General features: G+C 40.6%; 3 protein-coding genes across 5 annotated transcripts; 2 read left to right on the forward strand and 1 right to left on the reverse strand.

Annotated features, from left to right (window-relative positions):
• Window positions 1-7,946: 7,946 nt before the first annotated feature.
• LOC137273158 (uncharacterized) lies at window positions 7,947-13,313 on the reverse strand. Of its 2 annotated transcripts, XM_067805643.1 has the most exons (4): window positions 12,264-13,313; window positions 10,156-10,206; window positions 9,689-9,761; window positions 7,947-8,507 (listed from the first exon to the last, which is right to left on the reverse strand). In XM_067805643.1, the coding sequence occupies exons 1-4, from the start codon at window positions 12,271-12,273 to the stop codon at window positions 8,039-8,041; spliced, it is 603 nt and encodes a 200-aa protein (XP_067661744.1). In that variant the 5' UTR covers window positions 12,274-13,313; the 3' UTR covers window positions 7,947-8,038. The 2 variants fall into 2 exon arrangements, with proteins under 2 accessions (XP_067661744.1, XP_067661746.1); XM_067805645.1 differs by lacking the exon at window positions 10,156-10,206 and having other exon boundaries at window positions 12,264-12,481.
• A 630-nt stretch (window positions 13,314-13,943) lies between these two features.
• Window positions 13,944-27,506, forward strand: LOC137273159 (uncharacterized). The gene is made up of 13 exons (XM_067805646.1): window positions 13,944-14,308; window positions 14,760-14,807; window positions 17,761-17,846; window positions 19,001-19,081; window positions 20,002-20,113; window positions 20,474-20,653; window positions 20,830-20,906; window positions 21,580-21,654; window positions 22,616-22,733; window positions 23,932-24,029; window positions 26,142-26,210; window positions 26,746-26,860; window positions 27,394-27,506. Exons 1-13 carry the CDS (start codon window positions 14,281-14,283, stop codon window positions 27,411-27,413), a joined length of 1,107 nt encoding a protein of 368 aa, XP_067661747.1. The 5' UTR covers window positions 13,944-14,280; the 3' UTR covers window positions 27,414-27,506.
• Window positions 27,507-30,001: 2,495 nt separating this feature from the next.
• Window positions 30,002-44,888, forward strand: LOC137272211 (uncharacterized). 2 transcript variants are annotated; one of them, XM_067804570.1, is made up of 2 exons: window positions 30,002-30,084; window positions 43,073-44,888. In XM_067804570.1, the coding sequence occupies exon 2, from the start codon at window positions 43,184-43,186 to the stop codon at window positions 44,324-44,326; it is 1,143 nt and encodes a 380-aa protein (XP_067660671.1). In that variant the 5' UTR covers window positions 30,002-30,084; window positions 43,073-43,183; the 3' UTR covers window positions 44,327-44,888. The 2 variants fall into 2 exon arrangements, with proteins under 2 accessions (XP_067660671.1, XP_067660672.1); XM_067804571.1 differs by lacking the exon at window positions 30,002-30,084 and adding an exon at window positions 35,663-35,728.
• Window positions 44,889-54,412: the final 9,524 nt, after the last annotated feature.

Here is a 54,412-nt window from a genome sequence, read left to right on the forward strand (position 1 = left end):
TCTTCTCTCTACATTAGACATTCTGTCGATGTTGACGGGTGCATGAAAAAGTCGACAGACCAGGATGCTGACAACACGCTGTAGGCATATCACTTTGCCCCTGTTGATGAACCAACACCCATGATGCAGATATCGGTACAACTTTAACTGGTATACCACTAAAATCTCCATCGACCTTATACTTTTGGCGAACACACATGAACGCGCAATTCAACAACATAATGCTTTTCCAACATGTTGACAAAATTTGTGAACCTTAAGTCACAATCAATGTTGTTTTTGTTGGTGTCGGAAAACACCAGATGTGCACTTTCCTTTATACATCAGTTTTGAATTCATTTTCTTTTATGCGCCTCGCCATAGCCATATACTGTTTCTTGCTTCGCTGTTAATCTCGCCAAAGTAATAACACTGAAGACGTTGTCATGTCAAAGGTAATCGCAGATGTGGGAATTGTGTGTAATTGCAATATTAAACAAAGAATCTGCATCTAGCATTTTGTCAGCAGCATGATAATAATGGTGCATATCTATAAACATATCCACATTATTACCCACGATAACATATGCTGCCCGTCAGGCGCCAGAAATAATAGTCACATGACTTCTCCCACCGGGTAGCCTCTTCTGATGGTTGAACGGAAGCAGTTTTGAACAAACTCACCTACCTAAGTTGAGACCACATATAACATGTGCTTCGTTGCAGGGCAGGACTAAGTCCCAGAATCATTCAGAATTCAAGCTTCCGTACACGGTCGCCGATGCAGGGACTCTACGACCAAAGTTACGTAACTGGTTAGTGACCTAAACTCTAAGCACAGGAACATACACCATCACCACCTTTCAACCACCACGTTCTAGTATGCTGTTTAGTTGAAATCTCTGTGGCCGTGTCCGAACGTTCCGTTTTGGGACCTCAACTGTTCATTATCTATATTAATGTTACTGGTGAAACTGTTAAAGAAGTTGAAAACCATAAACACTTAGGAATTATACTTTAGAGCAGTTGGTCTTGGGAAGTACATATTAGTGACCTGATAAAGAAACTGACTCCCGTGATCAGTTGTCTCAGAAGTTTGCAATGCCAAAAACTCGAAAAGCATTAATTACGTTATATAACCCTTTTGTCTCACCACTTCTTTATTACTCTGTTGTCATTTACTTTGAAGCTGTTAAAGCTAGTGCACTGAATCGATTTTAAACTATATCATTCCCAACAGAAACCCCAAAGTTACTTTGATTTAGATCCATTGTCGTCTCAAACTCGGCTGTGGTGATTTTAATGCACAAGATATAATTGTTATATATCGGTAGGATCCAGGTGTTCATGTGTTCAGGATAGGACGCTGTTCTCGACCTTTTCTTATGTCGAAGTTACTAAAACTTGTAACAGAACAACTATGCATTTTATATTCAAGGATACGATACTAAAACTATATTTTACGGTAACGATTCACTGAGTAAATCAATTATCGGTAGTGTCTTAAACTCATTACACCAGTGTATTTCTATAAGTAAGCGCCTCCTGTGAATATCACCACAAATAATAATAATAAAGTCGTCATTTATAGCGCACAGTGTCCAAACACCAAGTGATTGCTCGCGGCGCTTTTGATAAGACAGATAGTCTAGACATCAGGGTAATGTTTTCGGACGAGGAAAGTTTTCAGCTTTGACTGGACGGTAGACAGTGTTTCAGTGTTTTTAATAAGGACGGGCAGATTATTCCAGAGAAATGCGGATGTGAACGAGAAGCGTCTGTGTCTGAAGGTTTACAGTTTGGCTGTGGGAATTTTGAGCAGTGAGTGGTTGGCTGATCATACTCTTTCACTAGGTTGGACAGGTAGGATGGAGCCGAAAATATTATGCAGCGGTATGTGATGCACAAGATCTTATATTAGATCCTTGTTTTGATCTTCTGCCAGTGTAGTTTGACAAGGACTGGTGTGATTTGTGACCGCTTCCCGCTTCTGGTGATGGTACATGCAGCTGCATTCTGAACGCGCTTTACTTTGGTGACAAGATCCTGACGTACATTACCCAGTAGACTGTTACAGTAATCCAACCATGAGAGGATAGTGGATCTGGCCATATGGCATAACGCATCACATGTCAACATACCTCATTTGTTTTGTATTCTATATATTGCAGCTGCAAGCAATAGTTGGCATAACCAACTCCTTGCGTTTAAGTATTTATTATGCATTCGGTTCATGGGTGTCTAATTTCTGAAACTGCACGTGCAAGTGCGAGTACTCAATCCAGATATAACCTTTCTATATGTAGAAGCCATTGTGGGTAACGAGTAACCTACCCCAACGTTACAGTCAGTTGATATTCCACAGGTATAAATCCATTGCCAATAGTCATCGTATACACGGTCTCGTTCTGCAAATATTTTGCCAGTTACAGTCAGGAGGACATTTTGCCAGGACATTTGTATTACGTTACAGATACTCATGAATCATGCTCCGAGATTTAAGGCAGGTCACCATACAGGTTCAATCAAAAGATGGTGTTTCTGATGTATTTTCCCACAGGTTTCATTTCCTGTTACAGATGAAAGTTTCCATCTGTAACCTGATTCTGTTTTTCGTTCATCTATATTTTCTCACCTTTGTCAGATTATCTTCTTGGATTTCTGTCAGAGAGATACTTTGTCCAAGTTGTCTGCCGATTAGCATACAGTTATGTTTGTATTTTTCTATAACAAATCAATAGATCTAAATACATAATATCCATACTGCATTTCACTTGTATGTCTGAAAATAGATAAGTTGTACTTTCCCACAAGGGAATCCACCCCAATTATTATGATTAAACTATTCGATAATGATCGATATTGTACCATACAGACAAGCAGTGGGTTTATTTGTTTGTCATATTCAAAACAAATCTGTCAACAAACTTAAAACAAATTCTTATTCTTTACTACTTATTTGCTTATACAATGCCAAAGTCTCTTTGGTACCGTTTCTTATTCTCTTGATCTGCGGTGATATTTATCCTAACCCAGATCCAATTAATACTAATGAACTAAACATAATACATAAAGATACACCTGACGTACTTGAGGCAGTGTTCGACTATGTTCGACTATTGTGGTCACATTTGGGACAATTGTACCGAATACCAAGCACTAATACTTGAAAAGCTTAATCTTGACGCACTATTTGCGGTGCTGTTCGCGTAACGAGTCATAATAAGATTTATGATGAGACAAATTTTGTGTCCTTGTACACGTATACAAAAACATATCCAACATTCTTTTTGTAAAGTGGTTAATGATTTAACTCCATAATATTTGAGTAAAATCATGTTCCTCCTAACGTATCTGACACTACTAGCAACAATTTCCGAGATTGGGGGATCTATCGATCCTAAAGAATTCGGCTACCGTAGGTAGCTTTAAGAATTATATAAATGTGGCAAATAATAATAGTCACACCTACTTAAATTTAAACTCTGGATCACGATTCTGTCAGTTTATCCATTCACGCCTCATGCTCGGTTTCATTGCATTGTCAGGCAGATTTGTGTTCTAAGTAGTACAAGCTTTAACTACAATCCAACAGTGTTCTTGATTGTTACATTTCCAGATAGTTTTCGTTTGTTTGCTAGTAGCATGCTTTTATGTTTACGATTGTTATATTGATAATTCATAAATCTAATGTTTGTATTCCAGAGCGGTATTAAGATAAGCAACGGACTGTTTGTTTACCAATTCGGTTCCACTGCTGTAAATAAATGTGTTTAGACCATGATTGTAAGAATGATGGTACTGAGTGAAACCTTCTCAACTGTGACAATATTGGAGTCTTCTTAATCATAGAGGTTTAGCACATTATACATCATCATTAATCCTGTCGTTTTCTCCATTCGGTGTCTACATCAAATTACGAATTGTTGTCCATTACCCATATTTACATAATCAACTCCACATACGTAGCTAATTGCCACCATTGGCGAAAGACATCGTAGGATGTGATGATGTTTAAATTTATTGAGAACAAACTTTCCAATATTTGTGTAAGCTCAGACGATTGATAAAATATGCACGTGTTACTTTGTACTAAATGAATTGTTCGATCGGCATTCTAGACGTTGGAGAGTCACAAATGGAGAACATACACCATTATGAATGACAGCTGTTGTTTAGTGCGTAACACCGTAAACATGATCAAGCTTCCACTTTTTGAACACTGAACAAGAAGCTGTCATTCATTAAGCTGTATGCTTCAGTTTTTTATGGATTACTTGAAACTTTGAACGTAGACAGAGATCCTTTATATTTTTCAACAAATAACAGTTACCAGTGATAACAACATGTGCGTCGTTAACGCAGCACGTTGTCAAATGCTAATGTACCTGAAGTTAGCTATTAGAGAATGTAGGGTTCCTACTCTCCACCCAGAATATAGTTGAGGTAGTTATGGCCCGAAACTGGAGCCTTGAATAGTTTAAGAATAGTATGTTATAGATGGCGTGAATGTTTCCATCGTTTCCATATTGTAAAACTAATGCTGGCGATATTACATCTGAAACTATAAATATTTATTCCATTTATATACACTAAACGCCACAAGAAACCTTACCGTCCTACAGTTATGAATTGCTGAAAAACTATCCAAGATATGTCAGAAGGGATTGGTTACAAGGGAGCTGAACAGAACAGCCTTGCCTTATGCAAATCAGGGAAAAGGTTGGGGTGGGGAAGGGAAGTAACGTTTTCTTTAGATTCCTATTGTAATTTAAAAGAAGAACGATTAGCATGTATAACATGTATAACAGTTTCCGACATTGTAGTCTAATTTACATTTGCAGTGGAAACGGGCGATGAATAATGAGGCATCAGCAAATTTAACAGCATGTCTACTCATTTACACTTATACAAATACCAAGCCGGTACACAATCTTTTCCCGCGGTTTATTCATGCCTCGGACTAGTTTGGTTGCAATTAGACTTGAGACTTGTTAGTGTCAGTACACAAGGTTGCCTCACATTTGTTACACATGCCAGTTGTTATGCACTCTGATATTGCCTGTTATTACACTGTCAGACTGAGGGTTAATTACAGCTATACCTACAACAATAATGGACTAGCCCAAACTGCACAACAGAAGGATATGCAGTAAATCGGGTTAACTGGCAATTGGATCGAAGGGATTCAGAGCAAGCAGTTTTGATGTTTTTTCACTCAAGAAATGTTTGTTTGAATAAAGGTGGTTTTATAGTTAGCATCAACATTTTACTTTCAGTTGTTTTTGTCTTGAGATGACATTCTCTTCTCAACACAGTTGAGTTAACTCAATTACACTGAGAAAATACATCATTTACGATAAATGTGAGGGGATGACCTTTGCACGTGGACCATGGCTGGTGTACGAGAGGTAGAGTATGTCACATTGCTGCGAGGTAGATCACAAGGTTTTTTTTTGAAGGATTGGTATCATGACTCACACTGACGCGGAGAAAACAACAACCACTGAAAGAATGCTGTTCTATTCCGGATATACATCACACCTGGGTAAATACATATCTGACCTGTCAACACTGACGACGCATTGTTAAGATCGACAAGGGCAGATAACTTTTACATGGACGCAACTTCCACATCTTGCCCTTCGCTTTGGGATTACAGACTGAGCCAAGCTGTCTCAGGTCGACTTCTGCGCACTGCGCAGCTCTTCCTACCACAAAGCGAGTGTACGGGAAGTTGGAAAACACAATCCAGAGACTGAAAGACCAGCTTCGTCAGGGTACCACTTGAATTCCTTTATGCCACATTTAATTAAGCTCTGGTATGTAAAATCTATGTGCTGGGTTTAATCAGTTTGCAAAAAAATGCATATAAAATGCCATAAAATGGCACGTAGTGCAACTCAATTGTTACGTTCTCTTTCTGTGACTGTTACGAGTATGGACTGTCCCATTCTTCACTAATAGGTGATAGGTGGGTACAGTCGTCTGTGACATTATGTATATTATGGGGTGTAGCAACTGGCATGTGTAACAAATGGGAGATACCATGCGCAGTTTACATCTGAGGCTCATTGTGGTGACAAACGTGATGATGTCATTTACTTTATTGACGCTTCACGTCGCCGTACATTGTACATTCTGACTCCTGATGTGTTGTTTAATTCGTCAGATAAAGATAGCTCGTGTGCTTTTTACCTTCTTCTCATACTCGTCTACTTTCATTTAAGAACGTTACATCCTGCCCCAAAAGGGGAACGATTTTATGTATCTCATGTTCCAAATTCTTACTAGTATCTTATATTGTTACATATGTGTAGATCACCACTGGGGAGATTCAGGATTTATATGCTATGTTGTAAATTGAGACAATAATCGACGAATCTAGCTATTCAGTACAGGCATAGTCAGTCTGACCGAACGTCCACAGTGGGAACTGAAGATAAATAAGTTTAAACATAACTAAGGCCTATAATGAATCGAAATCACTGACTACAAGCAGAAGACTCTACTGGGCCCATATAGATCACACAGTTACAGAAAGTAGATGAATGATATCACAGTGTTTTCACAATGGATCACAGTAGGTTCACAGTAATTTTCCTCATGTTAAATCTTAAACCTTTGATGATAGAGATATACTGGCTAAAGTTTTATCGTCATGGTGATAGCGTTTGTTGACAAATGTTCCACTGGTTAGGGAATGAACAGTTATCTTAGTATCAGATGGCGATACAACAAATGGAACATGGCATAATTGTATCCAAGTAATGTATGGCTTATATCACTTTTTTTAGCTGTGTGGATTTTTGAAGCAAAAACTCATTTCCAATGTTTAACGGTTACCTGTTTTTCGTGAACGGTTACGTGCCGCATACAAGTATCACAAAGAATGCCGTCAGCTGTGTTAGGGAACGTAGGTGAATTAACACAACATGTAATTCAAAATTAAAGGCATAGTCACATACCAATGGTACCAAACTATCAAACTCTGCTGTCTGCAGCTCTAGATTCCAGATTCCTGATGCCACCTCTGCAATTAGTAACGCGATATGGCAGTTGAATTTGATTCAAGTGTGTCAGAGGTGTATTTTATTTTGGGGACGTCCTTAAAAACATACAACACCTGACTTACCCACCTCAGTGCTTCCCAACTCTAACAGAATAATATAAGATTTTCATATTTTTCGACACATGCCACGAGGAGGTATGGAATAAGTGGAACTTAGCAATATGTGAACATTTTGAAGAAATGAAATTGATCCTGGTTTCTCATACACGGATTCATTATCCGTGGTGTGCAAAGAGTCCTTTCGGAGATTAGCTCTACTAGTATATAAATGCTAATAGTATCCATTATTATAATAATTATTATTAAATACTCGAGTCTGGAACAGAAATCTTCTGTTGGTATGCTGTGGTCTGTGGTCCTCAACCAAGTCAGCGAGTCTGACCATCCGATCCCGATAAGCGCCTCTTAGGATAAGCATGGGTTAGTGATAATCAGTTCTAACCTGGATCTCCACGGTCCGATTCATGGTAATTTCACTGCACAACGAAATAACAGCACCATATCTCACACCCATACCAAAGCACTTTGAAAGCACATATTTAAGCTATGTGATGTGCTGCGAAAAAGGCAAACAATCAAGTTATAATTATTCTTTGTATTTAGGCATGAAGTATGATTATTTTCTGTATTTAGGCATGAGGTATACTTATTCTCTGTATTTAGGCATGAGTTATAATTATTCTCCGTATTTAGGCATGAGGTATAATTATTCTTTGTATTTGGGCATGAGGTATAATTATTCTTTGTATTTAGGCATGAGGTATAATTATTCCCTATATTTAGGCATGAGGTATAATTATTCTTTGTATTTAGGCATGAGGGAATCAAACACAAAACGTTCGGGTACGAATCTCACTCGGCGTGTTTTGCTGCCGGGAAGACAAACACATTATGTCTGATATTTCAAAACATGAAAGCGCGTTTTTATTTTTTGTGAGTATATATCCACATATACAATTCCTCGAACCTTCCATCCCTGTGTTGGTGTCAAAGCATGAAGTCTGGCGGTAGTGTCTTCAATGTTTTTTCCCCCTTCTTTATCTTTGTGGACATGTCACTTGTCTTGGTGATACTTAGTCTTGTATAAGAGTCAGATATATCACTGCTCAGACTCAGGGTCTCATACACATGACTGTCGCTGCTGCCGGACAGTTCTCTGCTGCTGTACAATCCGGTGGGGTCGGGATCGTCCCCCTGCCACCGCAGTTCCATTGTCCTGTAACTGTGGACGTATCTGTTCCTCTGCTTTAGCTCTCGCACCTTTTTAGCACTCCGCCCAGTCTCTGTCCTGGGAGTTGGAAGTTCCTGCGAATCAGTCAGCTTGATGAAAACTTCATCACATACATCGTTTCGTATTAAGCTTGCATCTGAGTTTTCAGTTGTACATCTTACTAAATCTGATTTGAGATCATCCTTGACTTCATGTTGTGACATTCCGCTCTGTTTAATGTAATGGCTGAAACAGAACATCGATGCTCATTACTTCAATCAGATATTGCCGGGATAATGTTACATGCGACGTAAAACCACATTCTCTCACATCGTTTTCATCCTCTACTTTAGTACTATATGTGCCCACAGATAATAAAGCACTTTCAGTCAGTACGTGATTTGTTTGTTGTTGTTTTGTTTTGCTGTTTTTATTTTGTTCTTTTAAGGGGGTGGGGTTTCAGGAGGAGGGGTGGGGCATTTTTCTACAAGTTAAGAAAATTAACTGGGTGCTGCGTAAAGAGGGGTATGGTTTCACCTTTTCAACCGGTAATTTAAAATGATGTTTCGGTTTCAGACCGAATGCGTCCAACTTTTCTGCGTTGAACCTGATCGTGATACAATATAGTTTCTAAAATGGAACTGCACAGTTACGTCCATTAATCGAATGAGTAAGTGAGTGAGTGAGTGAGCAGGATTTGTGTCACATTAAAAATTGTCTTGTGGACGTTGCATAAAAAAGAGTGAACTATACGTAAGTCAAGACATGATGACCGTGACAGCATCTTCAAGAGAGCTCAGTCACATCAGCTCATGTCGTAATGGTATCTCCCTGCCAAAATATATTTACACCATAACCTTTTGATGATTCTTTATATTGTTAGTTTCCACTTTGCTTAAAACATAAGCATGCACGAACCATAGACTGGAGAATGGTAGCTGTGGAGTTTGGTGCTGTCCTATCGGTTGGATTTTGTTGTCTTTTACACAGCTATATCTATCTGTTGGTACTTACAAAAATATTTTGAGCATAAATAAGTGACTGTCCGTATTTACAGAATATCTACGTGTAGAGGTACTTGTAAAAGTGTACGGTTAACTTATCTGGCTCCACTAAAATGTGGTTAGAGAACTACGTGTTTGAACTGACAAAGCTATAGGAATTTTCTTAAAAACACTATATGGTTGAGCTTACAGAACTATATGGATGTACTTAAAGAGCGTGGTTACAGCTTCATCTGGTTGTACTGACAAAACAACATGGATTTGCTTACATACCTCATTGGTTGTATTTAAAGAACAATCAGGTTATTCTTACAGAACCATATACATGTACTTACAGAACTATGTGGATGTACTTATACATCAGTCTGGCTGTACGTACAGAACTATCTGGTTGTACTTATACAACACTCTGGTTGTACTTACAGAACTAGCTTCAGCAGCAATATGACAAGGATCAGTTCGGCTATCACCACACACAGGAGGACTCTGCGCACATCTGAACAGAAATGGTGGAATAGCTAAATTACTCACGCATTAAACATTAACGTTCTTTGTTTTACTAGTACAAACTAGTGACGTTTTTATGTTTCAATTTCAACTCACCACTGTGTGCATGCATAATTTTACATAATCTTACATAATTTTAATCGACTGCTTCCGCTATATTGAGCTTTATAGATTTAAGGGAAGCCAGCGATCAATACCGAACGGTTGCGGGACATGACGTAACACGTGAACTAGAAACACCACAATGGCCTACTTGTCTACCCATGACAACAGCACCAAGATGGCACGATAATTTAGGTTGGGATTATGTAGAGCCTGCACCTTTAATGACATCTAGCGTTTATAATATGTAAATAATGAAGAGAGACGTAGGCCTGGGGTACCTCTGATGGAAGTGTCCGTCGATGAACGACTGTGGGGATCTATTCCGCCTGCTGAAAGGACAAAAGATTGAGTCTGTTCAAATATTGCATCACCAGACAAGAGCTTGAGTTACTTACATCTGGTAACGTAGTGTCAATGATAATTCGGAAAGTGGTGGCAGTTGTTTTACTACAAGCTAGTTCGTATGTACGGGATGCTCTGTGGCCAAGTGGTTGAATTGATCTTTACAAGGTCCAGGTTCCTTTATGTCAATGGCACGATATTACGAACTCTTTTAATGCAAGATTTCTCCTGCACACAGCCATTGCTAAAATGGCGACATAAGACAACACCTTCCCATTCAGTAACAGGCTCACTTGTCTAAGGGAACGTTCATAATTTATGGTTTTGGTGGAGGGGGTTAAGAGGTGTGGTGTTGGTGATGATCTTGAGTGGGGGCGCCCACTTTGTTCGGTACACATTTTCGAGAGTGTGTGTGTTGTGTGTGTGTGTGTGTGGGGGGGGGGGGGGGGTCATGGACTTTTGTACATGGCAAGCATGGGGGTCACTTTCATTGTACATTGAATTTAGTGGGGAGGGGTATTCCCATTGTATATACATGCAACTCCATAAAAATCATCATCAGCCCCACCCCTCGGCCATAAATTGTGAACAGTCCATAACGTTGGATTTGTGTGCAAGTACAGGTCCCCTGTATGACTGGCTTGTCGCATAAGACCTGTCATGCTATCACGAACCGAGGCAGGGTGGCCCGGTACAGAGCATGTCACAAAGAAAATATGTTCAATTTGCTCTCGATGACTCAGAACTTGATCTACAAATATTAAGCAATGTACATCTTCAGAACGATTGCATTTCTATCAACATCGCATCCATACATCCCAAATATAAACTAGCCAATACCGGAACTGATATACTGCATTTATTGAGTGCATCATATGAAGTCAGTTGAGAGGCGTGACAAGTAAAACGTTGGCAAAGCATAATGTTTTGTTTTGTTTTTAAGAAAATAAAAACATAACCTGTTTTTTCCTAAAACTTGGTATGGTATAATATCCTCCTCTATCTTCAGATTCTATCCCTACACAGCAACCACTGTCGTTGACATTTCATCCACGAGGTTAAAACTAACTGAGATAGAGAACCTTCCAGGCTCACAGAGTGAGTGACAGAAAGGGGTCATGCAAGGCCTTGTGTTATGTCATGGCCCCTTAAGGCATGGTGACGCATACATGTATACGAACATGCGAGATGTTATTTAGCCCGTGGTTCAGTCTGAAAGGCCTTTCATCACTAATGCAATATATTTTAAACGTAAAAAGTCATGAATAGTACATCTGTTACGGACATCACGATGTTCACCCTGAAAACAAACATTTACAGACATGACATACCCCTCTCTCAGGCTCAACCATAAGTGTTGCATAATGCAAACATGACTATATTAGCTATGCTGAATGTAATTACATGTCGACCTGTATATTTGATGCATGTGTAAGGTATCCCTTATAAAACTTCTGTGTATCAGTGATGTTGGAGATTACACTACTACCTCAGAGCACACTGATAAGAGTGCCATACCACGGAGAGGTGCTGAGGACGGACGAGGTGTGGGCGGTTACGGAAGTGTCTCAGAAAGTTGTAAGGTACAGAAACATATCAAACACACAAAATCAATAGCAAACTAACCGAAACAAAGACATCTCTCAGGAAGAATATCAATTGACCGACCTAACAATAATGTGATCAGGATTAAAAGGAAAGTTTTTATCATCGATGGCTGGCATAAATTGTCAAGCAAGTTCCCACGCTCTTCGTCTCAAACGTACAGGTCATGAATATACCATATATTCCATACATATTATAATTTATACACATACATGTATTCTAAGCATATATGTATATATGTATATGCCATGATGAAACAATCCTCGGTCCAGCAGACCTTACATCTGTCATGGTTATTACTCTGATCAAAGTATATTTAAGTACATTTCATTCAATCTACAACAGGTATCACAGGATACTTCAAAAGCTACTTGTGTCGATCAATGGTGAGTGCACACAAACCGGACAAAACAAGCGACATTAACAAGACACAACTCACCCGTGTCCATCGCTGTATGTGTCCGCTTTTTGTCTTGTTTGGGCTTGACTGTAACGATTGATTAATATAATTCATCCATTGTCATTATTTAGAGGCGTGCTCGTAAAGACAAGGCAGTAAACGGTACAAGGTTACTGTCGTATGTCACATCCTCGACGTGAGGTGGGTTGACTGATACTGTTGGAGGCAGAGCGCTTGCAAACAAACTCCCGTACTATTCACAGCTCTATTCAGTACACGCTTACAGAATTATCAGAGCGTACTTGACAGTGTGGGGCGGTGGTATACTCAAACTGCTGTTAAAAATGCCAATTTCCCCTCATGTCACCGTAAACTCAGTCGGTATGTTCATGCTGAGAAGTATTATCAAAACATTCTTACCTGAATGTCTAACAATTACATAACAACTGCGGCATATTTGAAACTATGAACATTGCACGAACTCGTTGATATATCATTTTTGAAAATCAGCTCGTCACACTGCAAGCCCAATAAGCCAAACATATCTTGCATTACTGCATATTTGTCTGTTCGTGTGTACTAGCCAACAGTGAAGAGTGAATACTGCTCCCACTCAAATATACTCCGACATTTCTTGAGCGGTGAGGCTGCCGCCAATGTTACCAACACAGTGAGTTGACTTTGTTGCTTCCTCTCGGGTGCAGGAAGCTGATCTCGCTCGTGATGGTTAAGGTGTCTTCCTTTCCGTTCAGTAAGCTGATCCCGTGTACGTCATTGATTCCTCTAGTGTGTAAGTTGTGTATACACAACGCCATGTAGAAAGTGGTCAAATGACACATCTTATATTTGGCATGATACTTTCTCAGTAAAGTACAGAATCTCAGAATCAGTCACCTCATCGCCAACACTGGCTCTGAGGGTGTGGGATACACACCTCTTCGTCGTAACGGAAGTGGGGTATTCACCTGTTTGTCGTAACGGAAGTGGGGTATTCACCTGTTTGTCGTAACGGAAGTGGGGTATTCACCTGTTTGTCGTAACGGAAGTGAGGTATTCACCTGTTTGTCGTAACGGAAGTGGGGTATTCACCTGTTTGTCGTAACGGAAGTGGGGTATTCACCTGTTTGTCGTAATGGAAGTGGGGTATTCACCTCTTTGTCGTAACGGAAGTGGGGTATTCACCTCTTCGTCGTAACGGAAGTGGGGTATTCACCTCTTCGTCGTAACGGAAGTGGGGTATTCACCTCTTCGTCGTAACGGAAGTGGGGTATTCACCTCTTCGTCGTAACGGAAGTGGGGTATTCACCTGTTTGTCGTAACGGAAGTGGGGTCTTCACCTCTTTGTCAGAGCGTATCCTGGAAGAGTGGCCGCTGTTGCACTCAGACTGATATCACAGTCACTGTCTTTCTCATAATAAAGGATGTCGCTATTTGACTGAAATGATGCCAATGAGACTTAAAATAAATTCAAAATAACTCACATGATATCATGACTACTTTCGTTGTTATTGCTAGTGCATTTGTGATGCCCCTCTATTGTGTACTGCTGTTGTATTTCTTGGGTATTCATGTGCACATTAAGTTTAACTTACTTTTTAAATACATTTGGCAATAATGTCATGTTCTTTGACGGACTGATTTCTAGTTGCGTATAATTCCGACTTGGGAACCAGTACGCAACAACACACGTGGAACTGTCTCAACAAACCCAGTACACACGACATGAATCATTGACATCATTAACGGAACAGCGTGAGCATTCTCTACTCCCTGAGGTGAAGCCGCCATAGCAACGACCAACACCAAAACAGGCTCCCTTGTCAATGTCGATTACGTAATTGGAGACAAATCTATCAGAAAACTGGCGGCATTTACCGTCCCAAAAGAACATGTTTCCAAAATGTCTGACATGAGACATACGCGTTTTGGCCTGTAAAAACTGATAGCGAACGGGGCCAATCCTGTCTGTTTCAACACAAGGCGCGTCCTTATCGGAAGGCTAATTATATCTATTTCATGATTGTTAGTGACACATTTGGTGTTCTGCTTAAAGACAATGGAAGTACTAAGTTGGACCTCAGTAGGCAAGTATGACTGCAGTATTTGCTCTGAATAAAAACACGTCGTTAACGATGTAAATATAAATATTTACTTAGACGCAGCACCAGCTGCTCCCATTAACGCTGACAGGACCTGTCTATCATAAGTTCGAATCCAAAAAAGTGTTGTTTAACAAACAATATTCCAGTTCTATGGCGGGTTGACGGGGTTGACAGATGTCATCGTATCTCAGTTGCGGAGATCGGTGTTCATGCTGTTGATCACTGGGTTGTCCTGTCCAGAATCGATTATATACAGACCGCCACCTGTTTACCTCGATTAGTTCAAGCCCGAAAAACTGCGAGTCAAGGGCTTTTTTGACGTCACAAGGGCAATGACAAGGTGGGTCAGCTTAAAATTCGGACTCAGTAAGTGTTTTAATAACTGTAACGAATACCTGTTGACTTTGTTGATAATCATAATTATTTATTCCAGCGGTGTACGTGTGTCTTCTTGTAAGTGTCACAGTGCAAGATCACCACGGTAAATATATCATATACACTTATAATCATATACCACTTTTTGTTAATTGTATTTTATTTCATATAATAATGGACATAGTAGATGGCGTGATGTAACAGATATAGCAGATAGCTTGATGTAGGTGATGTGTTGTTGACTCCCGTGAAGTAATTGAGATAGTAGATGGCGTGATGTAACTGATATAGCAGATAGCTTGATGTAGGTGATGTGTTGTTGACTCCCGTGAAGTAATTGAGATAGTAGATGGCGTGATGTAACTGGGATAGTAGATTGTATGTTTTATAACACAAATTGTTGGCTGTGGCCTGATTCAAAACACTGGGAAACATACAGATATTGACAGCAGGATTGTAGCGACTTCCGACCCACACAGATAAAGCTAAACATCACTGGTATAGAAACAGGTTATACGTCTCAGGCTATCTGTTGGGTCCTATTCCTCGAATCAAGGTCAAGGCTGTGTTGATTCATCATTAATAACCGAACAGATAAAGATTACATTGTTGTGCCAGTCTTATACTGATGGCTACTAGCCAAAAAGTCGAAGTCAAAAGATGTTAACTGTACTAAAGACCTCCGGCTTATACACATTGGAGTTATACATATACATTATATAATGGTGCAATAGTTGGAAATGTGTCATCCAAACAGCACATCATGACAGAGGTCAGTGAATTATGTACAAGTAGTCACGTGCAATGGATCTATAAAACTTTATACTACATTGTTATGTTTTATAACATCATAGCTGATATAGAACGACAGATGTATTATTACATGCTGGTCAGTTGATGAAACAAGTAGTTTAAAAGCTAATGGAGGTGGCTTACATAGATAGTATTCAGCTATGTATCTCGTACGCAAATCTGTATAAAAAGGACATACAAGTAAAAACTGGATATCATTTTCCACATCTAAATTACACAGAGGGTATATTCTCTTACATCGTTCAATATATAAACGTCTTCTTTCTTTTACCATTGTGTTGATCAAACCAAACCTACAACGTGTAAATGGATATCTTAATTTCTTTCATGTGAAAATCTATGATTACACGATGCCATTTAGAAAGTGGTGCAACATATGTCATATTTGGAATTTCACTTTCTTAGTAAAGTACAAATTCTAGTACTTTTTTCGGTTGCGGTGGCGGAGCGGGCTAGGCGGCTGACTTTGTGTGCTGGCGATTAGGTGCCTGACTCTGAGGGTGAGGGTTCGAATCCCGGATGGGACTCAACCGAAAAAAGTACTAGAATTTGTACTTTACTAAGAAAGTGAAATTCCAAATATGACATATGTTGCATTTGAAAATCGATAGATATTTCTTCGGCTGGAGTAGTGATTTGTATATTCAATAAGAATAATACGCCAACTAGTATCTGTAGTTGAATGCCATTCCTGATTAAACATCTTAAGACGTCTTTCTCGACACTGAAATAAAAACAAACTTGCACGACCAAGTGACAAAACCATCATGTATAAACAATTCTTACATAAGATGCCAATGTCACTTTACCAGTGGTGTCCAAATTAACAATAAAGCATGTAAGCATGTTATAAGCCTTTTCTATAAGTCTGTGTTCTTGCATGTACAATATCTTAAACCATAATTTTATACATCGAATAAGAGCATAGACAAACAGGGAATAGCTCCCATATTCACCATACATCATACAATCGGTGTGGACGGTCCAACATTATCGAGACTACATTTTGTAAGAGGCTTATAGTCGGATGAACCCACTTGTGGTACATATGTACATATCAAGTAAATATCTTCATTAGTTGCAAATATGGACTTACTGAATTTTATACATATAAAATTGTCAAAATTAGATTTCAACAATTTACACGATTCGCTGCTAGATCGATAAATACCTACGCAGACACCGCCAGAGAGTCGAGATTGCCGGGCTATAAAAGATATCATAGTCATGCAACTAATCAACATTGGAAATATCGTCGGCAAATGTTTCTGCAAGACATATAATTCTGAAATGGCGTAAATAGTTCAAAAAGTCATTTTCACAGATTTAGGAATTTAAACCATTAAGATTCCAAAAAAGACAGTTAACAGTTCCTTCGGAACACCAGTATTTGGAATCGTCAGAGGATTCACAATGTTTATTTACACCGGTGTACAGTGTTACGGTTAATAATTTGCCGTGACAAAAACAGAACCAGCAACATATAAACAGACAAGTCTAAATTATTCAATATTATGTATTGAACAGACAAGAGCAGGATACAACGATTCACAATAGAGGTTTCTAGTACAATGCAGCAGAATCAAATCTAAAGTAATGACTCATAAATATAACATCAACTCACCAAAGTCTTGGTTTTCAGCGAGAAACAATTCTACTAAATCTTTCACAGCGAGTGATCTTGAATGTAGGTCAGGCTTGACGAAGAGGCTGACGGATATAGATTGGCGGAATGATGACACCACTCCAGTATTACGCCTGAGTATAAGTCACTGATTCTTGAGCATTCCAGGGAAGTATTGAAGCTTCGCGATCGGTCTCGTGTTTACCAGCAGTCAAAACACACCAAAGGGAGGGAATCCTAAAGCACTACCTTAAAACGCTAATACCGATGATACGAAATGTGACCCATAATAACGATCACTCAAAACTTTAAACACTGTGACCCAATAATAACTATAACGTAATCAACAATAACACAAATTACAGAAAATACACTCTCGTAATTATAGTCACTTGCCGTGTGCTCTTCGGGTACTTGAACAGTCCGATCCTTGCTCTGTATACACCGATCAATATCATCGCAGGGCGAATGTCTGTTCATTCACTTATAGCCACAGTATGACCAAAATCAGGTGAATTTCGTATCGATATGATTGTATTTTGAATAATAATACATCTCCCCTCAGCAAACGCTGCTCACGCCATCCAAGGGCGGGTAACTAATATATATGTTTTTAATTCAGACGGCGTCGACCATTGTTTGACCTGCTCCTATCACAACGGAAGATTCCAGTGCGTCAACCATGAAAGCTGTGACGACGATGGGAAGGTAAAGGAATCTCGTGAGACGTACCGTGTGTGTTTGATCGTAATATTTTCCTCTGTTTTTCCAACAGAAACGGCTAGGTCTCTGTCTCATTTAATAATTGCACATGGAAGTGGTGCAATTGGTACTGTATTGGTACTGGGTTGACCATACATTGGAGTGATTTATTCTCATTACCTTTCAACAAATTTGGCACTTTCAAATGAAATACATGTAGTTCCCTTCGATTCTTCAATCACACAGTGTATATTATAAGTTGTTCAATACTCAGGAGTTTCTTTATACGCCCTGAGCTTGAAAACATCGAACAAGTGAACAACGTTTTTGTCTTACCGAACACTTCAGTGTTATTTTTGAATTGTTTGAGGCACGGAAACACAACTTTTTGTAGCCACGGATAGATTTTGCAGACAAGAAAACAGATTTAGAGTTATCTTCCTTCCATCGATTTGCATTCGCAAAACATGGGTAATTTCCGTACATCATACACCATTCAATATCATGCAAGTTAAAGAATTACTAACACGAAGACCCAAATTAGTTTGGCATTCCCAGCGGTGTACATAGAAAATGTTACTCGCTTGGAAGCAGAGTACATTCAAAATAATAGATGAGCGCTCTGCCAATCAGCAAACGACATTAATCTGCTAGTAAGATAATAACTGGTGTGCTAGGGGGCTGTTCCACATGGTTCATGTAACGGTGAGAAGGGTGAGGTCAGTCCAGTTAATTCAACTGGGATCGGGATAGGTTGCTATGTGGTCTGATATGGCTGATATGTGGTTCAATTTGATGGTTGATGTCTGATGTTCCTTGATTCTGGTGTTGACATCAAGACCTGTGATATCATGCTAGGTGGATGTGGGTTCGAACCCTGAATATGACTCAACCCAACGAAAGTATAGGAACCTGTACTTTACGGAGAAAGTGTAACGCCAACAATAACAAATGTTACATTCTAAATGGCATTGCGTATTCATAGAAAGGTAACACGTAAATCTCCATTTGAGAATGGGAATTGACCTGTAACATAAGTAAGGAATCGGAACAAAACTGGACAAATATATCTAGTGTTTGTCAATAGTATTTCGATCAGCATGTCCATGAGAAACACAATTCGTTGTGTGGTCGTGACAGGTTCTTTGCTTTTCACATAGGCTTGCTACATACAAGTGACCCGGGACTCGTATCATGGTCGTTGGTATAACGGCTACCATGGCGGCTGCACCGACAGGAAGGTAGGACTCTGGTTCGTCACCTTATACCGGCAGGAAGTAAGGACTCTGATCCGACACTTGTATACCGACAGGACGGTAGGACACTGATCCGACACTTGTATACTGACAGGAAGGTAGGACACTGATCCGACAGGAAGGTAGGACACTGATCCGGCATTTGTATACCGACAGGAAAGTAGGACACTGGTCCGTCATTTGTATACCTACAGGAAGGTAGGACACTGGTCCGTTACTTGTATACCTACAGGAAGGTAGGACACTGGTCCGTCATTTGAATACTGACAGGAAGGTAGGACACTGGTGTGCCACTTGCAAGAGACATTGATTTATGCTGTAGGTTTGATTCATCCTGCAAGCAGCTGAAGCTGGCGATATCACATCGAAAACGTGTCTTTAATAGATTAACCGTGGAATTAAATCCCTGACTGAATATGTAGTACTAAGCCTCAATTATCTGACAAAACAAATTCTATTAGGCGGTTAAGAAAACATAGTGTTGAAATGAAGTGATCAATGATAATTGATGGTGTTGCGTGTTATGGCTATAAGGGTATGTATGTCATGCTCTGGTAAGTATGAACAATTCAATAAACAATAACACTATATATTTACCATTACTGTCAAAGCTCGGCAGCTCGAGTCCTGAGTGTTTTTAAACCTTTACAAGGCCCTCTTACACAAGAGGCACCGTGAAATTGGTCCCCAGAAACCCATGGAGACCGATGCTTATGGTTTTGATCACTGGATTCTCAAGTCCAGACTCGATTATTTACAGATAACCGCCATATAGATTGAACATTGGTGAGTGTGGGACAAACAAACAAAACCCGACATACAAAGTATGCCCATTTTCACTCGCGCCTCTGATTTCAAAGGTGTATATAACACAGACTATTGAAGCATGTATTTCTCTGTTGCAGAATTGTGGGAAAATTGCCAGTGTGGGCATTTACCACAACCACAGAGTGGTAAAGGGGGAATGTTGCTACACCGATTACTGCAACACTATGCATTTCCTGAGTGAAGGCGGAAGTAATACTCAGTATACGTCCTCCTTACTGACGGGTTGTGGGTGTGCTGTCTATAACATTGTCCTTTCTACTGCATCTATCTTCAGATTTCTATTGCCTCTATTGTCCATAAAATTGTTCTTTCTATTGGTTGTACCTTTGAATTTCTACCGCCTGTCATTGTCTTGGCACTGTGTCTGCCACTGAGAAGAACATCATTTCTGATATTGCCATGGACATTATTTATCTTCACTGACATTACTCATCTGGTATTCGTTCCTGAAGATATGGCTAGAGATAAATAATGTGTTACTTCCTTTTGGAATTGCTGTCATTGTTGTTCTGTAACGTGAATATTGACTTGGGACACTTACATTACAAGATCAGGTCAGATCTACCACACAGCCTACTACTACTACACCAACACAACACACCACGGCAAAGCAAACAACCACAGCAACAACGGAAGCAACAACGGTCATCGAAACAACTGAGCAAACTATACAGCCACCATCAACGTCAGTCCCGTCTACGTCAACCACGTTACCATCAACCACAGAGGGTACGTTGAATCTTGCGTCTATAACCCACTCACTTTGAAAAGGAAACAGTTCATATTTGTATACATACAGAAGTTATTTCTCAGAAATAGACACACAACCTACACATGAATTACGATTGGCACTACGTTTTACCTACACGCTTTTCTACATAATGTGTGACCTTGTCTCTCCGAAGGATACCGTCTTTGTGCAACCTACACCGACCAAACGTCACCAAATCCCAGCAACAAGCAGAAATGTGCGACTGCAAAGGTAGGAGTGTGTTCCATAACGGGTTACCACACACTGAACAGTCGCAGACATTTAAGAAAGCTAGAGTAGATTAAATGCTAGAAGATGTTATCTTCTCCCAAGAAATTAGTGTCTGTTTTGAGATTCAGGGAGAGTGCATAACTTCCGTCCTCACCGTTGTTCTTTTTCAAGGACAATATAGGTATCATACTCTCTTGTTGTTGTGTTTCCATAGCACATTAGATCTGGGTATCACTGGTCCCAGTAGCTTTCGACGGTTTCCAGTTTAATCCCACCCTGTCGTCGTGTACCTGGGATATTGGGAAATACCCCAATCGAGTTCCCAATGATTTATCTAGATCACAAAACCCTTGCGTTCACCTCCCAATTGGGAGTACAGGATCCGAGAATGCCGGCTTCAGTCGACAGTCGAGGTACGATCTTATGTATAGGCGTTGACTTCCATGGGAATCGGGTGGACACTATGACTGATGAAATTTTTAAGTTGTTTGTTGTATAGGATGGTAGACCACCCTGTAGAATTTACAGGTGGTTCACCAGTAACCAAAAGGCGTGATCACCAGCACCTATCTCCCACTGTTGACAAATGTCTCCACCGACACTCACGTTAATGATTGTATGGGCGCTTCACTGACTTCATGACACAATACATGGGATTTACTTATTTCACTAGGAGATGTGCTTCCTGCAACAGTACACAGCCCCCAACAACTACAAGCTCTACCGGAGTGGGTGCTCCACCAAGCAGGTATGCATGATAATCCCATGTATTAGATGTGTTAGAGGTCAGGTAGTATGATGTAACACTGTTCGGAAAAATCTGCAGAATCAACACAAAATCTCTGTAAAATAAGATGTTTCATCTTCCACAGTCAATCAGTTTAGGCTTTTAAGGACATCTTCATAAAAAATCGACATAGGGTAACCGTGAATGAACGATACGTGTTTGTATGAACGGTATGTTCGCCCGTAGCGAGAAGTTAGGAAACGCTGATAAGAAAGTTCCCAGGGATAAATTCTGGAATTCTGATTTTGAGAGTTCTGCACAGTTTTGCAGACATTTTCCTGAAACACATCATGCGGAATAATTTGCAAAACACAGTGACATGCGAAATTAAGGGAAATAATCACCCACTATACGTACAGGTACAGGGACAGCATCACATCCCGGGTGTGGGTGCGACATATAGCTACATACGCCCGGGTCGTATACTCATGGCTATAATTAACTCATACCTTCAATATATTCATGGTTTATAGGTGACAACATGAATGAGCAATGGTACAAATGTGTGTTTAAGGTGTTAGTAACTTCTCACCTGCATTCAGATTGGTAAATGTAGTGTCGTAAGTGGCAATGAGGCTGGAGGATGAAGAGGACCATGGACAGACAACCGCTTTATTGCACATCGGAATCAATACACTGAAACGTCGCATCCACTGCAAATACAGAGGTTGTCCACAAAATGTGTTTCTCTTTGCATGAGATACTGTTAATTTACTACATCCTCTGTACATATTTCCACCACATAAAGCAAACTTCAACAACTGCAGTATTTCATTCGGCACAATGTAAAGAACTGTGCCTCGAAGTCCAAGATGCCGATTCGATGTACCTGACCATGTACCTGACCATCCTCTGGGCCATGTTTCTTACCAGTGTGTTACATCTAACCTACTGCCATTTCTAACAAATATTTACTTTTCAGAACTGTGACGTCATCAGCGACACATCACGTGATCCGACCTTGCTGTACGGAAAATGTAGCAACTCTATCGAAGAAAGCTTGAATGAATTCCTCCACTATCAACATGAACACGAAATGGGTTAGTGAATGTATGTTTGGGGTTGGTTTGAATGAGTTGGTTGCAGGGCGGGTTTGTGTGTCCGTTGAACAAGTAACATGAACGTGATAAGATGCATGAATCTGCTCCCAATAACAGACAGACAGGTTTACTTCAGTTAAGGGCCTCCTATCCAGGCAAGATATACTAAGAGAAACAAATATCGCTTTGATGGTTAACAACTTACTGTGTCTGTACTTACTCTATCTGTGTGGTTATTGGAAATACACCGGGCAGCATTTATCGGTTACTAACCCCATTTCAACCTGTCGATAGTTTCAGTGCAAGGTCAGTCTGATCTGTCTCTCATGGCGGGTGTTTTCTATATTTTCCTTCTGGGACATTCTGTCATCATTTCTGTCTTTTGATTGTAATTCGTGACATTCTGTCACCACTGATCTCCCAACCTTAAATCACTCGTGCGAATAATTGAAAATCTAAAATATGAATCTGGTATACTTTTCGAATGGTTTAGGGATATATATTACATTATTGTAATATATAAAATTGCTACTGTGTTTCTTGTATAACGCTGCACACAGCAGCAGTGCTGTTATATGGCGGCAGTCGAGTAATCGAGCCTCGATAAGTGAGTTTAGTTTTACGCCGCACCCAGCAATATTCCAGATATATGGCGGCAGTCTGTAAATAATCGAGTCTGGACCAGACAATCCAGTGATCAACAGCATGAGCATCGATATGCGCAGTTGGGAACCGATGACATGTATCAACCAAGTCAGCGAGCCTGACCACCCGATCCCGTTGGTCACCTCTTACAACAAGCATTGTCGCCTATTCTATCACGTGACCTTCACGGGTCAGTCTCGACAAGACAACACAGTGATCAATATCATGAACTTCTATCTGAGCAGTTTTGTCAACCATGTCGACGAGCCTCACCAACCGGTTCCGTTAGTCGTCTTTTACGGCAAGCATGTGTTGCTGAAGACCTATTCTAAGCCGGATCTTCACAAGTCGACTTGATATTACATACAGTATATGTACTGCCAGAAGATATACAGTGGGAACGGAACTAGTATTGTAACCACTCGTCTGCTTGTTGTGTCATAAGGACTTGTTAGGTATTCTGCTGGTCCACTGGCGGTTGATGCAAATAGCCATATCTTGTTCCCCTGGTCCACTGACAGTTGATTTGATGATATTGCTTTTCTTGCTTCAGACAATCTGCGCCACGCTACCCACTGTAGGAAGTGTACAGCCGTCCCACTTCTTGGGTGGAATGACTGTGGTCACTACCAGACATGTCTCCCAGAGCAGGTATTGGAATGTGGTCACTACCAGACATGTCTCCCAGAGCAGGTATTGGAATGTGGTCATTAAGAGACATGTCTCCCAGAGCAGGTATAGGAATGTGGTCACTACCAGACATGTCTCCCAGAGCAGAACATCAATGTGGTCAGTACCAGACATGTCTCCCAGAGCAGGTATAGGAATGTGATCATTAAGAGACATATCTCCCAGAACAGGTATTGGAATGTGGTCATTAAGAGACATGTCTCCCAGAGCAGGTATAGGAATGTGGTCAGTACCAGACATGTCTCCCAGAGCAGAACATCAATGTGGTCAGTACCAGACATGTCTCCCAGAGCAGGTATAGGAATGTGGTCACTACCAGACATGTCTCCCAGAGCAGAACATCAATGTGGTCAGTACCAGACATGTCTCCCAGAGCAGGTATAGGAATGTGATCATTAAGAGACATGTCTCCCAGAGCAGGTATAGGAATGTGGTCACTACCAGACATGTTTCCCAGAGCAGGTATTGGAATGTGGTCATTAAGAGACATGTCTCCCAGAGCAGGTATAGGAACGTGGTCACTACCAGACATGTCTCCCAGAGCAGAACATCAATGTGGTCACTACCAGACATGTCTCCCAGAGCAGGTATAGGAATGTGGTCACTACTAGACATATCTCCCAGAGCAGAACATCAATGTGGTCAGTACCAATAATGTCTCCCAGAACAGGTATAGGAATGTGGTCATTAAGAGACATGTCTCCCAGAGCAGGTATAGGAATGTGGTCAGTACCAGACATGTCTCCCAGAGCAGAACATCAATGTGGTCACTACCAGACATGTCTCCCAGAGCAGGTATAGGAATGTGGTCAGTACCAGACATGTCTCCCAGAGCAGAACATCAATGTGGTCACTACCAGACATGTCTCTCAGAGCAGAACATCAATGTGGTCACTACCAGACATGTCTCCCAGAGCAGGTATAGGAATGTGGTCAGTACCAGACATATCTCCCAGAGCAGAACATCAATGTGGTCACTACCAGACATGTTTCCCAGAGCAGGTATTGGAATGTGGTCATTAAGAGACATGTCTCCCAGAGCAGGTATAGGAATGTGGTCACTACTAGACATATCTCCCAGAGCAGAACATCAATGTGGTCAGTACCAATAATGTCTCCCAGAACAGGTATAGGAATGTGGTCATTAAGAGACATGTCTCCCAGAGCAGGTATAGGAATGTGGTCAGTACCAGACATGTCTCCCAGAGCAGAACATCAATGTGGTCACTACCAGACATGTCTCCCAGAGCAGGTATAGGAATGTGGTCAGTACCAGACATGTCTCCCAGAGCAGAACATCAATGTGGTCACTACCAGACATGTCTCTCAGAGCAGAACATCAATGTGGTCACTACCAGACATGTCTCCCAGAGCAGGTATAGGAATGTGGTCAGTACCAGACATATCTCCCAGAGCAGAACATCAATGTGGTCACTACCAGACATGTTTCCCAGAGCAGGTATTGGAATGTGGTCATTAAGAGACATATCTCCCAGAGCAGAACATCAATGTAGTCAGTACCAGACATGTCTCCCAGAGCAGAACATCAATGTGGTCAGTACCAATAATGTCTCCCAGGGCAGAATATCAATGTGGTCAGTACCAGACATATCTCCCAGAGCAGCTATAGGAATGTGGTCAGTACCAGACATATCTCCCAGAGCAGGTATAGGAATGTGGTCAGTACCAGATATGTCTCCCAGAGCAGGTATAGGAATGTAGGCACTACCAGACATGTTTCCAAGAGCAGCTATAGGAATGTGGTCAGTACCAGATATGTCTCCCAGAGTAGGTACAGGAATGTGGTCAGTACCAGACATATCTTCAGAGCAGGTATATGAATATGGTCAGGACCACACGTCTCCCAGAGCAGGTATAACAATGTTTTCATTAACAGACATGTAGTACTCGGACAATTAAAACTATTACGTATAGTTTTTCTTTATCACATCGATACAGGACTGGAACACTAAGTCTCGCTGAACACATGTCGAAGACATACGTTACATGGACCAATGGCTGACTGTAAATACATTTGCATACGGAAATCTTCACACCCTGTTCTTCTTTCAGACATGCGCAGTACAGGTGACTAATGATGGTGACACAATGAACCTGTTCAGCGAGTGCGTTCAACAAACGGTATGTCGACAAACGGCATATATCTACATTTAAAACAGATAAGCATGTGTGTAAGGGTTGCACGGGCTATTGGTTGGGTGTTCAAGATCTGTTGTCATGGATGATAGGGTCACGTGCAGACATGTTAGAAAAGTATGACTGTGGGTTCGAACCCACGTTCCTATCGGATAATCTTATTGAACCTTGAAGTGAAGACGCTAGGACTGTTCAGATGAGTAAACGAGTGCATTTGGAATCCAGTGCTGCCGAGCATATCCAATGTATTATTGCTAATGCTAGATATATCTGATGATTATGTGTAGTGTAGTATAGCTAGTACTATAGCTATCATTTGTAGTCATGGTTGTAGATTCAGAGGAACAGAGTGGTTGTAGAAGTTGCCGTAGTGGTCGCAGCAGAAGCAGCCGTAGCGAGCAAGAAGTTGTAGACGCAGCAACAGCGGCAACAACAGCAGCAGTTGTAACGTAGTAGTAGTCGTTACGGAATATTATCCTTCAGGGCCCCCAGGTCACGTAGTCTATTTCTCATGTTTCAGGAATGCAACGTCTTGCAGACCAACTACATGCACCCATCCAGCTCCCATCATTCCCTCCTCTGTGGTAGTTGCTGTGGAAACATGACATGCGCCGTAGACACGTGTAAACGTCAACGTAAGAAGACGAGGAGGATGATCAATATGACACACTGTTTGGATTTATGAATGTTGGGCTGTTGTAATGAACATTTTCCCACTGTAAATAGGGAAAGACTAGTACTAGGTCGCGAGATCAGTGTAGTGTGTATAGCTAGCTACTCTATATTCATTGAATTGACGTGAATCACGTATCTCTAAATGTTCTCTCTGAATATAAGACGCAGCGATAAAGCAGCTGGACGTAAAGCCGAAGACATTTTTCATGCGGGCTCTTTTAAAAATTCAATTTAGTCCTTATGAATGTACAAGTATCCTTGTTCTCCCTTGTGTCAGGCTGACAAAATTGGATGTGTTTCTTTGTGTAAGCCTGTGTTAATTCCTCCTTATAAATCATATCAGCAGACACTAGAAATGGGCTTCACACGGTGTGCTCGTGTAGGGAATCGAACCCGGGCCTTCGGAGCGACAAGCGAACGCTAATAGGTAGAATATTTATTAAGGAACAGGACGGCTTTTTACTATCATCTGTAAGTGTTTCGTTTGTTACAGTGCTGGCCACGAGACGATAGGTTGACCTCCACACTCCGACACAGATATGCCAGGGCTGGACAACGACATCAGTTGATGTTTAAACTTAATGTTAATAAAACAATAAACAACAATATGTCTCATGACTAAAACCTAGTTTGATCAAAATGTGACATTTCTACTCAATGACTGCCAGGAATGAGGGAATGTTGTTACATGCCGCAGTAATTGTGGGTCCAGATGTATTTTCATTTAATACTTCATATGAATTCGGAGGAAGTGCAATCAACCAGTACACACAGACAGCTCCTCACAACCGCAACACTAGCCACTTGAAGTTAAGCACAATGTGGGAGCAAATGTTCGTGCTCGTGGAAGTCGAGGTGGCTGAGCGGGTTAGACGACTGACGTTGTGTGCTGGCAACTAGGTGCCTGACTCTGAGGGTGTGGGTTCGAATCCAGGATGGGACTCAGATAAAATTAGTACTAGAATCTTTCCACTTTCAAAAGAACAATATACAACAAACACACACGTATATAGCAAACATATGCTACACTTAGTTACTTTCTAAATGGTATTATGTAATCATAACTCCAGATTGCCTATATAACCGATAAATCTTGGTAAGAATAGCAAATGTAGACGTAAGAAAATCTGAAACTAAACGCTCGTTATGAACTCGTTATTAAGTCAATAAAGTCATTTCTTGTTGTTTTGGACAAATATTTAAATCTCACCATCCTGCCTCTTCCTCCGTCGTTTGGCACTGATAATATGAGATCATCGTTAAAGTCATGTGTCGACTCTTCGTGACATAATATTGTCGACACGTCTTTTGTCTAGCGTTTAAGGTCTCAATGAAACCAAGGCATTCCTGCTTTTAACTTTAAGGTCCATTCATGGTGCTATCGACTAAGAAAAATTGTTACAACATTTGTGATCTAAGAGATATATTTCTGGGTCCAAAAGATTATTAATAAACATAATTTTGTATATTGTTAAGGATTTTTCTACATTTATAGAAAGTATTTGAGACAACAGGAATTAATACTGTTGATAATAAGCAAGTGGAATTAATACTTGCAGACAACAAAACACATTTCAAATACTTGAAGTTTACAAATGAAGAAGACCTACGTATTGTTTTCAGACTGACAACATGGAAGAAATGAATTCAAGTGTCATTTGAAGTTTACTGTGAAGATAATATGTGGAATGCAGGACCTCATGACTGGAAACATCTATGTATAAAACCTTTACACACGAAGAAATCATCCTCACAGGCACAGTGGTGCTGCTCTCCTTGTGGATTTCTCTGTCGGGCAATGTCCAAGCTGCCCAAGCCTTTGGTGTGTACATTCCACAACGTATGAGACACAATCGAGCATACTCTCTTAAACAAAATTTCAAAGAGCGACATTCTGTTTATAGTGATTCACAAACACATTCTCTGTCATCATCAATAATAATGCCAGTCACTGCATTGTCTGGTCCAGACTCGACTTTTTAGTCATACGTCATACAGCTGCAAAATGGTCACATGACCTTAAACACATAAACAAACAAACACATACATCGGTAACAAAGGTGATGTCCGATTCCATTACCGGTTTTCACTCCATATGTGCCAGTATTTGTTCAGGTAACAACTGCCTTGCCTTGCATGTGTTTGGTACGGGGGTCACCCTTGGGGTTGGATAGGCTCACCTTCTAAGCGTCCCCCCCCCCAATTGCACAGTCAATACATCGTCATGGTGTAAACCAAAAATGACAATGAAGCAAATGGCACATACCACACAAGATGATACACTAAGCGCAAGCATATGTTACAGTTCACCAGACGAAAAGGCAAGGAGTAGGCAAGAAACGTTGTGACATAGAATAAAGAAGAAGTTGTCATCCATAAACTTTGCCTTTTACTTGAATACTGACTTCTGAATGCCTCTCGAGAACCTGTGACAAAGAAGTGTGTTCCTGTTATTATGGAAAGAGGTTTGTTATTTTGTTTTTAGATTCGGCAGTATACTGCTGTTTATCGACATTCATTCGCATATGTAATGAACACAGGCGCATGTATGGTGTGTTGTCTACAGATCTGCACAAGACATGTACAGCGATAACTATGCTGTTTACAAGTATGCACTGAAGCGTGTATTCTAATGTTGTTTACACAGATACACATTTGGAGGAGAGCAATATCTGTTTGACCTTGCGACTGACAGTTTAATCCTTCCATGACTTTTCCGAGCCGCACCAATCTCCGTTGTATACCAAGATACCGGCAGGACACTTTAATAGGATAACAGTCCTGCTCCGATTCCGGGGGGTCAGTTGTTTATACCTCGTGTACACAAGCCACCCACTTCAGAATGCAGTTGGGTGACAGTGGTGTCGATTCACCTGAACAATTGTATACGCACGACATGTCGTAAAACGCCCATTTAATGGTAGATGTCGTTATGCGATCGCGATCAAGCAAACACTGAATATTCCATAACACTGCTATGAGGGTTATAAGCGTAACTTAACAGAGCAGTTCACCTTGAGTATTTAAATGTGACTTTCCGGTGCGTAAAGTGCAGTGAACCGTGCGTTACGTTATATTAACACGTGAACATGCTAGATATCACACACCTCTTGTTAGCTGACGGTGAACAGAGGGAGGTCTACACATACGCGTGTGGTATGTGCTGGTATTGATCAGAAGCAGGGTGAGTAAACCACGGTTGCAGTTGTCGAGTAACGATTAATATTCATACAAATATTCAATATGTTTTAATGCCATAAAGATTTAGGCTAGAAAGTCAATGTTGTGAACGATTGTGTCACCTACCTAACGCCTACATATCTGACTCTCAAAACAGTCGAAAGATTCCGAATGGTTTTGTGTACCCTCTCTTATGTCTTATCGAATAATACAACTAAAATAAATTGTCAAACATTCATGCATATTGTTCATACTCAGTGTTTTTGTCGTAGCAAGGTACATTGTTTCCACGTAGGCCGACGCCATATGAAACATTCCGCGTTTGTTTTGTTATGACACTGTTATCTTGTTAGAACAAAACAAAATATAACCGTTCAATCATAAACAAACGCATTATATAATATCCTAGATATAGGTGTTCTTAATATTTGTTAAGTGTTATAATACAGATACAGAAGAGACCTCATGTCCACATTGTCCCTGTGCTGTAATACAGACAGACAAATGAAGTTTGCGTTATTTTTAAACACAATAAATGGAAGTCATATCCATGTTTGTCCTGTGTTTTAATACAGAAACACGTGACCTCAAACGAAGGTAGCGACCTGCACGGTTACGTTGAAAACTAAAGACACTCTAGAAACCGTTGTCAGCAGAAATAACGTAAAACAGACGGAGAGCTTAATACAGTCCTTGAACGACACAAACCTGTTTTGGAAAAAAATACGATTTTGACTCGTATTTTGACTCGTGACCACGTAGTACAAGAATAACCAAAATTGATTAAGAGACATGATAAGGTCACTTTTATAAGCTGTTTAATGAAAATTACGACTGTGAAAGACACCATTCTGAGACACTTTAAAGCGGAGAAATAGATGATGTTCCCCACCTGATTTTAAAGAACGAAATAAGTGAAAGCGACTTCGGGAACTAAGGCTATTAATTCGATGAATGGGAATAAATAACTTTACTGGAGAATTATTTCTACATGACATTTGATTTGCATATACTATGTCTGTTCAATGTACTCATTAAGATATTTGACTCTTGTTGTATCCCACGTGAATGGTCCAGTGTTTGCCCAAATCATTCAAAGGCTGTATTGAAATGTCAGTGGATGTGTTAGAAGCAATCACTTGCATTCTGGCTTCTTTTAGTGTCTTATGGGCATCAGACAAGGATGTACGAGGAGATGTCAATAAGTTTTGAGCCTTGCATAGAAAAACACAAAATACTGGTATGAACCACATGTATTTTTCAACATAGTCCCCTTGTGAGTCAAGACACTTGTTCCATCTTTTCTGCCAGTCGCTGATGCCATCTCTGTAGAAGGCGCCATTTTGGTCCTCAAACCAAGCCTCGGTAGCAGCAGTAAGCTCATTATCATCCTGAAATCTACGACCACGTCTTTCTTGAGATTTGGGAACACTTGGTGCCAGGTCTGGAGAGTAGGGGGGATGCGGCAAGATTTCGTACCCGCATTCCTGGACAGCAGCGGCTGCAACGCAAGAGGTGTGTACTGGAGCATTGTCTTGATGTAGAAGAATACCACGTCTGATCTTGTCCCGGCGCTTCTCCTTGATTGACTGTCGCACTTGTCTCAACAAGTTAGCGTAATATTCCCCATTCATTGTTCTTCTTTTTGGTAAGTAATCTATGTGGATGACGCCTTTGCTATCCCAGAAGACTGTCGCCATTACCTTCTGCACTGATCTGGAGGCTTTGAACTTTTTGGTCTTGGGAGAAGCAACATGTTTCAATTCCATGGATTCTTGTTTGCTCTCAGGATCATAGTGGTGGATCCAGGTTTCATCACAGGTTACTAGCCTAAAGTGAAAATATTCTGGATTCTTGTTGTATCTGGTTAGCATGGAGTTGCTTATGGTGACCCTTGTTTGTTTCATTTCATCTGTAAGCATTCTTGGCACCCTATCTTGCGCACACCTTAGACATGACGAGATGTTCATCAAGAATTGTCTCGATGGATCCGTGTGAAATGCCTGTGGTCTCCTCTAACTCGTTGAGCGTGATTCGACGATTTTCCAGCACAAGTCTATGCACTCTGTCAATGTTTTCCTGACTAGTGCTTGTTGTTGGGCGACCTGGACGGGGGTCATCTTCAAGACTCTCTATTGAACTACCATGCTTAAATTCATTGACCCATCGTTTCATGGTAGCAGATGACGGGGAAGACTTCCCATGAACTGCTGAAATCCTTTTTTCAGTGTTCGTCGCCGAGTTTCCTTCAAGAACTAAAAGCTTAATTACTACTCTATACTCAATTTTATTCATTTTGACTGCCGTGAGGTGGGGGCAGGGAGTGTGTGTGTGTGGGGACTCTTTCTGTCAATGTGAGCTGTTCAATAACTTCTGAGAGTAGGATACCAAAACTTATATATCACATCAGCTTCAACCCAAGGTTCAATGTCGTACCATAGGCTGTGACACCTGGGTATGAAAAATACTCATGGCTCAAAACTTATTGACATCCCCTCGTATCATGAGTCCATTTTTGTTCTCTATTTATATAAACGAGTCAGCGGCTTGTATTGAATTTCCAAACTGTTATGCGATACAACTCATGTCAGACATGGTGAAACCGCACTTACGTTGCTGATGACATTGTATTTCTGTGACATATTATCCAAAGATGTATAAAATCAATTAGATAACTATCTGATTTCTCTGAGGGCGGTAGGGAGACTAGTGGTTAAATCGTTTTCTCGTCACACTGAAAACCTGGGTTCGAATCCCCACTTGGGCGCAATGTGTGAAGCCCACTTATGGTGTTACCGGCCGTGATGTTGCTGAAATATTACAAGACACTATCATGGATGCTGAAATATTGCCTGAATACTGCAGCTTATATCCTTGTCATATATACATAACCAGAGCAGGTTTGCACTTGCAATCAGGGGGTTAATGTGCAGAATTTCATCCCATGTGGGCCAGGAAGTAATGATGCTCTCCAATTAAGATCGCTGGACTCTGCACTATATTCGATAAATGTTTGCCGTCGATTGTATTAAAATTCACTGTATGAATAACTTAACGTAAATGCTTTCTTTGTGCACGTCAACGTGGTGTGCATGTCCATTCAGTTATAAAACTAATTAAGCACATGACATTTCATATATATGTTTGAGATCATTTGTTAATGTACCGCAAATATTATGTTAATCTAATGGCGATCACATTTAACATATCCTTTTCTTTGACTAAGAGCTTTGAAATCATATTTTTAATTTATTTTAGTACGTGTAAACATGTATTAATCTTGTATGACTCAATATGTTTGAATATGTTGATAGGCCGGCATTCATACTGTCCATTAAGATCCAAGCCTTTGAAATGTGGCACGATACAACACAAACATGTTATCACAAATGCTGTCACCGGACGAAGCCTTTCACTCATTGCAATCGGAAGGTAATCTATTGAACTGTATATCGGATCAGAGGGGATTAATGCATATCATTTATCGGCACATACAGAGATCTCTTCAAGTAAGTCCCCTTTTATTGACGTTCGTCAATGACTCGGACAGAAGGCGCCGATTCACGATTTACAAATAACGAATACACCCCGTGTGCTTTGAAAGATTTCTTCAAAAGTTAGAGGATGCTTTGTCCACGGAGCCATTCATCGGCTGTGTAAATGAGACTGTGAATTTGTGAGTGTTGCCAGTCAGTGAGCATTAGAGGTGGAAAGCATGGCGATTGTTGTCCATATTTTGTGATGGACGTGGCATTCACTTGACTGCATGCCATACGGTTGTCTTGGCGTACATTCCATACGGTCTTCACATGCATGTCATACAGCGTTCACGATTGACGTGCATCTCATACAGCTGTCTTGTCGTACATCTCATAAAGCTGTCTTGACGTACATCTCATAAAACTGTCTTGACATACGTCTCATACAGCTGTCTTGACGTACACCTCACACAGCAGTCTTGACGTACATCTCATAAAGCTGTCTTGACGTACATCTCATACAGCTGTCTTGACGTACACCTCACACAGCAGTCTTGACGTACATCTCATAAAGCTGTCTTGACGTACATCTCATAAAGCTGTCTTGACGTGCCTCCCATGTGGCTCTCTTGACGTGCATCTTTCTATGGCTGTTTTGACGTGCATCTTCTATGGCTGTTTTGACGTGCATCTTTCTATGGCTGTTTTGACGTGCATCTTCTATGGCTGTTTTGACGTGCATCTTTCTATGGCTGTTTTGACGTGCATCTTTCTATGGCTGTTTTGGCGTGTATCTCATATGTCTGTTTTGAGGTGCATCTTTCTATGGCTGTTTTGACGTGTATCTTCTATGGCTGTTTTGACGTATATCTTCTATGGCTGTTTTGACGTGCATCTTTCTATGGCTGTTTTGACGTGCATCTTCTATGGCTGTTTTGACGTACATCTTTCTATGGCTGTTTTGACGTGCATCTTCTATGTCTGTTTTGACGTGCATCTTTCTATGGCTGTTTTGACGTGCATCTTCTATGGCTGTTTTGACGTGCATCTTTCTATGGCTGTTTTGACGTGCATCTTTCTATGGCTGTTTTGACGTGTATCTCATATGTCTGTTTTGAGGTGCATCTTTCTATGGCTGTTTTGACGTGTATCTTCTATGGCTGTTTTGACGTGCATTTCACACGGAAAGCATAATTTCTTTATTCACATGAAAACATAACATTTTCTTCGTATGAACATGATGTTCTCTTTGTATCTCACATGACGGACAATCCCACTGACAATATATGACGTACACCTCAAACCACAAACGTATGGCACAGACCTTGTGCGACCACATTGACTTACACCCCGTCCGACGATCGTGACCGTGACGAAACTCGACTTTGTGACGTCAGCCAAATATGGTAACTATGACGTAATCTCTTATATTCTTTTAGTCCTTCAGTCATGAGTCATCTCCATAGACGCACAGCCCCCACCCTCAAAATATGATCATACCTACACACAGTGCCATGCTGTGCGTTCACTATGAACAGCAGGAGGTTTATAGTATAAAGTTTATATAGCACCATATACTGTAGTGTGAAATTATTAGAAATGACAATATATTCACGTTTGATGAAGATCATGTGGTGACCATTTATAAAAATATGTTGCTAACTGTTCGTACTTCTGAAGGTGGTTACAGTCGGTGTGGCTTCATTAGTTCGAAATACATTATTTGATCTTTATTAGGTATCTGTAATAGAATGTAAATAGAATCGGTTAAATATCCGGATATAGAAGTACCACCAGGCCAGCCATTTCTCACGTTTCTATCGATTGTACATAGAGGATAACAGCACCTGCCTTGCACAGCAAACACGTACGCCTTTAATTGTGTGTGTTCTTACGTAACCTGACCTGTGTACTATTAGGCAAAGAGTCGGATATATAGATAATTGTTCCCGAGTATAGGGACAAGTGTACATAAGTTGAACTGAAAGGCGTTTGATTAGGAAGTCAGATACTGTCCACAATACTACAGTCTACACGCTGTCACAACGCTCGGAGAGACAGGGTGGTATGTAGGGCTCGAGTGAACAAATTCAATGCTGAGTCAGATAGGAATCCGACGTCATGTTGTGGAGACGTGAATGGCCGGGATAGGAAGACACACGTGTACAGGTATGTTTAACTCATAACCGCTTGTTTGTACAGCGATTTCACAAGAGGTTTTGTTTTACTCATCGATGCCTGCACACCGATAGTGGGGGGTATCTGTGTTTGTATTTCACGGTCGGTATAAATTCCTCTGCTAGGGCCAGTCTACGTCGTACATAAGTAATGGTGTCTATTTAACTTGACTATTTAACCGTGATAGCTGTTTATATGTGGTGTCTACTTTACACAATCTTCATAAGTACATGAACTCACAGTTGAAAATACACTCATATTGTCAACCCATCACCCACATTCCACTGTCAACCCATCACCCACATCCACCCATATTGTCAACCCATCACCCACATCCATCCATATTGTCAACCTATCACCCACATCCACCCCTATTGTCAACCCATCACCCACATCCATTCATACTGTCAACCCATCACACACATCCATCTATATTGTCAACCCATCCCCTACATCCATCCATACTGTCAACTCATCACCGACATCTGTCCGTACTGTCAACCCATCACCTACATCTACCCATATTGTCAACCCATCACCCACATCCACCCATATTGTCAACCCATCACCCACATCCATTCATACTGTCAACCCATCACCCACATCCATCCATACTGTCAACCCGTCACTTACATCCATCCATATTGTCAACCCATCACCTACATCCGTCCATACTGTCAACCCATCACCTAACTCCACCGATACTGTCAACCCATCACCCAATCCATCCATACTGTCAACCCATCACCCCCATCACCCTATACTGTCAACCCATCTCCCACAGCCACTCATACAGTCAGCCCACATCTACCCATATTGTTAACCCATCACCCACATCCATTCATACTGTCAACCCATCATCTACATCCGTCCGTTCTGTCAACCCATCACCCACATCCATCCATACTGTCAACCCGTCACTTACATCCATCCATATTGTCAACCCATCACCCACATCTATTCATACTGTCAACCCATCACCTACATCCGTTCCATACTGTCAACCCGTCACCTACATCCACCCATACTGTTAGCCTACCAACCACATCCATCCATACTGTCAACCCATCACACACATACACCCATATTGTCAACCCATCAGCAGTATCCATCCATATTTCTGCCCTTCACCCACAACCCGTATTGTCAATCCATCACCCAAATCCATCCATATTGTTAACCCATCACCCACGTCCACCTATACTTTCAGCGTTAGTGAGTGTGTGGTTATTGTGCCAGAAGCATTTTTAAGTGAGTGAGTGAGTGAGTGATCGTGTGGATGATGGGCGTGGGCTGATACGAAAGATGTACGAGTTCGCTGCTGTCATGTATACAGGTGGAAAACGGGAGGTATACTGAGTACTCTCCATGCCATTCCTTTCAGCAACAGTTCGTGAAAATGACAATCTGTGGATTGATACTTCGTATGCAGGTTGTGTTGTGTAGGTTCTTTTATATGTTTAAAGTTATTGTATTGAAAATTAAACCATGTAAAAATTTTCTTGGAGTGCCGACTAAACACAAATGCAGTAATTTCCGTTAACATACTATTGCTATTTTAAGACGTGCTCAACTGAAAATCAAACATAGTACAAATTGTGTGAGATATATATGTTCATTTGTTCCTCATGTACGTATATCTTTAACACGTTGAATGTTTTGAAGGTCTCCTCAGCAGTCCGGCCATTTAGGCTAGTTTACCGTCATTGCAGTAGCATCAAGTCTTAAGGTGGCAGATATCACAATTAGGTGGGGGGACTAGGGGTTAACGTAGCTTAAACCCCCCTCCCTCCATGTGTGCATATATTTACATCACACATGTGAGTCCCTACATGTGCTACACAGATATGTAATGGAGTGCCCAAATAGCTAAAGTAAAATTTGCTCAACCCCTATATGTAATGTAGTAAAGCATATATTTTCTGTATCTATCACATTGTTTACAATACGGGCAAGGTCTCCTTGGGGAACGGTAAACTAATATTACATTACAGGTTTGATCAATACAGTTCGCTCAACCCTTTGCTTGGGGCCAAAGTACGTTTTATACGAATTCGCTTGCACCCATACGGTATTGTACACAGTACATTTTGAGCAGAATCAAATTACTTTTTAAATACGACAAACCTCTTGAATGAATTGACAGCCTATCAGATTTGTGTGATTACTCACATTCCCATGCAGAAACAGGAAGGATCCTAGTTTTTTAAGCATCGGTACAGTTAAATATCGTGATTTATGAATGTAGACAAACCGGCCTTATGTCGCATGTTATTGTGTCATTTATGGCTTTCTGTCGGAAGATGTGTCTTATTTTCATCACTTGAGCAGACTGCTTGCACTGCGCAGTACAGTACCGAGAAAGAGTAACAGAACAGATCTTGTGCAACTGTAACATCTACCTGCCGTTGAATGTCACACGCCAGGCAACATATATATGATGTGTGGTTAGAGAGCCAGTGCACTCTACTTGGTGGGGTAGGGCAGGCTGGGTCGTCACGCCGAAGACACGGGTTCGATTCCCACACGGGCATAATGTATGAAACCCATTCCGGGTGTCCATGGTGATAAAAATAACAGCACTAAATACTTAAAATTGTGGTCAGTTTTTATTATTGTATGGATGTGCTTTTGAAATAAACATCTTACACTATTTCATCCAATCACAACTGTCACAGGCCTTTGTCCCTCTGAGTTGTTCCCTAACGGTCCCCGCTCGAGGAGCGTGTGATTCTGATGTAGTGTAGTGGAACTTTCAAGCATATCACGGCGGGGAAGAGAACAGCCTTCACACATTGTACCCATGAGAGAAATCGAACCCTGGTCATGAGCGTGACGAATGAAGACTTTAACCACTAGACTACCCCACCGCCCCAAATACTTAACTCACTGTTGGTCGGACTCAGACTGCAAGTGGTGAGCCCACGTTTAGTCTATGCTCACAAATGGTTGCAAAACCTACCTGCGTCAGTTTCAAGCAGAGAGTAGGTCATCACAAGACATGTTGTTTCGTGTATATACATAATCAGATGACCAATCATGCAGAGAGCACAGAAAGTGTTCCTTTAATACGTGCGATATTACAAAACACCTCCGTCCTGAGTAAAGGTGTCAGGGTATGTTTTAGCTTTAGCTTCAATTCGTCTGAATGTAAAAATATAAAGGTGTGGCTACAGACTATCGCGAAACCTGTAGCCCTTGGTGCTGACAGGACATACCTTGTTACCGTGCACCCGGGGCTTTGATTTTGGAAACTCTCGTGCATAGTCGTAAGTGCCATACATAAACATTATCTTACGACTATCTTAGCGCTAAGACAACTTCGAAAATCAAAGCCCAGAGCCACTGTAAGGGGTCTCAACTCTGGCGACATGTTTTCCGAGGCTGCTTCCCTATACACAAATAGTTTGGAGAGCTAAGATCCTGATGATATCTAGTCATGAGTGTACCCATCGAAATTTATTCATTTAAATACGCAGACTGTCTGTCCTGTCACTGAATCTTGTAAAGCAGCAGCGCGGAGTTTTGTTTCACTGTTCATCGTCTTAAACAACGAGTAAAGGGAGCTTACTTGGAAAAGTTTACTTTGAAGCCCACGTAAAATGTTCCAACATTCCACTACACTGTTCTCGATCATTTGAATCTCTATTCACGTCTTTTCATCGAAAGTAAGCCCAAAGAATATCATCAAATGATGTACACAAACAAGATGCTTCAGATATATACATAGGGACGCTTAAGTGACCATGACACAGTGTCACAAATGTTGTCGATGCATAGACTTTCTAAAACAGAATAGAATGCCACTTCCTTTAGGGAATTTAAATATTTTTTTCGATAAATATAACCACAATTTTGAGGTATTTGTTACATTTCAAAAACTCCCAAGGTGAGTCTAAAGGTATTGTCTTGGAGATCTCGCTCAGCTGAGCAGTTCCCATTCAGAGCCACGTAAATAACCACAGTCAGATACAGTGTTTATCGATCTCATTAAGAACACATAAAACGGCTCACAGCCTCATTGTAATAGGAGACCTGTGTCATAGGAGCAGGCTAGAGTCATGGATACAGCGGCCGGGTCTACACGACCTACAGCGAAGTCGCTTCACATAAAACGTGTACACCCAGAAACTCGCTAGCAAGAACTGAATCCAAATGTGGTATTTTGTTTTCACGATGTTGACACAATTCTTAACTTTTATTCAAATTCAATTTGAAAACACATAGTTATTTACAGGTATACAATTTTACGTCGATTAAAATACAGATTACAACAATGAAACACAGAAACTGCTGTATGTTATCTGTAAGCGCCTTTACCTTTGACCTTTAACATAATGATATTCTTTAAGATGGCATGTGTCACACTTAACAAATCAACCATCAGATTTGATTTTGATTAAATTACACTTACAAATTCCTCCGAGATTTCAGTCGAGTATTGTTACCTCTCAGTCCTTATTACACTGTTCCCACACACGAAGCGAGTGTTAAGAGGAAATAAATATGCAGAAAATATTGCCCAACAGTCGGTCCTGATCTATATTATTGTGTGTTGTGTATATGTAATCACACGCATTCGTACATTTTTATGCATACAACAGACCGTGTTCCAGTCTCAAACAATGAATTCAGTCCCGGATTCTATGAACTATACATTGTCGAAATAGTTACCACAGTGTCTATATCGTTGCGGGGAATCCTCTATCAGTGTGTACCTAAATATCCATTTATACCTTGTATACCTACATACACATTTATACCTTGTATTCCTACATACACATTTATACCTTGTATACCTACATACAGATTTATACCTTGTATTCCTACATACACATTTATACCTTGTATACCTACATACAGATTTATACCTTGTATACCTACATACAGATTTAGACCTTGTATTCCTACATACACATTTATACCTTGTATACCTACATACAGATTTATACCTTGTATACCTACATACAGATTTATACCTTGTATTCCTACATACACATTTATACCTTGTATACCTATATACAGATTTATACCTTGTATACCTATATACAGATTTAGACCTTGTGTACCTATATACAGATTTATACCTTGTGTACCTACATACAGATTTAGACCTTGTATACCTATATACAGATTTAGACCTTGTATACCTATATACAGATTTAGACCTTGTGTACCTACATACAGATTTAGACCTTGTGTACCTATATACAGATTTAGACCTTGTGTACCTACATACAGATTTAGACCTTGTGTACCTATATACAGATTTAGACCTTGTGTACCTATATACAGATTTATACCTTGTGTACCTATATACAGATTTAGACCTTGTGTACCTATATACAGATTTATACCTTATGCACCTATATACAATTTTAGACCTTGTGTACCTACATGCAGATTTATACCTTGTGTACCTATATACAGATTTAGACCTTGTATACCTACATATAGATTTAGACCTTGTATACCTACATACAGATTTATACCTTGTGTACCTATATACAGATTTATACCTTGTGTACCTATATACAGATTTGTACCTTGTGTACCTATATACAGATTTAGACCTTGTGTACCTATATACAGATTTAGACCTTGTGTACCTATATACAGATTTATACCTTGTGTACCTATATACAGATTTATACCTTGTGTACCTATATACAGATTTAGACCTTGTGTACCTATATACAGATTTAGACTTTGTGTAGAGGTGTCAAAACAGCCGACATGAAACATGTCTCCTTCATGATTAGACAGAAGCGGGATAGGATGGTTGGTTGGTTCTGCAAACATTGTTTATCGGATACTAGAGATATATACGGTTGACTTGGAATGAATATACCCCGTGCCATAAATCGGTATGGGCACAGTGGCAGACTATTGGCGCTGTCGCTGCTTGAGATAACCAAGGCGGAGTTCTATAGAAGCAAACCCAGTTTAGCGATTAAACTGGATAGTTTCTGTCTGTGCACGAGGCATATGGTTAAAGGAGTACGTGTGCCATTCATACTTAGGTGTAGATTTATTGTATGGAACAAACTCTGGATTTTCACGCTATGAGGCGTCTCAACAACGTACATCAGATTGTGTCAGTTCGCGTACAAGGCTTGGCCTAAAGTAATGTCGCAATGAGTCCGAATGGAAAACCGCCGAGATCCATCCGAGATTCTCCACAAGAGTATAGTGAACATTCATTACCCGTAATTATATGTCTAGACTGCATCACTGCACTCACTTATTGACGCTCCAACACCAAACCAACCCATCCTCACGCTCACTCACTCATGTAACCTATCAACCACTAACACACATACACACACAAACCCAGCATCCCACTTACTCACTCACCCACTCACACACTCATCCACCCACCCATACAACCACTCACCAACACACACACAAAATCAGTGTCCCACTCATTCACTCACAGAAACTAAAGACGTTACAGGGACACAAATCCAGTACAGACACAATATGAGCCTATTCTGCACAAATGATATGTGACAGATCTGTTCGTATACATTGTCACATTATGACAGCTGGTAACAATTCATGACAAAAGTAATAAAACTTTATGCATCCACATTCATTTCTTTGCATGAATGCATTCTCTTTGTGACCTCCAAACAAAGTCTGGCCCCAAACAGTTTCTGTCCAAGGTCGCGTAGGTAACGATCACATTCTATTCCTCTACTTTAGTTATCTCGAGACATGTAGTCAATCTGTGTAAGAATATACCTCAGCTGGAACCTGCCATTGTCAGAGGAGGAGAGCTACTGAATGAAGTCGTCAGCCGTGACTAGGTTCATCGCATGTCATCGCATCTCGGTATCTTTGGTCGATGTTCGCTGTGTCAGTCACAGGGCTGTATGGTCAGTGATATGTGCAGAACGCCCACATAGCTGGTCCATGACGATGACAAAGCAGTCCAACAAGCCCCTGATAAGAAGTGACAGAAAGTATGACATAACATTCCCGCACGGTGTAGTCACGGAACTAGGAATTCCATTTAAACTGCATTACTCTGAAGTAGATCCTACTTACGTGTATGTTCCGCTCGACACACTAATGGCTGTGTAAATATTGACAGGAACACCAACATACCTTTTCTGTACGAGTTACCCGCTAAATGTATCTGTTGTTTACGTTTGTGTTTATTTTGCTAAGAAACACCTGCACGTTATAAACCGAGAATGCATATTTCAGACAGCACAAGGTACATAAATCCAGATCCAGGTATGAATGTTTCGTGGTATACTACTTTCAGTTAAAAATAAGGAGTAAAATAGAATAAACTTATTAATTTCTTTCTTTTCTTTTTTTCAGAAACAGGTTGATTAACAATGAGTGCAAACAATTAAAGGGTACAAGTAGATAATGAACTGTTGGTTAATCAAGTAAGTCTGAGTATATCGGGTACAGAATAGGACGGTCAAAATGAAAAGCTGGACATTCCAATACAGGAACTCGGAAATAGCCCGAGCACAGAATAAACGGGAAGAGAGGCTATTGAATCTTGAGATTGATAGCAGGCGTGGCATTAAAGACGAACACAAATACTGGATGAAGAATTATCAGCATGAACAACGAATGGTGGAGAGAGAGCTTGAGAGGATTAGACAAGGAATGAAAAAGAAACCTCTGTTACCAACGGCGTCAGGGCATGTCGGGAATTTGACGCTAAATGGTTACAGTCACGTGAACCCACGAGGTCGGAACAGTCGGCTAGAGAACCTGATGGCCAATGTGAAATATGCCAATGAAAATGTGACCCTGTATGAGAGAGACAGTTGGCACGTTAGAGGTATTGTACCTGTTGAAAACGAGCGGCACCCGTTGTACGAATCTAGTGACACAATACTCGACCACTCAGGGAGCCCTCGCTTGAGCGCAGTGCTGACGATACACGCTTATCCAGGTTTGGCATTATTATCACCTCGAGAGAGCGACCGGCAGGATATTACAGAACGTGTGGTCAGATCGCCTCGTAATATTGACCCAAACCTGAAAGCAGGCCACAACGCAGCGGACACCCCCTGCCAAGCTGAACAGGAAAGTTTGGATGATTTAGACCCAAGGGAGAAATCAATAGAGAGGAATATTAGTGGCAGTGAGGGTGATTTACAAAGCGTCCTTCTTGAACCTGATATAAGGAGCAGGCGTCGATCTCACAGAGCATCTCTTGATCTTACTCAACTTGCTTCTCTGGATATGAAGTCTGTGAAAACTAACGTTTCTAAACGCCTGTCGGAAGATCCGCAACGGAGAGACGTTACGTCACGTGACGTCAAGAAAGATGAGCCGGATATAGCTCAGATACAGGAAGAGGACCAAAAAGCAAGGGACGTGGCACGGAGGACTTCCCGACCAAGGGGGCCTGCAGTGGATGCCCACAAGAAGCCGACGGACTTAGATCCCGAACATTACAACCCCGACGGTTCTCTGAGGAGAATACACGCCATGCCCTCCTCTGATAAGTCATGGGAAGAAGCCAAAAAGGCTAGATACATCAGATCCAAGGAGGCAGCAGAGCGAGAGAGGGAACTCTCTGTGGAAGAAATATTTGGGAAAAGAAAATAGGGAAAACGGATATATCATCTTCATCTGTTTCACGAAAATCTTCTGGATTATCTCGACTCATCACGATTCATCATGGCCAGATGTCTAGACGTCGTCAGTGTGTTAAGTGCACCTGTCTGAATGGACTCAAGGGATGTATCAAACCTTTAACACTTCTATTACCGTAGACGGTTCGACCTGATGACGACCATGGGTCATGGTCACAGGGATAGTGGACATTGGCTCTGTTGAAGCTGGTGATGTATACTTTCTACAGTGACCGTTGGTACTCCTCGATGCCCACTGTCATCACATTATTGGCATTACTAAAATATATATTTATATTTATTTATTTCAGTCACAAACGTTCCAAAAAACCCAAAAAACAGTATTACATGGTAACCTGGTAAAACGTATTTGTTTATCATGTAACTGGTTATATAAGATAGATAGTGACTGACGTTTTTTGTTGATAATTTTCTGTGATTACTTCACATGTGATTGTTTCATGTCCAAATTGTGGTGTTACAAGCTTGTTTCTTGACAGGCACGCGGAGAAATAGCATTAAATTAATAGCCTGTAGTTTAACATGTAGCGTTATTTGTGTCCAATCCTCTATGGTTTGAAACAAGACAACCATTGTGGAGTTTATAGAGCTTCACCACATTTGAACAATGATTTTCTGACCTTAACAAAGTGTCTCGAGAGTTTAGGTTACAGAAATTAATCATCGCGCATGCAAGTGTCATTTACATTCATTCAAGTTCAGCTGAATAGTGTGTAGACTTGGTACTGATTACTAATCTGTACTTCGGGCTGGGAAAGCTCTTAGATTTAGACTGTTACTGCTTTCGTATTTTAAGACATTTCCAACCCAAATCATTCATGTGATAATCATCAGCGTCTTCTGGACTGGAATATTCAATTTAACACGTTGACCGCCTATTGCGACCATGCTCATAGTATCACTTCGGGTAGTGTCAACGGTGATATTTTTAAGCAGTGTTTGCAACACTTTATTTTATCAGCTGGCCATCAGGGCCTGCTGATATCTGCAGGCTTTCAAATCTACAGGCCCCGAATGAAATCTGCAGCCCCATTTTGTTAAAGTCAAAACAATAAAAACAAAATAGACGACACTGTACAGAGTTTCACACTGTGTCTACAAAATCTCGCGAGAGGAGGATCTTTATTTTAGACTAGTGTTGACATTTCTACGCCAAAGAGCTGAAATACCATGAAGTGAAACTGTAGGTTATCGTATTATGATGGATCGTCGATAATAGAGAAAAGAATGTAGAAACATTCCAGTTGAAAAATAATTGACAGATAAGTTACTGAAGGCCATAAGGGTCTGTACATATTTGAAACTGCCGGTCCGATACAGTAACAACCGGCGCTGGGCCCCCGGGCCGGCGGTTATTTCGAACGCTGTTTTAAAACAAGTTTCACATGATGGCAAAGTATGCACAAGAAATAAACGGCTCCTGGATTTCTTTTTTACCACCACAAGACGATTGCTTCGTGTGCCTGTCTGCCATATACTACTAATATAGCTACGAGATAACAGGTAGTGGCAAATTGATACTTCGAGTGTACCGTGGTATCAACGTTTTGAGACGGTGTGAGAAAAAGACTGGAAAATACCTTTCACAAACGTTTGTGTTTCCACACGTGGCAGTAAGAATGTTGCTTTTCGACACCTCGAAATTTCACCAGCTACCTGTGGGGCAACAGTAAACATACACCTTAACACTGTAGTTCACCAAAATATCATTAGAGCCTTGTCACTGAGAAAACGTAATACAATAACCTATTGTTGACTGTTTTCAATTACATCTTCATTGAAGAACCGTTGTAGCTTCTGTCATTTCCTGCACAATTAAACGTGTTGGTATTCTTTCTTTTGCCCTTCAGGTTACGTGTTAATTGATTGCTGTATGCTACTTACTGTAATAGTTGCAAAGAAACTAATATTGACAGTTCACATTTCTTAGACATAATGAATTATATTGCACTGGCATCTCGACGCTGCTTGACAGGATGCCCGAATAGACGCATGACAATGGGCAGTTGGAGGAGCTGTAATAACAGCTTCATAAGACATGTAAATGGAGCAAAGGTTAGTCCTTCGTGCGTTGAAGATGCAATTATATAGCTGTTCTCGCCATCCGTGTTTGTGACGAGATATGGTGAGAGTGAATTATTGGATAACGCGACCCATGTTAGCACATGTCAGCTTAATGTCAAATCAGTGGAAGGCACTTTGTTCGTAAAGCTGTCATAAGACTGTACTGAGAGTGCAGTGGAGCAGTTTGTGTACCTACATGATACTGCTCTGTGAAAAACTTGAGGAGTGCTGAAGGATAACATGTCCCCTTGCATTATTCAACTGTGCGTGAAGGTACTGTTTTGGACATATCTTTAACTTCGAGAATTGTGCCACAGGTGGAATCATGAATAACATTTGTATTTGTACGTACAGGTGTTAGGACTTCTTCATGCCTCTTCATTCAACTGATTACAGGATAAGAATGTAGCAGAGTAATATGTGTAACACGTCACAATTTAATTCTGAAAGGCCAAAGTCCAGAAACCCCTTCCTGAAAATCCTAAGTACAAAAAGGAACCCATGGGTAGTCTGCCTCTTCCGTTGTTGGATTTCCCAGCACAGAATACATATTAGGTATCTCATGTGGAAACAGCATAGTGTACACGTGCAAACCCCGAACAAACATGAACATTAATTGCACTGCTAGTAATATAGTACTGAGAATAAATCACGCTCTCGTATCATCAAGACAGCCTTTATACTTAGACGTCCATGCTCAATAGACATGCCCTGGCTGGCCTGTCTCGCTAGCTGAAATATTGTCAGGTGTGTGGAGACTTGACACAATCAGGAGATCATACACAGTCGACACTACCACCATTGTACTGCGGGTCCTACGCACAACCTCTGTGCCTAATGACACAAACAGTTGTCAAGGTCTTTCGTCTCCGATTCTCGGGTAGCTGGGTCTCGTCTTCTAAGGATTTTGCATTAGAAGCTTCGTGTGAAATTCACTTCGGTAATTTGTTTACACTTCAAAGGGATCAGAGGTAGCGTTCAAACCTCTCGTAAAGAAGTGGTTGTATTGAGTTGAACAGCACGGGGTTACGACAAGGTTCTCACCTTTGTCCATTGCTGATTATACTGTGCCTATCCCAAAGCGATTTACAAACCATAATGGGCACTAACTTGGATTAAATGTGTACGCTACAGCCATTATATTGGGGTAGGGGTCCAGATTTACATTTCTGATATTCATATTCACAGCTCCATGTTACGAGATTGTTTAGTAAACAGATCTAGATCAGGACATCCGTCGCCATTTTGGATTTATTATGGCTGCCGGAATCAAATACAAACTGGCTAAACCACAGACATACACCACCACACAGACGTAACTGTATCCATAGATAACCAACAAAGTTTGAGTAAACAAGCCATAAAGACACAATTCCTAAATTTAACTGTTAGAAGCATCACCAATAGTTAAAACTGAAGTCTCATTTGTGGAAGATGAGTGATGGCAAGAAGAAACCAACTGTGATGACAATGTGGATTATTAAGATGGTAATATATCCCTATTTTACTGGCGTATATATACTTATGTTTTATTTGGAATGTTACGGATGTGCTCGAAGATGAGTCGAGATTATGTAAGGTCTCGTTCCATTTTCGTGGATCGATATCTATAGTCACTGGATTTTCTGTCCATACGCAACTATTTACGGGCAACATATTGCTGAGTACGATTTTCTTTACAAAAAAGGAAACCAATAAATAAGCTCACCGCTTGTACATATTGGCACTGTTATATTGGCTGAACGTATCATCAGAGACCATATAATCTATTATATGGTCTCTGGTATCATGACTGACAAAGGCCTACTGTTCACAAAGGTGCCAACCATACGAATGTTTCGTCTTCGTAGTTTAGACCCGAAGTGAAAGGACGAATGTCTGAACGTCTGTGCATGTGAATCTTTGATTGTTGTTAAGACATCAACGTCGGTGATTATATGCTATAAACGTCATGAATAACGCTTCCGTCTGCCAATATACTTCAGACCTCGGATTCACTGTAGAGTGAGTGAATTTAGTTTTACGCCGCACTCAGCAATATTCCAACTTTATGTTGGCGGTCTGTAAATAATCGAGGCTGGACCAAGCAATGCAGTGATGAACAGCAGATTCACATGTACAAGAGAAAAGAGCGTCTGATGCAGAACCATATCCATTCCAACTGCTAGTTGATCAGTTACCGCTAACGTACTACTATAGTTGTTTTTACTGGTACAGCCTTAAATAAGCAAATAGGCATAATAACATCCTTTGAAGAATTTCTTGATTTCATTCAAAAAGGACTAACACATGGTCTCTGCCTCCCAACAGCAGGCAGCCATTTTAGAAAAATACCCTCATACGACATTAAAATTCATTTCGAAGTTCGTGTTTGCGTAGTTTCCACACCATTCTCAGCGATTCCTGGCTCATCCAAGATGTTTCAGAGAGACCATTGGTGAAAACGAAAACATTTATTTTAAGACATACACTAATCTACGCAAAACGCCGTGAATAGTGATATAGCAGTGTGTCCAAGATGTCAATATTTACGATGCTTGTGATTTTCAGTGAATTTACTCTCCCTTCAGTGAGTGGATGATAACAGAGAAAAGCGAATTTCAAAACTGCGAAGTGCATTTATCTTGGTCATGTATTTAGGGATGGTTTCGACATCAAATTGATAGCTGAAGGTGAATGGCAAAATATTGTGCGATTTATGTAGACATTAAGAAGCAAGCTGCATGTCGTGCATACTGTTTAGTTTTGCTGAAAGAAAATACTTTTGGATAGGCCACATACTCGGGATGAATGTTATACAATGTCGTTAGGTAGAGATTATTTATTTATTTATTTATTTATTTATTTATTTATTTATTTATTTATTTATTTATTTATTTATTTATTTATTTATTTATTTATTTATTTATTTACATAAACTGCAACTTCATAAAGAACTAACTACACAAAGCCCGCTGACGGCCAGGCAAAAAGAGGATTAAAACCACAGGGATTCGTATGACTGTTTGCAATTAATCTAAAATCGGTGAAGAATATAAATATTATAACGCTAAAGTGTCATATGCAATGCACTACATAGTGAAGCGGCTAAGATTACGTTTACATTAAAAATGAGCATTTAATGATAAAAGCACAACTGCTAGTCATCAAGAACATATTTGAAATAATTTCAGATTCGGAGGCACATAATATTTTCTGCAAGTGCGTGTGAGCACTGTAGAAAACAAAAGTGCCGCTACTATTTTCAATGTTTGTTTCTGCAAACAAACAAACAAACAAACAAACGAATAAATAAATAAATAAATAAATAAATGAATGTTTCTCGGGCACATTTTGTTTCCAAAGTGACGAGGGAGGAACACATTTTTATTGTTTTTCTTTCAGAAATACAGCTTGGAAAGTTTAATACTTGTTAATGAGTTGTAGATTTAGTCACACTTGCTCTTACACACTCATTCTTATAGTGGACAAATCGATGATCGGGACGTAGCAAAGACAAAATTATTTTTTAAAAATGGGAATAAAAATTGTTACGTGCACGCGCCGATGTCCGAGAACCATTCTCATACTTTTATTTATTGGCCTCACAGGCACAAGAAAAGATAAGAAATAGTTATTTTATATTAAGACTAAACATCCAAACATATAAATGCTCCCTCCGTCCAAAATGGCAGATAGCAGACGGCTTTTCAAATATTGAGCACAATGACAAAATATAAGTACGTTATGGTTTCATCTGATCAATACTGACTTCAAATACACGGACTATTTGGCAGAAGAACTCAAAGTTTTGGATTAGGATCACGACTGTGGCTTCATGTACATTACTAGTACATACAAACAGAACAAAGATAAGTCATAAACGTTCAAATTATGTATTATTATGAAACGAGAACAAGGTGTACAAAGTCACAAGTCAATTTCACAATGCTGATTTCAGGTACAATTCAAGAGAGACAAAATCTAAGTCAATGGGTCACAAAATACAATGTAGCAAACTCACCAACAATACTGGGACGCATGGTCACTGTGTAAATAATCAGACACCATTCCGATCAGAAAATGGATGCTTTTGTGCTGATATAAAACGTGACCAGCTTGAAGCATATGTCACAGCAATATCAAAAAAGGCAACTGTCATCACATCAATTATTGACGGATCTGTCACTGTTCAAAAGTTGAAACTTGGTTCTGTGAAAACATTTAATGAACATGTTTGCACTTGTCCCAGGAAATGTAGTCACCATGAGCCGATACACATCATGCATCGTGTTGCTCATGCTACAAAACATGACCATGAAAAGGTTATGTTATGAAAAGAAAATGTTCCCTGTTGGAGGACACTTCACAAACCAGGCATCAGCGTCTGGTAAAAAAGGTCGTCTCTTTTGGCTACAAAAAGGGGTGTAACAACATATACAAGTGCAAACAATCCTGATTTAAATGCACTGGAATCTGGAGACATTTAACCAAATATGTGGGTAAATATAGTATATCAAAATTTCCATGTAATGCATTGATGACGTTTCCAAAGCTAAACACGTAGTCTGCGAGAAAGAGCAAAGAAGCATTTTCCCTTCTGCAAAGGCCCGTAAACATAAGTTTGAATTGGTGTTTTGGAGTCCGTTTTCTGTCGTAAGAGGCAACTAATTGGATTGGGTTGTCATTCTCACTAACATTCTTCAAGCACACCTCGACACTGCACATAGCGGTAACACTCCCGATGTTGGAAACCTGATCGGACAGCCTGACTATTTTAACATGCGGTTCAGCCAAACCTTACCTTTTTCACAAACGTTGTGTTGAGCTTGTAGGTCATTCTTTTAGCTTTATGCTTATCGTATTCGATTTCTCTACCTGCTTTTCATATTTGACCACCGACCCTCGCATTAGCATTATCCTCTGCTATAAACAAACGTCTAGTCTCTGTTCGGTAAACGTCGACAGTTTCGAGAAAACTCTGATTGACTCGGAAACAGACAAATAGCTCTCATTGGTCAATTTCCATGTGTGCGCTTATTGCGGGAGATATGAAAACTCTTTACCCTTTCTACGTGACGATTTGATTAAACCGCACGTAAACATAGTCCGGATTTCATCATGAATATTTGCTTATTTAAGGCTGAATCAGACTTTTGCATTTGCACTTGTCACCCCAAGTGCATCTTGTGTAAATAGAGTAGCGGAGGGATTTTTCAAAATCTATATTTGAAATATATGTTCACCATGACTTATAAAAGACACTCTGACTCAAGTCCCACCCAGACCACCCTAACCCCCGCCTTGCCTACCATTTATCAGCAAGTTGAAGGACATTGAATCAACAGACGGAGAGAAGAAAATCCAACTGGATCGTGGTGGTTAACCGAATGGCAGAAAACGAGTTTATCGTGAACGTGATTCTCCTTTGCAGAGATTAAAGGACACCCTTCATCAAGGTCGAAGGACAAAGCTGCAATTTTTAAATACCTCCGGCCATCTTTTGAAATTGAAACTGTGGAGTGATGATGGTGTTATTGCAATTATAATAGTAATGACAGTCTAACATAAGAAAAATGTTTTATATCTATTATACAAATGCATCTATATCATATTTATCATATTCTCATGGGCAATGTCATTTCTAAATTAGGGGGTGAAAATTTTCTCATTCTGCCTACACTTAGATGGTTAGTTAGTGACTGACTGTGTCAGATCGGTTTGACAGGTGGTTGAATGTTATAGAAAGTTAATAAGGTAAGATAGTGAAATGTTATTAAAGGTAAATTAAAAAAAATATTAGAGTTTGATTTAGTGCTGTCGTTTTTATTTAACAGCTAGAACTGTTCCTGCGGAACAAAATGGTGGCAGAGCGTGGTTTATCGTGGGGTCTTCATGGTTAGGTCATGATTTATTAGGTGTTACTCATGGTTATTGCCTGATGGTGGTTCATGGTGTTGCAAGTTTCATTTAGTTTGGATGCTGGAACTGTTCTAGTCTGTGAAAGGTAAGTTTGCTGACAGTTTGTTAGGTTTAGGTTTTAGGAAACAAAGTAAACATTTGTGTAGTGTAGGGGTGTAACCACAGAATAAAAATGTCAGAATCTAAACAGGAAAGTCCAGATGAAACGGATTTATTAAATACTGAAACAAAGCCTCCCTCTGACAAAAACAAGTCGAGGACAGGCGTTGATGATGCTTTGATAAATCTTAAGAAGCAAAAGGCCAGTGCAAAGTCTGCTGAGTTTGATTTAGTGCTGTCGTTTTTATTTAACAGCTAGAACTGTTCCTGCGGAACACCTGCCTTGCCTTCCATCACCTACCTGACACCCGCCTTGCCTACCATTACCATGGCGCCATACCTACCTGACACCCGCCTTGCCTACCATCACCTACCTCACCACCGTCATGCCTACCTTCACTATGGCCCCTTGCCTACCATTACCTACATCACCCACACCTTGCCTACCATCACCTACCTCACCCCCGCCTTGCCTACCATCACCAAGGCGCCATTCCTACCATTACCTACCTGACACCCGCCTTGCCTACCATCACCTCCCTGACACCCGCCTTGCCTACCATCACCTACCTGACACCCGTCTTGCCTACCATCACCTCCCTGACATCCGCCTTGCCTACCATCACCTACCTGACACCCGCCTTGCCTACCATCACCTCCCTGACACCCGCCTTGCCTACCATCACCTCCCTGACACCCGCCTTGCCTACCATCACCTCCCTGACACCCGCCTTGCCTACCATCACCTACCTGACACCCGCCTTGCCTACCATCACCTACCTGACACCCGCCTTGCCTACCATCACCTACCTGACACCCGCCTTGCCTACCATCACCTCCCTGACACCCGCCTTGCCTACCATCACCTACCTGACACCCGCCTTGCCTACCATCACCTCCCTGACACCCGCCTTGCCTACCATCACCTACCTGACACCCGCCTTGCCTACCATCACCTACCTGACACCCGCCTTGCCTACCATCACCTCCCTGACACCCGCCTTGCCTACCATCACCTACCTGACACCCGCCTTGCCTACCATTACCTTCCTCTCTCTCCCTCCCTCAGTTTGGAATGTAGAATGTATGTGTTGAGAATCGGGATGTAATGTATACAGATGATTAACCACTATGAAACTCCTACAACTTACAATGAACGTGTCATGTAAAAAGACTGTCAAAGAATTAAGAGTAGAATGGGCGGAGCGAGGACCATGATACTCCGACTCTATGTCCATCACAAGCGATTCTCCGTCAGCCGTACTAACCTATCCGGCATTGTATGTGACTATATAATGCATGTTCAAGTGTTCCAATGATATATCATTCCTCAAGTGTACATATAGCTTTTAACTTATCTAACTGCCATTTTATCTCCCCCATATATCACAGAATTGCTCCATTTTCAAGGAATATAATCCTGTTGGAGCACGCTCTGACTTAGTTTCATAGCCTAATCCGCCAGTCAACACTTTTTTTTTATTTGTTTACGAAAGTCGGTTAAAATGTCCGACTGGGAATTTAAATCGATAAAGTACCCAGGGTGGGGTTTGATCGGGTGATTGCAATATGCAATACTCTAAAGTACATATACCATACACTCGTACTTCATCAGAGGCCAAATACACGAGACTCTCGACAAACATCGTGCTCTACAAACCTCTAGGAGAAATCGTTTCCAAATAACGCACCACTTGACGTTCTGATAAGACAGATGGCTTCCCCTTGGGTTCCCTGGATAGTATAGGGTCCCTGTGTTTGATTGACCTGAAACAGCGTCGCGTTACATACAGCCGCTGTCCTTGTAACAGGCGATATGTCATATATCTGACCTTGCACATTAAACTTTCACCTGTCTTCCCGAGTACATGCAAATCTAATTCAATATATTTTGACATTTGTCATTCAAAACTGGTCTTAAGCAGTGGCTTGTGTATACTTATGTATTAGATTTTGGGTGGTGGGTTTTCAGCAT

Source organism: Haliotis asinina, chromosome 2 (genome assembly GCF_037392515.1).
Source record: "Haliotis asinina isolate JCU_RB_2024 chromosome 2, JCU_Hal_asi_v2, whole genome shotgun sequence".
NCBI lineage: Eukaryota > Metazoa > Mollusca > Gastropoda > Lepetellida > Haliotidae > Haliotis > Haliotis asinina.

What these genes read in the sequence shown, in the direction of transcription:
- LOC137273159 (XM_067805646.1), top strand. Translation starts at nt 14,281, where the DNA reads ATGGAAGTACTAAGTTGGACCTCAGTAG. An exon ending in GTTACCATCAACCACAGAGG is followed by an intron (nt 20,654 to 20,829) that starts GTACGTTGAATC and finishes GTCTCTCCGAAG; the next exon opens with GATACCGTCTTTGTGCAACC. An exon ending in AGACATGTCTCCCAGAGCAG is followed by an intron (nt 24,030 to 26,141) that starts GTATTGGAATGT and finishes TTCTTCTTTCAG; the next exon opens with ACATGCGCAGTACAGGTGAC.
- LOC137272211 (XM_067804570.1), top strand. Translation starts at nt 43,184, where the DNA reads ATGAAAAGCTGGACATTCCAATACAGGAACTCGGAAATAGCCCGAGCA.
- LOC137273158 (XM_067805643.1), bottom strand. An exon ending in GACGGACACTTCCATCAGAG is followed by an intron (nt 9,762 to 10,155) that starts GTACCCCAGGCC and finishes ATTTCTGTTCAG; the next exon opens with ATGTGCGCAGAGTCCTCCTG. An exon ending in TTGCTGCTGAAGCTAGTTCT is followed by an intron (nt 8,508 to 9,688) that starts GTAAGTACAACC and finishes GTTCTGTTTCAG; the next exon opens with CCATTACATTAAACAGAGCG.